This window comes from Helianthus annuus, chromosome 9, assembly GCF_002127325.2.
Source record: "Helianthus annuus cultivar XRQ/B chromosome 9, HanXRQr2.0-SUNRISE, whole genome shotgun sequence".
Taxonomy (NCBI): Eukaryota; Viridiplantae; Streptophyta; class Magnoliopsida; order Asterales; family Asteraceae; genus Helianthus; species Helianthus annuus.
The window spans coordinates 32,127,278-32,199,366 of NC_035441.2; positions in this window are offsets into that span (position 1 = coordinate 32,127,278).

Below are 72,089 nucleotides of genomic sequence, written 5' to 3' on the forward strand. Positions count from 1 at the left end.
TTCTGTCATCTAGTCTTCGCGTTCCCAGGTGTACTCTGGGCCACGTCGGGAGTTCCAACGAACTAGAACAAGAGGGATTCTCTTGTGTTTGAGGACCTTAACATCCCGGTCCGTGATTTCAACTGGCTCCTCGACGAACTGCAACCGCTCGTCGATAGTGAGTTCCTTAAAAGGAACTGTGAGGGTCTCATCTGACAGGTACTTCTTTAGATTCGACACGTGAAATACATTGTGAACTGCACCGAGTTCAGCTGGTAAGTTCAGTCTGTAGGCTACTGGGCCTATTCTTTCAGTGATTTCGAACGGTCCAACATACCGTGGATTGAGTTTGCCTCGTTTACCTAAACGAACCACACCCTTCCAGGGTGAGACTTTTAATAAAACCCGGTCCCCGACCTGAAATTCTAAGGCTTGCTACGCTTGCCCGCGTAGGCTTTCTGACGGTCGCGTGCTGCCGCCATGCGTTGTCGTATCTGTGCAATCTTTTCTGTGGCGTCCACTACAATCTCTGGACCCGTAATCTGACTATCCCCCACCTCTACCCAACAGAGAGGTGACCGGCATTTACGTCCGTACAATGCCTCGAATGGAGCGGTTTGAATGCTGGTATGGTAACTGTTATAGCTCTGTCGTGAATCGTGCATCCCGATCGGAGGATATGGAGATGGGCACCCCGTGCCTAGAAACAACTTCTTTAAGATGGATGTCTGCGGGAGTGGAGAACTTATCCGTTTCCTTAATAGCCAGGAAGTGTGCAGACTTGGTGAGTCGATCCACGATTACCCATATTGTATCGTTCCCACGCTGAGATCTAGGTAGGCCTGTAACGAAATCTATGGAAATTTCTTCCCATTTCCATTGCGGTATCCTGGGTTGCTGAAGTAAGTCTGAGGGTTTCTGGTACTCTGTCTTGACTCTCGCACAAGTCAAACATTTGCAATGTGGGCCTTCATGCTAGGCCACCAATAAGTAGTTCTGATGTCGTGGCACATTTTATCCGACCCTGGATGTACCGAGTAGCGAGACTTGTGTGCTTCATCCATCACAAGTTCGCGTAGATCGCTATAGGGTAGGACCCAATACATCCTGTTACATAGTAGGCGTCGTCTTCCTTTTGTTCTAACCGTTGCTTCGAGCCGCGTAAGGCTTCAGCCGTGACGTTTTCTGGTTTCAATGCTTCTACCTGAGCATTTCGTATCCGTGCAGGAAGATCAGACTGAATGTTAGGCTGTAGCGCTCGCACGCGCTTAGGTAGGGCGTCCTTTCGACTGAGGGCGTCGGTCACAACATTGGCCGTGCTTGGATGATAATTGATGGCGCATTCGTAGCCGTTCAGTAGTTCAACCCATCTTTGTCGACGCATGTTTAAATCCTTCTGCTTAAGGATATGCTCGAGACTCCTGTGATCGGTGTAAATCGTGCACCTGGTACCGTACAGGTAGTGTCGCCATATCTTAAGCCCGAAAACAATAGCTCCCAGCTCTAAATCGTGCGTCGCGTAGTTCCATTCATGAATCTTTAGTTGTCGCGAGCGTAAGCAATAATCTTATCCCGTTGTGTCAATAAACAATCGAGACCCTGTATCGATGCATCACCATAAGCCACGAAGTCATCTATGCCCTCCGGCAGTGAGAGAGTAGGTGTGCTGCAAAGCCTATCCTTAAGGTACTGAAAAGCGGTCTCTTGGGAATCTCCCTAACGGTAGGTGACACCTTCCTGTGTCAGCATAGCAAGTGGCTGCGCGATCTTGGAGAAGTCTTTGATAAACTGCCTGTGGTATCCCGCCAAACCCAAGAATTGGCGTATTTCTGTTGGTGTACACGGTGCTGGTCTGTTCCTGATCGAATCTATCTTGGATGGGTCGACATGGATCGCATCCCTGTTCACTACATGGCCTAAGGAGTGGACTTCACGTATCCAGAAGTCGCATTTAGAAAACTTGGCGTACATTTGCTCCTTCCGAAAAGTTCCAAGATAAGACGTAAGTGCTGCTCGTGTTCCTCCTGACTCTTGGAGTAGATCAGAATGTCGTCGATGGAGACAAGAACAATTTGTCCAGGTAGGGTTTGCACACCCTGTTCGTAAGGTCCATAAATACGGCAGGTGCGCTCAATAATATCAAAACATCCATCATACCAAACATAAAATATAATAGGTAAAATAATTCATAAAACCCAACACGATTAATGTTCAAACCAAACTTTGTTTGAGTAGCGGAAACATAATAATGAAAACCCAAAATAAGTTATAAGTTCAAATATCGTTCATTGCGTCTCCTCGTCCTAACACGAAAGCTTGACCTCTTGCCTCGATGCCATTGCTGTTGTTGTTTCCCCCGTTGTTGTTGTTGTTCCCGTTGCCCTGGTTATTGTTGTGGTTCTGATTCTGGTTCAACTGTGGACAATCGCGTTTGTAATGACCTTCTGCCCCACACTGGAAACATCCCCGGTTTCCACGCTGTGGTTGCTGCTGCTGCGGGTTTTGAGGAACTGGTGGCGGAAGTTGCTGGTTCTGATTTGCTGGCCGAGAGCTTCTACAATCCTTAGCCTCATGACCCATCTTGAGGCATCTTTGACAGCGTTCCCTGCGACATCTTCCGCTGTGGTGTCTGTTGCACTTATTACACAGTGGGTGAATTCCCCGATATCCACCCTGCCCCTGACTGCCAGATGATTGCTGACCCGAATTCTGGTAGTCATTTGTCTTGCGCTGCTGAGACTGGACAGTAACCGATCCCTTGCTGGAATCCCCCTCCCATTTCCTCTTGTTGTCACTGGGAGTAGCAGAAGTGGTGACAGCAGTAGTGGTAGCCTTGACACGTTTTGGCAGTTTGTTCTGATCCACTGCCTGATCTGTAATACGGTGAGCGAGGCGCTGAATAGCCTGAATGTTGTCAAGATTGGCCGATGTCACATGGCTCTGGATCTCTGGCGCCAATCCCTTGAGATACATCTCAATGCGCTTGTACGGAGGGTCTACCATAGTTGGACACAGCACGGCCAGCTCGTTTGACCGTTTAGTATACGCTTCGATCTCAGATCCAACCATTTTCAAATTGTACAGCTCGTCTTCCAACTTGTGAATATCTTCACGCGTGCAATATTCCCTTTTGATAAGTTCCTTGAAATCGTTCCAGGGTGTGGCGTTAGCAGCTGCCAACCCTAAGATCTGTACTTGCGCGTTCCACCAAGTCAACGCGATTCCTTCCAAAGTGCCAGTGGCGTACTTGACCTTGCGAGCCTCAGGGCACTCGCACATTTCGAATACTGACTCTAGCTTTTCAAACCAATGGAGGAGTCCCACTGCCCCCTCGGTACCACTGAAAGAATTTGGACGACAGTCCATGAAGTTCTTGAAAGTGCAGACAGGCTGTTGCGCGTGTTGACCTGCTTGAGCTGCTGCAACTGCCGCAGCAACTTGAGCTTGAACGAAAGCCTCTAGCTGGGCTTGTGTCATGCTAATTCTTCCAGACATGATCTTCATAGTAAAAGTAATGTGAGTGAAAGTGGTTCGCGAGTAGAGCGATGACAGAAAAGTGTAAGCACGTAGGTGTTCTCAAGCAATAACAAGTAGTGAGCAAAGTAATGTAAGCATACTACGAGCAAAGTTCTATGCAGTTCTAGCAAGCAGGTAATAAACATAAACCTTATTACCTAGGATGTCGAGTCTTGCACGTGGAGCGAAGCGTCGTTGTGGATCGTTGAGAGCACTGTTCTGGTTATAGTCTGGTTTTAATAAAAACGTTCTCCCATATTAAAACCAAGTTCTCTATAACCAATGGCTCTGATACCAATCTGTCACACCCCCAAAATCCACCTGCGGAGTATCACCGCTTGGAAGCGTGACTGACCAGGATCAAGCCACCAATCATATCGAACATGTAGTTAATGTCAAGTATAATAAATGTAAACCAATTATTCAATACGATTGATGTCCCAACAAAACATAATTTAAGTAGCGGAAGCGTAATAATGAAATCCAATGTATGTAAATAGTTCAAGTGTTGTAAGTATAACATAACATCCACGATCCAATCTCCACAACGACCTGCTCCTCCCTGTGCAAGCTCCATGTATCTAACAACCTGCAAGGCATGTAACAGAGGATCAACAAACTAGTTGAGCGAGTTCACAGTTTAACAGTTCAGTATTAGTATAGTGTGAGTAGTAGTATGTTCGTTCGTTATGTCGTGTATCGTAATAGTTTCCATCGCGGCCTCCCAGGCAGGTATGCGAAGGTATTAGGGGGATGATCATCCCGTATATTCTAGACTAGGTTTACTTGTATCGCGGCCTACCAGGCAGGTGTGCGAAGAATAGTAAATTACAGTTCGCGGCCTTCCAAAGGCAGGTGTGCGAAGTCAGTCATAATATCGCGGCCAACCCTTGGCAGGTGTGCGAAGATCAGTTCAATAAGTGTTACTAGTCTAGTCGTAGTTCAATCAGCGGAGTATGTACCATAGTTCATCAAATCACATCGCTACGTTCCAGTATCGATAAGTACCAGTAAATAATCAAATCCCATTCCCACCCTGGGAACCCCATGCCTTGGCTGTGTGAACTCACCTTGGTTTGCTCGGTATGTTATTGCTTCTAGGGTTTATAAATCTCTAAGTCCGTAACACACGACCTAGGATGTGTTGCACATGACACGATGTAAGTGTTTGCATCAAATTAGGGTTTACACATCTTTGATATCCAAGCGATTGTGTTGTGTGTGTTTATTGTGTACATGATGATATCACACAGAATGTTCACGCACGTAGAATCATATAGTTGCATTCAATATCATACGATCGTTCACGTAGAATCATACGTCATGTAAGCATTTAACCCTATTCCCGCAATTCACGCGTAGCGTCCCTGATTTCACGGCTTAATCTTACATGTATAATAATCTAATGGTCACCGTTAACATACCTATCAAATTAACATCGTTATCAAACCTTACAAGTTTAACGTAATCAGGGATTTACAAATTGTCATGCACAGCTAAACAGGTTAACATTATGTAACATGCAATACATTGATTCAAGGTGAACATCAAACAACATCAGGCAGGGCCTTGCCATTCTAAACTCAGACAAGTGTGGGGGGGGGGGGGCTTCCCCTGTTAAAAGTCGGGCAGAACAAGTCATGGTTTAAAAACTCAGGCAACATAACCTTAACATGTTCGGACCATATGAGCTTTAAAAGTCGGACCAAAAGGAGAGGAGTTAAACTCGGACTAGGGGGATCCTCACAAACTCGGACCCTTGAGTATTCACATAAACTCGGACCTGACTTGATTGCTTAAACTCGGGCCACACTTGATGACAACAAACTCGGACTATGATAACCATTTTATTCGGACATATGTGATGATTAATAAACTCGGACATCTTAACTTATTATTCTCGGACATAATGTGATTATTAAACTCGGACATGGGAAGTGATAAAACTCGGACAACATGATTAACACACAACATCGAACCTCCATTCCCTTTCATGTGAAATTCGGACCATGTGACACTTTGATTAAACTCGGACATGTTTCATGTATATACTCGGACACAACACTAAGGGATTAAACTCGGACCTTGTGATGAATGATTAGAAACTCAGACCTGCTGCCCCTTATTAAACTCGGACCTGATCACATAATTAAAATCGGACCTCCTTGATCTCACACTAAACTCGGACAAGGAACATCTTATTAAATTCGGGCAAGCTTCAACATATTAATCTCGGACATGATGTATCAGATTAAACTCAGGCCATTAATTTGACAAATAAACTCGGACAACATTTCACTAATAAACTCGGACATGCTATTATCAATAAACTCAGACAAAACATTAATCATACGCTCAATGTGATCATAACAGTTACGCTTCGTATATTCAGCAGTTACGTTCTTGGTTTCAAAACCCTAATTTCATACATTCTCATAGTGCAGAAACAGAATCAATCATCAATCAGTTTAAACATATCATACCTCTAAATCATCATGCAATTGAATTCATATTAACCTTATTCATTTCTCAACAAATCAGGCTAAATCTATAAGCAGAGAATATCAAATGAGAACTAGGGTTTAGCATGAATGAATCAATCAACAATTAACAAAAACCAATGATTAACGATTACCTTGAATGATTTTAGAGAAATGTGAAATCAAAAGTGATGAATCTCTTGGTGATGATGATTGCTAGAGAAAGTGAAATACGTGCCTTGGTTTCTTGTGTGAGAATGATTAGTGAATGATTAGGGAAGTAGATTAGGGTTTTAAGTTGTTTAAAGTTTCACTATTCGCACAAAACACCCTAAGGAATTATCTATCACATATTTCATGCACAAGATATACAATTTACAATTTCACCACCACATTTAAGTATTTGTCAAGTCATTCACAAGTAATACATAACCATGCATAATCACATAATACACTTCATTATATTTAAAACGCATACAATTCCGCAGAATTAATTGTGCAATCACTCAACTAAGCAATACAAGAACGTGCAATGAATGCGAAATAGAAATCTTGGAAATTCGAGTTGTTACAGTTGATTTGGAATTTCGTCCCGAATTCAGTAGTAGTAGCTTCAGCCTCAGTAGTGGTTGCATTGGTTTCGAATAACTGGGGTACTTTTCTGTCATCTGGTCTTCGCGTCCCCAGGAGTACTCTGGGCCACGTTGGGAGTTCCAACGAACTCGAACAAGAGGGATTCTCTTGTGTTTGAGGACCTTCACATCCCGGTCCGTGATTTCAACTGGTTCCTCGACGAACTGCAACCGCTCGTCGATAGTGAGTTCCCTAAAAAGGAACTATGAGGGTCTCATCTGACAGACACTTCTTCAGATTCGACACGTGGAATACGTTGTGAACTGCACCGAGTTCAGCTGGTAGGTTCAGTCTGTAGGCTACTGGACATATTCTTTCAGTGATTTCGAACGGTCCAACATACCGTGAATTGAGTTTGCCTCGTTTACCAAATCGAACCACACCCTTCCAGGGTGAAACTTTGAGTAAAACCCGGTCCCCGACCTGAAATTCCAATGGCTCCCTACGCTCATCCGCGTAGCTTTTCCAGCGATCACGAGCTGTCGCCACGCGTCGTCGTATCTGTGCAATTCGTTCAGTAGCGTCAACTACCGTTTCTGGGTCTGTAATCTAACTATCCCTCACCTCTGCCCAACCGAGAGGTGACCGGCATTTACGTCCGCACAATGCCTTGAATGGAGTGGCTTGAATGCTAGTGTGGTAACTGCTTTTGTACGAAACTCCACTAAAGGGAGATGCTTTTCCCAGCCGTTGCCGAAATCAATAACACATGCTCGAAGCATGTCTTCAAGAGTTTGTTCGCTCAGACTGACCATCCGTCTGAGGGTGACATGCTGTACTCATGTCTAAACGAGAGCAAACGCTTTGTGCATCGCTTGCCATAGCTCTGACGTGAATCGTGCATCCCGATCCGAAATGATAGAGGTTGGCACTCCGTGCCTCGAAACAACTTCTTTCAAGTAAATGTCTGCTAAGGTAGGGAACTTATCCGTTTCTTTGATAGCCAAGAAGTGAGCAGACTTTGTGAGTCGATCAACGATCACCCAGATAGTATCATTCCCACGCTAGGATCTAGGAAGGCCAGTAACAAAATCCATGGAAATTTGCTCCCATTTCCATTGTGGTATTTCCGGTTGCTGAAGCAGGCCTGATGGTTTCTGATATTTAACCTTGACTCTGGCACAAGTCAAGCATTTGCCGACGTAAGTAGCGATGTGGGCCTTCATACTAGGCCACCAATATGTCGTCTTTGAGGTCGTGGTATATTTTATCCGACCCTGGATGTACCGGGTAGCGAGACTTGTGAGCTTCGTCCATCACAAGCTCTCGTAAACCGCCATAAAGTGGGACCCGAATACGCCCCGTTACGTAGTAGGCGCCGTCTTCCTTTTGTTCCATTCGTTGCCTTGAACCACGTAAGGCTTCAGCCTTGACGTTTTCGGGGTTTTAGTGCTTCTATCTGAGCAGCTCGTATCTGTGCAGGAAGACTGGACTGAATGGTAAGCTGTAGCGCTCGCACGCGCTTGGGTAGAGTGTCTTTCCGGCTGAGGGCGTCAGCCACAACATTGGCCTTGCCTGGATGATACTTGATGGCGCATTCGCAGTCGTTTAGTAGTTCAACCCATCGACGTTGGCGCATGTTCAATTCCTTCTGTCTGAAGATATGCTCGAGACTCCTGTGATCGGTGTAAATCGTGCACCTGGTACCGTACAGGTAGTGTCGCCATATCTTAAGCGCGAAAACAACAGCTCCCAGCTCTAAATCGTGCGTCGTGTAGTTCCGTTCATGAATCTTGAGTTGCCGCGAAGCGTAGGCAATAACCTTATCACGCTGCATCAATACGCAACCAAGCCCCTGTATCGATGCGTCACAATAAACCACGAAGTCATCTGTGCCCTCTGGCAATGAGAGAATAGGTGCGCTGCATAGTCTCTCCTTCAAATACTGAAAAGCGGTTTCCTGGGAATCTCCCCAACGGTAGGTGACACCTTTCTGTGTCAGCATAGTAAGCGGCTGCGCGATCTTGGAGAAGTCTTTGATTAACCGCCTGTAGTAACCCGCCAAACCCAAGAATTGGCGTATTTCCGTTGGTGTACGCGGTGCAGGCCAGTTCCTGATCGAACTTGTCTAGATAGGGTTTGCACACCCTGTTCATAAAATCCATGAAAACTGCAGGTGCGTTCGTAAACCCGAATGGTATGACAAGAAACTCGTAATGGCCGTAGTGATTTCTGAATGCTGTCTTGGAGACGTCCTCATCCTGGACTCTCAGCTGATAATAACCAGACCTTAGATCAACCTTGGAGTAGTGACTCGACCTTTGCAACTAGTCGAATGAGTCGTCAATGCGTGAAAGAGGATAACGGTTCTTCACTTTGACCTTGTTTAGTTCACGGTAATCAATTTCACATCCTGAAGGTGCCATCCTTCTTTTTCACCGATAATTGGTATCTAATAGTCCTCGAGCTATGGGTGCTGCTCCTGGAGCGAGCTCGATTTGAAATTCGTCATGACGATGAGGCGGTAGACCAGGTAAATCTTTAGGAAACACCTGAGGAAGGTCGCGTACAACTGAATGGTCTTCCAACTTCTTTTCTTTCGATGATGTGTCAGTAACGAGAGCCAAAATTGCGGTGTGGCCCTTCCGCAAACATTTCTGAGCCTTCAATAAAGAGGTGATGCCAACCACGGCACCACTCTTGTCGCCTTGAACTTCGAGGGGTTCTTGACCAGAACGAGGCATGCGAACAATCTTTTCTTGCATAGGATTTCTGCTTGCTGTTGCTACTGGCGATTCCGATTTGTAGGCCGTGGACTACTGAATCCTTAGCTTCTGCTGTGCTCTTGTGATCACTATTCTTGCGCTGCTGCTGTGCTTGAGACCGAACGGTAGCTGAACCCTTGCTGGAATACCCATCCTATTTCCGCTTGTTGTCACTAGGAGTAGCGGGAGTGGCAGAAGTGGTAGCGATAGTAATAGTGCTGATACAACTAGGTAGCCTGCTCTGTTCCACTGCCTGATCCGCGAGGCGATGAGCGAGACGCTGATTGTCTTGGATATTGTCGAGGGTTAGCCGATGTAGCATGGCTCTGAATTTCTGAGGCTAGACCCTTGAGGTACAATTCGATATGCTTGCTTGGAGGGTCCACCATGGTTGGACACAAGATGGCCAGTTCGTTCGCCCGCTCCGTATAAGCATCAATTTCCTGACCCCGTCATTTTCAAATGGTAAAGCTCCACTTCCAACTTGTGGATGTCATCACGCGTGCAATATTCCCTTTTAATGCGTTCTTTGCATTATTTCCAGGGGTGGCGTTAGTAGCTGCCAACCCTAGTATCTGTACTTGCGCGTTCCACCAGGTTAGCGCGATTCCTTCCAACGTAATAGTGGTGGTCTTGACCCTGCGAGCCTCAGGGCATTCGCACATCTCGATTACCGACTCGAGCTTCCCAAACCAATGGAGTAGTCCCACTGCTCCTTCTGTGCCACTGAACGTGCTTGGACGACAGTCCATGGAGTTCTTGAATGTGCAGACAGGTTGCTGTGCGTTCCGACCCGTTGCGCGAGAAAGATAGGTCAAGGTTAAGCGCGAGAGTTGGGTCACGAGAGTAGGATCTAACATCCTAGGATAGGTCTGGAATAGCAGGTTATACCCCCTGCTTGTGCGGCTGCAAGCGCCGCAGCAACTTGTTTGTTAATAAGAGCCGCCAACTGGGCTTGAGTCATGTCAACACGTCCAGACATGATCGAACAGTAAAGGTAGCACAAGTATGAATGGTTCGCGAATAGTGCGATGACAGAAGAGTGTAAGCACATAGATGTTCTTAAGCAATAACAAGTTGTGAGCAGAGTAATGTAAGCATACTACGAGCAAAGTTCTATGTAGTTCTAGCAAGCAGGTAATAAACATAAACCTTATTACCTAATATGGTCGAGTCTTGCAACGTGGAGCGAAGCTCCGTTGTGGATCGTTGAGAGCTCTGTTCTGGTTATAGTCTGGTTTTAATAAAAACGTTTTCCCATATTAAAACCAAGTTCTCTATAACCTTGGCTCTGATACCAATCTGTCACACCCCCCAAAATCCACCTGCGGGAGTATCACCGCTTGGGAGCGTGACTGACCAGGATCAAGCCACCAATCATATAGAACATTGTATAAAGTAAAAGTAATTTCAATATAATCCCAACCCAAATCCATATGAAAGGTGTTTCCAAAAACATAAGTAAGTTATCATTGTTTAGCGGAAGCGTATAATCAAAACCCAACATTAAATAAGTACGGAATGTCATAAGTGTTTAATAAGATAATCACGATCCAAGCCCACAACGACCAGCTCCTCCCTGTGCAAGCTCCATATACCTAACGACCTGCAAGGCATGTAACAGAGGATCAACAACTAGTTGAGCGAGTTCCACAGAAAGTAAATGCGTGATAGTAAGTTCATTGGTAACAGGTGGCTCTACTGGGCCGTTAGTACGTTCTATTGGTGGGGGCTTCCCATGTTGGAATAACCACTAGACTACTCGTAACCATAAGTAATCCTTCACATCCGAGGATAGTAATAGGCATAAGTATCCTTCACATCCGAGGATAGTAATAAGTATAAGTATCCTTCACATCCGAGGATAGTAATAAGTAATAGGTATCCTTCACAACGAGGATAGTAGTAAGTATAAGTGCGGCGTAGGTTTTACGTGCGTATCCTTCACAACCGAGGATAGTAGTGAAGTATAAGTCTACGTAGATTGTAAGCATGTGTCCTGCACAACCGAGGACCAGTGAATAGTATAAGCATGTGTCCTGCACAACCGAGGACAGTGGTATGGTAGTCTAGTATGAGTGTCAGTACGAATTTATTCAATCATATTCCTTCAATCCCATTCCCAAGCCCTTGGGAATCCCATGCCTTAGTAAGGGTGTGAACTCACCTTGGTTTGCTCGTATGCTAGGTTATGCACTCACAAAGTAATCAGTCAAGTCCTATTGTGTGCACATGTAATAATCAGTCCATGTTCGTAATGATACACTTTCCGTTTATGCCCGGAAGTGTGTTTAAACAATTATCATATATTACGTATGCAGTTTAATCAAAATCGCACCATTATGCTTGATTAATGATTCTATGCAGGGCAGTTTAAATATTTCATACAGTCACGCACCAACAGAACTCATACACTAGAGAAATGCTACGCGCGTATTATACTAACTCCATAACCATTGCAATAGAGTTGAGAACAGCCGACAATCACAAACTCTCGATACATTAATTAGACTAACTGCAAACATGATTAGATCTTAATGGTTGGATCATGCATGTTCAAATGAATTCAGGCTACTCATTATACAATCCAGTGATAACACTTATACTTAATCAACAAGTCGAACCAGGTAGAATCATTTCAAGTCAGACCATGTTAATAAATCAAAAGCTGGATATGGGGAGGGCTTGCCCTTTAAACTCGGACAAGAGGCTTTAGAGCCTAAAGCCTCGGACCAAGTGAGGGGGGGGGGGGGGGGGTTAATAAAGTCGACAAGGGAAAAGGGTGAGAAACTCGGACCACATGAATTGTTAAGTCGGACTCATGTTATTTGATAAACTCGGCCACTATGCATTAAACATCACCTCGGATCACATAAAAGTTTTAAAGTCGGACAGTGAACCAAACTCGGACCCCTCATGCTATGAAACTCGGTCCTTTATTTGTACAAAAGTCGGCCAGTTAACTCATCACTCAAAGTCGCACCAACATTTAAATCATTAAAACTCGGACAATGGATGATTCCTTAAACTCGACCAATATCATTCAACAAACTCGGTCCTTATTCAATCAACAAACTCGGTCCTTATTCAATCAACAAACTCGGACATGTTTTCTCTTAATAAACTCGGATACAACCAATTTATTAACTCAGACAATAAGCATTCATATAACAACTTCGGACATGATCGTTCTCTTTTAACAAATTCGGACTAGATGCTGTGAATAAACTCAGACATGTGTGTTATCAAACTCGGACATTAACAATATCACTAAACTCAGACAGTTTCATTACGTAACTTCAATTTGCACAGAATCAAACGTCAGTTACATCTTTCATTCATACGATCAAAACCCTAGGTTCATACGTTTGCATTAAGCGGATCAAAAACAGCAATCTTTATGTCTACACATTTACGCATCAAATCATCAGGCAATTGATTATATGATTAATCATCTTCACATTATAATAATCAACCTCAATCAAAAACACAGGGAGTATTATATAGAGACTAGGGTTTACAAGAATTCACAAGAATCAAGAATTGAAAACAATCAAACAATCAACAATTAATCCACAACAATGATTAAACAATACCTTGTGATGATCCTAGAGAAAGAGTAATCAAGAGTGATGATTTTCTTGTGCCAAATGATTTGGTGATGATGCTTGCTTAGAGGATTAGAGAGTTACAAGTACGTGCTTTGGATTTGTGTGCAAATGATTAGTGAAATGAGGTTAGGGTTAAGTATCTAGGGATTTCACTAATTTCACTCTACCTCCCTAAGTATTATTTTTACACATGCACACCATCTCATAACTATTTCATAGTTCCACCACCAAGTTTACACATTTGACAAGTTTCACAAATAACAAACAACTATGCACAATCAAACAATCAAAACGTATATAATTTCATGGCAACCAAATGTGCAAATAAACGACTAGTCAATACATGATCGTGCAATAAATACGAAATCGAATCTTGGAAATTCGAGTTGTCACAATATCCGTACCCACGCCTTTTTTTCCTTCTCATCTTTACCCTGATAAAACAAAGTTTGGGACACATGTCACTCAAAGAGGGCATTTGATTAAATGGGTCGTTGGTACGGGTATAATTCCTGACCCATGACAACTTTCGGATCCTATTATATCCGTACCCACGCCTTTTTTTCCTTCTCATCTTTACCCTAATAAAACCTTTGGCAAGCAAATAACGCCCCCAAATCTTCCCTATCTATTGTTGATTGCTTTCGTTTGCCTTTCTAGACTGGAAAATTGATGCAAATCTGATGTGAATTTGATGAAAATATGAAAAGATCTCGGGTTGAATTTCTTCTCTCCGATGGATGATTAAACGCGAGAACATTTCCAAACGCGAACCGTAGAGTTGACGATGCAGGCAGTGGTTTTGCGAGACTATCTACGGGAACCGCCATTAACGACCTCTGTGTGAGAGATTTGGAGTCAAATCGAGACTTATGAAGAGGAGACTTTGGCTTCAGAGAGAGAGCCTCCTGGGAGAGAGATGAAGGTATGATGGGTGAGTTTGTTACTTATTTACCCTTCGTGTGTGTCATTCTGTTGTTGATCGGAGTGCTTGCGTTCTCGATCCATCTTTTTTTGGTAAAATTACTGGATATCGTTTTATGTGTATATTATGATATAGTTTCGATTTGTGTATACTGATATGTTTTTGTATGTTTTTGATGTGTTTTGAAACGTTTTTGTTACAGGTTATTAAGTATGAGAGTGTGATTCATGAATTCGATCCGTATTTCAATTACAGAGTCACTCAGGTTTTGATTTTACGTTTTGATTTTTACGATTTGTTTATTTGGTAGAGTTTACTGGATTTGAGTAATCTAGGATGTGTAATTTTACATGCAGGATGATTTTTTGTTCGTTTGATGTTTTTAGTTATTGTTGTATTATTAGTTTGATGAGGATTTGTATCATACTCAAATGCAGAGATAATATTAATTATAATATATATTCTTTGTATGTATTAATTTCTCGATATCTCTTGATCATTAATAAAAGAAATCAATATCTCTTGATCATTAATAAAAGTTATCAGTTTTAAAAAATTCTAGATAAATTAGTTTTTAATTTAAAAATTCTAAATAAAATCAGTTTTAATGTAATTTTTTATTATTTGGTAGATTTATTCAACCCAATTATATACTTTTTTTAAGATACCAAGTTTTTAGTATTTAATATACAAATTACATTTATTTAATCTGCGTAATACACAAAGTTTTTAAAGATATAAGTTTTATTATTTAATATATAAATTACATTTATTTAACCCGTGTATTACACGGGGTTTCTAACCAAGTATATACATATGTTTTAATCTCGTAGTAATCATAATTATTTATTTTTGACTAGTAATATAACTTGATTTTCTTCAAATTATGATTTATAAATTCTCAAAACAAAAGTTCCCAAATCAAGAAATCGAATCACTAGACCCATTGTTGTTGTTCCATTATTTAAAATCTTGGTTATATTTATTCTAGGGTGATTTAGTCATTTGTCCCACCTTGTAAGCTCGTGCGGTAATTCTCGTGGATTCTTTCTTCACAACCTGTGAGTAGATTCGACTCTTTTCCCCTTTTTGCCATTAACTCTTTTTGGGGTGTATCTCGTGCTTGATTTCAACTTGATTATTTAAATTGATAACATGCTATTCGATGTGTTTCTATGTGTCACTTGTTGCTAATTTCTATTGTTTCTCTATACGTGCATCTATGTGTTACTCGCTTTTTGTCACAGGTTTCGCGTGGATCCACCTGGCTGACCGGTTCCCCACGACCATGGGTTGAACTCGGTATCACCATCATTGTTTCGCAGTTTCGCAGATTCGCCTTTCGGGGCTTGAATCTCTATGTGTCTATGGTTACTAATGTTGTTATGTTTGTGTTGCTTATGAGATATTTGTTGAATTCTTGCTATATTGAGGGACCTAGTTTCACATTTGATAATGCATGTTATAAAGTAAAGTTTTCTAAAAATAATAATGAAAAAAAACGTTTTTAAATAAATAAACCGAATCTATCCACCAACATGTTTGTTGACCCAAAACTCATTTACGCGTGATACAGGTACACAAGGGTGGGTGGATTTTGAGTTGAATACATGTAGGATTGCTTTAGTAATAAACCGGCTATGATATGTTGCTTTTATTTATTTGATTTTGTAACTTGACATTAATATTTGAATTCTATGTTATGTGTGACAAATTTAATTTGGTGACTTTAAATATTAAACTTATAAAAGTGTCATAAGCTATGGACAATCATCATGCCCCCGTACCTTTGCGCTGCGGGTCGGGGTGTGACAGATTGGTATCAGAACCAATGACTATAGGGAATTAAGATAGGTTATTAGACCCTTAGACTTAGTCTATAGTCGATTAGGTATCTTATGTGCTTAATTGTTTGATTGTCTTAGCTAAAAAAAATTATTTAAAGTGCCCATGATTTTAAATTTTCTAGTGTCACACACATATGCATGTGAGCACATCAAATTGTTATATGCTAAATAGTAGATTATTACCCCGTGTATTACACGGGTTGAAAAAATGTTATTTTCCATATTAAATAATAAAACAATATATCTTTAAAAACCTCATTTATTACACCGGTTGAATAAATTTAATTTTATATATTAAATAATAATAAATATTATATTTTTAACAACCTCGTGTATTGTAATTTATATACCAAATAATAAAAAAGTTGAATCTTTAAAAACTCTATGTATTACACGAGTTGAATAAATGTAATTTTAGAATAATAGTATATTAAATAAATATAATTTGGATAAAGTCTTATATATAAATTTTAAGTAATCAATATATTTGATAAATAATAAAAATACTAATAATAGTAAAAAAATCTAATTTATATACTAAATAATAAATATAAAAGAAAGATGGAAAACAAAAAAATAGGTGCCTCTAATGAATGACACGTGTCACATATTGATTTCTTTAATTATATATAGTATAGATATAGATAGATGTTCACAACATCTCAGTTGATAACATAATTTGTTTTCATTTCATGGATCCATAACCAACGCTACAAATGTGACAAACAACACTACAAAAAGGGATGTGGATATGAAATACCAAGTATAAAGTTAACCGAATAGACTATAAAGAAATTGAACTAAAGTAGAGTATATGGTCTTAATATGGAGTAAAGTGAAATAACAAAGTAAAGTGTGAATGGTCTAAATATGGAAGAGTGAAATAAGTCGTTTTATATTTAAGATTTATGAATATATAAAAATCACTGAAACTAAACTAATAATATTTATCAATAAGATATTAAACTAATAATATTTAGTAGGAGTGTTATCTATAATATAATATATTAAAATAAATAATATTTACTAGGATGATTATCTATAATTAATTTGAAAAGATTAAACTATAATAATAATAATTATCTGTAAGAAATGACTTAATATATTCACAAGTGTCCCTAAAATGTTTTCTTTTATTATATAGTATAGATTATTTGCTATAAATGACAATATGTACCTTATTATTAAACTATAGTTTATTATTATTTCTTTTTCCATGTCATGTCGTACACACCTTATACTATATGCAAATAATCAATATTCTAATTCTTATTCCTATATATCTAATGTCTTGAATCAATTCATTTTCTTTAATACATTTCAATTATTAATGAGTTTGATTTCATTTCATTTTTGATTTTCACATTTCAATTGAGTTTCACTCTCGTCAAAGTGAGTTCTTGTGACAGACATGTATTAACTGGAAGTGTTACGTACCGGTAATCGGGACGTGCTGTCTAGGCTGACATTCGTATAAATCCAATTAATGGACCAGTTTGCCTACCTGGGGACTAACGATGAGAGTACCGATACCTATTAGGCCAAAGCATGTCACACCAAACGTCATGTGAACTAACAACACTTTGATATGTCAAACGCGTCCGTGTTAATTCATGGATGCTATCCTAAACATTGTTTTACAACACCCCAAAACTTATTTATTCATGATTTTCTTTGGGTTAAGTTGTACATCAATGGTTCAATGGTGGACATATGAGGACCATGCGAAAGCTCGGTAATTGCGGGTGCACACGTAATTATGAAAGTGATGCACGGAAGTCATACTAAACCATATGGTGTGCCAAACCTATGATTTTCAATATATTATAATAAGTTTTATTATTTATCATATTCCATGTGGTTATAATATCGTTTCGTATATAAACCATCGGAATAAATCTATAATATTCCACAAGATTCTATCGATATTAAAAAAAAATCACCCTATCTGTTGTACCTTGTCGAAGGGTTCGGCTTTTGCTACCTTTTGATACTCCATAATATTTCATGTGATACTCCATGATTTCACAAATCCGTGATGTGACAACTCGAACTTTTGACTGACTTTTGACTTGTTTTGATGTAACGTTCGTGCTCGATATGTGATTTTATAAAACCTGATTGATTAGTTGATTTCATGATATATGTTATGAGTTGATTTCATGATATATGTTATATTATGCATTATGTGTGTATGAATGTCGTATGTATATAACCGGCCCACACCTTTATTAAGTTAATCGGCCCACACTTCTATTAATCAAGCAAAACGGCCCAAACCCCCCATATGTATTGCAATAGGATTCAATGTTAGTTTAATAAAAACCATAACAAACCCCATAACCCTATTTCATTCTCTCAAGTCTTCACACGGCAGTAGGCAACCCCTCTTGATACCTCGTTCTGTTCGATCAAGAATTCCGGTTAGTCAACTCGTATTATGATAATTATTCCTGAGTCTTGCATGATTTGATTGAATAAACGTGGGTTGCATCGATGTGCATATGTACGGTAGGATATATTGCCTGTAATCGATGTGGTATGTCAGTTTATGGCTTAATAATAATATGCCTGAAATCAATGTTGTTATGCGACGGCTATATATATATATATGTTTTATCAAAACAACCGAATATATGCATGGTTTGTGGTGTTTGTATACTGATATCTTGGACTAACCAAAGTGGCGGCTTGTTTGGGGTGTTGATCACCTACTGGGCCGAACCAAGGCCAAATAATATGAAAGCATGTGGTCGGTCATGTGATCACCGAATATACATCCAATTAATGTTAGTGGCGGCTTGTTTGGTCAAATGATAGGAGGGGCATGTTTGGTCCAATCAAAATTGCCGCCCAACTTGTTAATTGTGCACATGAATTAATTGTTGAAGATAGTGTTTCTGTTGTGCATGTGCATGTGATTTTCCTAGCATAGTGGCGGCTACATTAAAAATTATAAATTAGTGTATTGATTGTGATGGAACCGACATCATCATATGCTGTTGACTACATGGGGAATGATGTTAATTATAATTGATGATTTTGATCTAATGAGGGTTTGGTAATTTTGTATTGTTAAGGAAAAATCGGCTGGTATATATATATATATATATTGTTCGAATGATTGCTTGATGATCTTTAGGGTTTTGGTTTTGTAACTGTTACTATTGATAATCATGATATATAACGAAAACACCCACCTTAATGGTTAACAAACTGGACGAAATCACTAAGGTGATTTCGGCCCAAATGTGTTTTTCCGCCCATGTGTTAATGTTCCTGTTAACTTTATTAACTAAGTTATATGTATTAACTCTGTTAGTCCAGTAATTCAGTTAACTTATGAGTTCTGTTAGATGCTATCTATGTTAAGTGTGTTATTGGATAATTATATTGGTATAAACTGCTATAGACATTGATGCGGTACATGAGCTATATGGACTTGAATAACTGTATGCGTGGTACCTGATATTAACTGTCAAGCACCATGTGACACTAGATTTTATGCGAGTTCTTGCGAACATGAACTGATTTACTATACGTGCAATCAATAGGACTTAACTGATTACGTGTGCCATGATGAATACGTGTTTACCATGATTCAATACGTGTACTATTTAAACCGAACCTGACTCGTATAATAACCATGATAGGACGTGAGTGACCATTTATTTGCTACTTATATTTCTTGTGTATCTGCCGAGCAAACCAAGGTGAGTTCACACAGCCAAGGCATGGGATTCCCGGGTTGGGAATTGGGTTGGATATGTTGGATATGGAATGATTACTCGTACTTACGCATATTCTAGACTATAGACCATCGTCCTCAGGTTAGTCAGGACACGTTGCGTAAAGCCTACGCAACCCAGATTATTTGCCATATGTCTCCCGGGTCGGGAGGACACGTTACGTAAAGCCTACGTAACCCAATACCATTCACTGGCTTCCAGATCGGAAGGCCACGCTGCGTAAAGCCTACGTAGCCCTCACGCGTACCACTGTCCTCGGGGAAGGGCACGTCACGTAAAGCCTACGTGACCCTGTACGTTTTCCTGTTCTCGGTAAAGAAGAACACATGGTCGGAAGTTAGTCTAGTAAGTACCGTTAGTGAGAAACCCTCATTAGCCAGGATAAACATGGGAAGCTCCCACTAATTAACTCACGCCCTATGATTATGAACTTACTTTCTGTGAACTCGCTCAACTAGTTTGTTGATTATTTGCTGCATGCCTTGCAGGACCTTAGGTACTTTATGGAGCTTGCACAAGGAAGGAGCAGGTCGTTGTGGACAGATGGGTCATGAGACATTATTAAACTTATAACTTATTTGGGTTTACTTTATATTGCTTCCGCTACTTAAACAGTATTTGGTTTTGAACATCAATTATGTCTTTGATTGTTATTAAATGCTATGTTTGATATAATTGGTGGTTTGATCCTGGTCAGTCACGCTCCCAAGCGGTGATACTCCGCAGGTGGATTTTGGGGGTGTGACAGATTGGTATCAGAGCCATTGGTTATAGAGAACTTGGTTTTAATATGGGAAAACGTTTTTATTAAAACCGGACTATAACCAGATAAGTGCTCTAAACGATCCACAACGACGCTTCGCTCCACGTGCAAGACTCGACATCCTAGGTAATAAGGGTTATGTTATGTTTATTGCCTGTTTGCTAGAACTGCTTAGAACTTTGCTCGCATTACGCTTAGATACACATGCCTTTGTTATATGAGAACACCTATGTGCCTATACTTTTCTGTCATCGCCCTATTCACGAACCATTCTTACTTACGCTACCTTTTTACAATGAAGATCATGTCTGGACGAGTTACCATGACACAAGCCCAGCTAGAGGCTCTCATTGCTACGGCAGTTGCAGCCGCTCAAGCAGGTAGTATATCCTGCAGTATAGACTCATACTAGGGTCTTTAGATCCTACATTAATTCTCGTAATTAACCTTGTCCTATTCGTACACAATAGGTCAACCCGCTCAGCAACAACCTGTGTGTACCTTCAAGAATTTCATGGACTGTCGTCCAAATTCCTTCAGTGGCACGGAGGGAGCGGTTGGACTCCTCCATTGGTTTGAAAAGCTAGAATCGGTATTCGAAATGTGCGAGTGCCCTGAGGCTCGCAAGGTCAAGTTTGCTACTGGTACTTTGGAAGGAATAGCACTGACTTGGTGGAACGCCCAAGTCCAGATCTTAGGGTTGGCAGCTGCTAACGCCACCCCATGGAACGACTTCAAGGAACTCATCAAGCGTGAGTATTGCACTCGCGAGGATATTCATAAGTTGGAGGATGAGCTCTATAATCTGAAGATGGTGGGATCGGAAATCGAAGCGTATACTAAGCGGTCGAATGAGCTGGCCGTGTTATGTCCAACTATGGTGGACCCTCCATACAAGCGCATTGAGTTGTATCTCAAGGGATTGGCGCCAGAAATTCAGAGCCACGTGACTTCGGCTAATCTTGAAAACATTCAGGAAATCCAGCGTCTCGCTCATCGCATCACCGACCAGGCAGTGGACCAGAACAGACTGCCTAAGCGTGTCAACGCTACTGCTACAGTCACTACTTCAGCTACTCCTGCTACTTCTAGTGATGGCAAAAGAAAATGGGATGGAGATTCTAGCAGGGGTTCAGCGACCGTTCAGCCACAAGCTCAGCAGCAGAAGATCGACCACTATCAGAGTCCCAGTCAGCAGTCCTCTGGTGGTCACAGGCAGAAGAGATATCAGGGAAGTCAGCCTAAGTGTTACAATTGCCACAGACATCACAATGGCCCATGCAACAAGGGTCGTTGTCAAAGGTGTCTCAAGATGGGGCACGAGGCTAAGGATTGTAGGAGCCCTCGTCCTGCGAACCAGAACCAGCAACCTCAGTTACCAGCTCCTCAGAACCAGAACCAGAACCAGCAGCAGCAGCCACAGCGTGGAAACCGGGGATGTTTCCAGTGTGGGGCTGAAGGTCACTTCAAGCGGGATTGCCCTCAATTGAACCAGAACCAGAATCGCAACAACAACAACAATCAGGGCAACGGCAACAACAACGGCGGGAACAACAACAATAATGGCAACGAGGCAAGAGGTCGAGCTTTCGTCTTGGGAAGAGGAGACGCGGTGAACGATCCCAACGTTGTTATGGGTAAGTTTCTCCTCGACAATATTTATGTTACTGCTTTATTTGATTCGGGTGCGGATACAAGCTATATGTCTGTGAAAATGTGTCAGCTGCTAAAACGTGCACCAACACTTTTACCCACCAAGCATGTAGTAGAGTTAGCTAACGGTAAAAGTCTAGAAGCCACGCACGTAGTTCAGGGTTGTAATCTTATCCTAGCTGGTCAAGCCTTCTCTATCGACCTCATTCCCATAGTCTTGGGTAGCTTCGACGTCGTGATTGGGATGGACTGGTTATCCCAACACCAGGCAGAAATCTTATGCAGTGAGAAGGTAATTCGCATTCCTCGTTCGGGTCAAGAACCTCTCGAAGTTCAAGGCGACAAGAGTGGTGCAGTAGTGGGCATCATCTCTTTCTTGAAAGCTCAGAAATGCTTACGTAAGGGTCACACAGCCATCTTGGCTCTCGTTTCAGATACATCGGCGAAAGAAAAGAAACTGGAGGATATACCAGTTGTACGTGATTACCCTCAGGTGTTTCCTGAAGACTTACCTGGCTTGCCGCCTCATCGTCAAGTCGAATTTCAGATCGAGCTCACTCCAGGAGCAGCACCCATAGCTCGCGCACCATATCGTCTAGCTCCATCGGAATTGGAGGAACTGTCAAAGCAACTGCAAGAGCTCTTGGAGAAGGGCTTCATACGTCCAAGCTCTTCGCCTTGGGGAGCTCCAGTACTTTTCGTGAGAAAGAAAGACGGTACGTTCAGAATGTGCATCGACTACCGTGAACTCAACAAGGTGACGGTGAAGAACCGTTATCCTCTTCCGCGCATCGACGACTTATTCGACCAGTTGCAAGGGTCGTGTTACTATTCGAAGATAGATTTGAGGTCGGGGTACCATCAGCTGAGAGTCCGGGATGAGGACGTCTCCAAGACTGCATTCAGAACTCGTTATGGCCACTACGAGTTTCTCGTCATGCCATTTGGGTTAACGAACGCGCCTGCTGTATTTATGGATCTTATGAACAGAGTATGCAAACCCTATCTCGACAAGTTCGTCATAGTATTCATCGACGACATTCTGATCTACTCCAAGAGTCAGGAGGAACACGAGCAGCATCTCCGCCTTATTTTGGAACTCCTTCGGAAGGAACAGCTGTACGCCAAGCTTTCTAAATGCGACTTCTGGCTTCATGAAGTCCACTTCCTAGGCCATGTGGTGAACAGGGATGGGATCCATGTCGATCCATCCAAGGTAGATTCGATCAGGAATTGGCCTGCACCGCGTACACCGACAGAAATACGCCAGTTCTTGGGTTTGGCGGGTTATTATCGGCGATTCATTAAAGACTTCTCCAAGATTGCTCAGCCGCTTACGCTACTGACACAGAAGGGTGTCGTTTATCGCTGGGGAGAGCCCCAGGAGACTGCTTTTCAGTATCTAAAGGATAGGCTTTGCAGCGCGCCTATTCTCTCACTGCCAGAGGGCACGGATGACTTCGTGGTATATTGCGACGCGTCAATACAGGGTCTGGGTTGTGTATTGATGCAGCGGGATAAAGTGATTGCCTACGCCTCTCGTCAGCTAAAGGTTCATGAGCGGAACTACACGACGCATGATTTAGAGCTGGGAGCTGTTGTTTTTGCGCTTAAGATATGGCGACACTACCTGTACGGTACCAAGTGCACGATATACACCGATCACAGGAGTCTCGAGCATATTTTTAAGCAGAAGGAATTGAATATGCGTCAACGACGATGGGTCGAGCTACTTAATGATTATGAATGCGCTATCAAGTACCATCCAGGCAAAGCCAATGTTGTGGCTGACGCCCTCAGTCGGAAAGACACTTTACCGAAGCGCGTGCGAGCGCTCCAGCTTACGATTCAGTCTAGTCTTCCTTCACAGATACGAGCTGCTCAGTTAGAAGCACTGAAGCCCGAAAACGTCAAGGCTGAAGCCTTACGCGGCTCAAGGCAGCAAATGGAACTAAAGGAAGACGGCGCCTACTATGTAACGGGGCGGATTTGGGTCCCACTCTATGGCGGTCTACGCGAACTTGTGATGGACGAAGCACACAAGTCTCGCTACTCAGTACATCCCGGGGCGGATAAAATGTATCACGACATCAAGACAACATACTGGTGGCCAAGTATGAAAGCTCACATCGCCACCTATGTCGGCAAATGTTTGACCTGTGCGAGGGTCAAGGTCGAATATCAGAAACCAGCTGGTCTACTACAGCAGCCCAGGATACCACAGTGGAAATGGGAAGAAATTTCCATGGATTTCGTTACGGGCTTACCAAGGTCTCAGCGTGGGAACGATACGATATGGGTGATCGTGGATCGACTCACCAAGTCTGCACACTTCCTGCCGATTAAGGAAACGGACAAGTTCTCCACACTTGCAGACGTCTATCTTAAAGAAGTTGTTTCGAGGCACGGAGTGCCCATCTCTATCATTTCGGATCGCGATGCACGATTCACATCGGAATTATGGAGAGCGATGCACAAATCATTCGGCTCACAGTTAGACATGAGCACAGCTTATCACCCTCAGACGGACGGGCAGTCTGAGCGAACAATCCAAACTCTCGAAGACATGCTTAGGGCATGCGTCATTGATTTCGGCAACGGCTGGGAAAAGCACCTCCCCTTGGTGGAGTTTTCTTATAATAATAGTTATCACACCAGCATTCAAGCCGCTCCATTCGAGGCATTGTACGGACGTAAATGTCGGTCACCTCTCTGTTGGGCAGAGGTGGGGGATAGTCAGATCACGGGTCCAGAGATTGTAGTGGACGCCACAGAAAAGATTGCACAGATACGACAACGCATGGCGGCAGCACGCGACCGTCAGAAAGCCTACGCGGACAAGCGTAGAAAGCCATTGGAATTTGAGGTCGGGGACCGGGTGCTATTGAAAGTCTCACCCTGGAAGGGTGTGGTACGTTTTGGCAAACGGGGCAAACTGAATCCGCGATACGTCGGACCATTCGAAATTATAGAAAAGATTGGCAAGGTAGCCTACAAGTTGAATTTACCAGCTGAACTCGGGGCAGTTCACAATGTCTTTCATGTATCGAACTTAAAGAAGTGCCTATCTGATGAAAACCTCATCATTCCTTTCAAGGAACTCACTATCGACGAACAGTTGCAGTTCGTTGAGGAACCAGTTGAAATCACGGACCGGGATGTGAAGGTCCTCAAACACAAGAGAATCCCTCTTGTCCGAGTTCGTTGGAACTCCAAACGTGGTCCAGAGTACACTTGGGAACGCGAAGACAGGATGACAGAAAAGTACCCCCAGTTATTCGGGAACCAGGCAACCACTACTGAGGCTGAAGCTACTACTTCGGAATTTCGGGACGAAATTCCAGATCAACGGGGGGAGAATGTGACACCCCAGGAAAACCAGTGAACGGTGCAGTTCGCCTAGCTTCCTCAGTGAGTGCATACCAAATTTCGGGACGAAATTTCCAATTAGTTGGGGATAATGTGACAACTCGAACTTTTGACTGACTTTTGACTTGTTTTGATGTAACGTTCGTGCTCGATATGTGATTTTATAAAACCTGATTGATTAGTTGATTTCATGATATATGTTATGAGTTGATTTCATGATATATGTTATATTATGCATTATGTGTGTATGAATGTCGTATGTATATAACCGGCCCACACCTTTATTAAGTTAATCGGCCCACACTTCTATTAATCAAGCAAAACGGCCCAAACCCCCCATATGTATTGCAATAGGATTCAATGTTAGTTTAATAAAAACCATAACAAACCCCATAACCCTATTTCATTCTCTCAAGTCTTCACACGGCAGTAGGCAACCCCTCTTGATACCTCGTTCTGTTCGATCAAGAATTCCGGTTAGTCAACTCGTATTATGATAATTATTCCTGAGTCTTGCATGATTTGATTGAATAAACGTGGGTTGCATCGATGTGCATATGTACGGTAGGATATATTGCCTGTAATCGATGTGGTATGTCAGTTTATGGCTTAATAATAATATGCCTGAAATCAATGTTGTTATGCGACGGCTATATATATATATGTTTTATCAAAACAACCGAATATATGCATGGTTTGTGGTGTTTGTATACTGATATCTTGGACTAACCAAAGTGGCGGCTTGTTTGGGGTGTTGATCACCTACTGGGCCGAACCAAGGCCAAATAATATGAAAGCATGTGGTCGGTCATGTGATCACCGAATATACATCCAATTAATGTTAGTGGCGGCTTGTTTGGTCAAATGATAGGAGGGGCATGTTTGGTCCAATCAAAATTGCCGCCCAACTTGTTAATTGTGCACATGAATTAATTGTTGAAGATAGTGTTTCTGTTGTGCATGTGCATGTGATTTTCCTAGCATAGTGGCGGCTACATTAAAAATTATAAATTAGTGTATTGATTGTGATGGAACCGACATCATCATATGCTGTTGACTACATGGGGAATGATGTTAATTATAATTGATGATTTTGATCTAATGAGGGTTTGGTAATTTTGTATTGTTAAGGAAAAATCGGCTGGTATATATATATATATATTGTTCGAATGATTGCTTGATGATCTTTAGGGTTTTGGTTTTGTAACTGTTACTATTGATAATCATGATATATAACGAAAACACCCACCTTAATGGTTAACAAACTGGACGAAATCACTAAGGTGATTTCGGCCCAAATGTGTTTTTCCGCCCATGTGTTAATGTTCCTGTTAACTTTATTAACTAAGTTATATGTATTAACTCTGTTAGTCCAGTAATTCAGTTAACTTATGAGTTCTGTTAGATGCTATCTATGTTAAGTGTGTTATTGGATAATTATATTGGTATAAACTGCTATAGACATTGATGCGGTACATGAGCTATATGGACTTGAATAACTGTATGCGTGGTACCTGATATTAACTGTCAAGCACCATGTGACACTAGATTTTATGCGAGTTCTTGCGAACATGAACTGATTTACTATACGTGCAATCAATAGGACTTAACTGATTACGTGTGCCATGATGAATACGTGTTTACCATGATTCAATACGTGTACTATTTAAACCGAACCTGACTCGTATAATAACCATGATAGGACGTGAGTGACCATTTATTTGCTACTTATATTTCTTGTGTATCTGCCGAGCAAACCAAGGTGAGTTCACACAGCCAAGGCATGGGATTCCCGGGTTGGGAATTGGGTTGGATATGTTGGATATGGAATGATTACTCGTACTTACGCATATTCTAGACTATAGACCATCGTCCTCAGGTTAGTCAGGACACGTTGCGTAAAGCCTACGCAACCCAGATTATTTGCCATATGTCTCCCGGGTCGGGAGGACACGTTACGTAAAGCCTACGTAACCCAATACCATTCACTGGCTTCCAGATCGGAAGGCCACGCTGCGTAAAGCCTACGTAGCCCTCACGCGTACCACTGTCCTCGGGGAAGGGCACGTCACGTAAAGCCTACGTGACCCTGTACGTTTTCCTGTTCTCGGTAAAGAAGAACACATGGTCGGAAGTTAGTCTAGTAAGTACCGTTAGTGAGAAACCCTCATTAGCCAGGATAAACATGGGAAGCTCCCACTAATTAACTCACGCCCTATGATTATGAACTTACTTTCTGTGAACTCGCTCAACTAGTTTGTTGATTATTTGCTGCATGCCTTGCAGGACCTTAGGTACTTTATGGAGCTTGCACAAGGAAGGAGCAGGTCGTTGTGGACAGATGGGTCATGAGACATTATTAAACTTATAACTTATTTGGGTTTACTTTATATTGCTTCCGCTACTTAAACAGTATTTGGTTTTGAACATCAATTATGTCTTTGATTGTTATTAAATGCTATGTTTGATATAATTGGTGGTTTGATCCTGGTCAGTCACGCTCCCAAGCGGTGATACTCCGCAGGTGGATTTTGGGGGTGTGACACGTGACTCCCCCTCCCATTTGTGAAACCAACACCCACCTTATGATCCAATTGTATGTCCAACCTGACACTCCATCAATGGACCAATCGACCATACCGTATGACACCCTCATTCCTTACAATCGAGCCGTTCCAGCCAATCCAGAGAACCACGATAACTAGAAGGCACGCGAATGAGCACTCATCCAGTTCCAAGACAATCAGGATGCGGTTAGTAGCACGACAACGTTCTTATGCGATGAGTCTACTTTGAATGAAACGTTTTGAGTTTCTTTAAACTAATTAAATCAAATAAAGAATGTTTTGGAATTTCGAACCCAAATGTAATAATGTGATTTTTGGTAATATGTTTAAAATTTTAACGTGTTGTGCATTACGACTTGAACGTCACAACCCTAATGACTTTCGTAACCTATGCCTATAGTTCGACAAATTCATGTCTAGGGCACATGGTGACGATAATTTTTTTTTCTTTTTCTGACCTTAAAATTTGATTTTATAAAAATAATAAAACAATATATAATGAATATTTTCAGTAAAATTCATCACTTTAGATCGAAAATATTTTCTTGAAACATAACGAAAATATTTTTCTAAATAAACCCAGTTGCTTTTGTAGATGAACAATTTAAAATACCAATGTGCTTCACTTGGTAACGTGTAAAATTAGTTAACAAAATGAAATGAACGTGAGTTAAGTTAACACAACTAAGGTTTCCTTAATTTTCCATAGGACCCTTCTACTTTTGTCCGAATAGTAATTATCCTCTGCCATTCGACTCCACGTTTAGTTTTCCCTCATTAACAACTTTACATGCTGCTCTCACTTTGTATCCTTGGCGTTCGCACTAACGCCAATTGGTACAATTATCAACTCTTAATCAGTACCGTTGATAGCTTGTGTAGTTGTCACATTTTCAACGTTACGATTTATCGTCATTTTCATCCTTTACTTGAACGTTTTTATGTATCGCTATGATATGCATTTATGTTATGTTTTATTGCTATTTCATGTTGTTACAGTTTCACATCATCACTCATCATGGCGTACTTTCCCCATAGTTTATGTAACGTGGGTATCGTCTAACTTTTTCATAAACCGACCCTTCCCCCATAGCTATGGATGTAGGTACTGCCACCATTTAGTTCCACCCTTTTTGGGTTCGAGACTCATACTATGGTTGTTTTGGTTTGGTTGTGGTTGTTTAATTAGTAAGTTGGTTTGAGTCGTCAATTATGATTCGAATAACGAGGTGGATGAAAATTTGATAGACACATGGTGGATACGCCGCTGGTACCTCCTATATATAAGTGTGTCTGTCAAATTTTCAAAAGCAGCGTTAGACTAATCATGAGTGTTTAAGTTAGTTTGCTTTGGTTTTGTGATTGGAGATTGAAATTCTTTGATTTCACTCATTCAACTCAAATTGTGGCATTTTATGAGATTTTTTTTTTCAAGATCCCAAGTTGGGACCTGGATTGTAGTTGGGCATCACATATATACCTCACGACTCAATTGCAAACTCTCTTGTGTTATAAGTCATCTTTGGGACATGATTTTCTCTTTAGCTACAATAAATCCTCGATAGGCCAATTTTACGGTTCCCATTCTTGTATCCATGGCATTTGAAAGCGATTCCTCAAATGGGTATACAACCCTTGTCAGGAATGCTACCGCCTCAATAAGTCTACGCCCCTTGATATATCCTAGTTTGAGCGCATTCTTAGCAACGTCAGGACTTGTGTTTAACACTTGTCACATGACATTCCTAATGAACAAGGGGAGGTGTGGCGGCATAGCCTGCTTCCCAATCTACAATCAAACTTTTAATCAGGTCGAAAAATGATTGCCGGTGGTGATCTTAAGATTCGAGTTCCTAACGCTATTACTAAATCTACCGTTATCGTTCATGTCTATGGAAGATCCTACACCTTATCCTATACGAGCAGCTTCCTCCTAATTTCGGGACGAAATTCCCAAAAGTTGGGGAGACTGTAACATCCATCACAATCGGGTCTCCGAATCCGACCCGGATTGTAAAAACGGACCCTTATCAATAAAATAAAAATAAGAATTTTTAATATTTTTAGGTAATTACTCGTCACGTTTTGCGTTGGATTAAAACCAGAGTAAAAATGGAGGTTTATAAGCGAGACAGTTAATTCGGTTAAAAAGTTATAAAGGAAATAATTAACTACGTTAAAAATGGTAGTTGAAACGACTTCTGAACTTTAAAGGGGTAAAATTGTCAAAATGACAAAGTTACAAGTTAAGGAGGGTTGTTTTTGTAATTAGTGGAAACTATATATTAAGAAACAAGTTAACTAGGTTAGTAAACCTAGTTAAGTTTGTATTTATTATATAGTGTTAATGTTAATGTTAATTAATGTTAATTAACTAAGTTAGTTTTTTTTTTTGTAAGAAACAAGTTAACTAAGTTACTTTATATGGTTAAGCTCAGTTAGCAGCAGTTAGGAAGTATAAGGGGTGTTTGTGAATGTACTGAAACTGTTATTTAAAATAAAAGAAAAAAAATAAGAGCCCAACAGGTTTCGAACCCGCGACCTGACGCTCAATAAACAACCCACAAACAAACTGAGCTTCTTGTTTGCTCTTGAATAATGTGGATCCTGAATTTTTATAACAAAAAAAATATATAAAACAATGGTGTATGGGACGGGAATCGAACCCGGAACCCCTAAATATAACCAGCGTGCAAACCAGCTAGAGTACATGCCAATGATGACAAAACCTCATTCATTATTTATTTATCTTGACCATATCGGAGACCTGCATCTCCTTCTTCTTCAATGTGACGCAAAATTAGAACGTGGCACCAAACCGTCTGAGTTTCGTATGACGTTTTGACTTCTTTCAGGTCCGCATCATGTCACAATAATAGGGGAGATCCGTTTCATGTCATAAATTCGTTCGTTAATGCCCTTTAATTAACTTAATGAATCTAAAATCCTTACACCATTAGAGTTTTTGTTAAACCATGTTGGGTTCTTTCTCAAAACATAAAATTGTTTCATGAAACTTATACCACTTGAATGTCCTGCAAAAACAAAGCAAAACCTAGCTGAAATTTCCTTGTTTCATCATCTCTACATCTCGAATTTAATCGAAGAACATTCTAGGGCTCCAAACTTCAGGTGCCGATATCTTCTTCAATTCTCAACCTTTTCAGGTGATTCCAAAGCCTAAACTTATTTATTTTCCGTGCTCTACAATTTTCTATTGTCAATTTCTGTATTTTAAGTCTCTAGGAATCCGAATTGAATTTTTGACGAAACTAGGGTTCTTGAGTTCTTGAAATTGGGGCTTTTGATCTTATACACCTATTTTAGTGAAATTGAATTTACCCTACTGTTCTATATCATGTTAGATTAGTTCATGTAATTTTTGGGAATTTTTGAACTTCTACAGGAATCATTATGAAAGTTTAACATTATTTATATAATAAGAATTATATAAAAAAATTTGAAATTCATTGAACAAGATTCTTGAATAATATTTCTGATAAAAATTTGGAGGATTATGATATCATAGAATTTTTATAAATTATATAAATTTTGGTGATTAGCCAATAATATGTAATTAAATTATAAGGTACAAGTTTGGGTATTTTTAATAAATCGATGATTTTAAAAATTAGATTTTTAATCTATATATAATTATAAATTTTCGAATCAATAAGATCTTGAGAATTATAGTTATTAATATATACATATGTTTTAATCTCGTAGTAATCATAATTATTTATTTTTGACTAGTAATATAACTTGATTTTCTTCAAATTATGATTTATAAATTCTCAAAACAAAAGTTCCCAAATCAAGAAATCGAATCACTAGACCCATTGTTGTTGTTCCATTATTTAAAATCTTGGTTATATTTATTCTAGGGTGATTTAGTCATTTGTCCCACCTTGTATCTCTATGTGTTTCGCAGTTTCGCAGATTTGCCTTTCGGGGCTTGAATCTCTATGTGTCTATGGTTACTAATGTTGTTATGTTTGTGTTACTTATGAGATATTTGTTGAATTCTTGTTATATTGAGGGACCTAGTTTCACATTTGATAATGCATGTTATAAAGTAAAGTTTTCTAAAATTAATATTGAAAAAAATCGTTTTTAAATAAAAAAACCGAATCTATTCACCAACATATTTGTTGACCCAAAACTCTTTTACGCGTGATACAGGTACACAAGGGTGGGTGGATTTGAGTTGAAGACATGTCGGATTGCCTTAGTAATAAGCCGGCTATGATATGTTTCTATTATTTATTTGATTTTGTAACTTGACATTAATATTTTAGTTCTATGTTATGTGTGACAAATTTAATTTGGTGACTTTAAATATTAAACTTATAATAGTGTCATGGACAATCATCATGCCCCGTACCTTTGCGCTGCGGGTCGGGGTGTGACAGCTCGCTTATTGGTCCGAATTGTGCTTGTTTCTTGTGTTTTCTTAATTTAATGCTCACCAAACCAACCCTAAATCATTCCCTATAAAACCCAACACTTCTCCACACATTTTTCACTTTGCAAACACTCTACTTTCACTCACAAAGACTCAAAAACTCAGTTGTAAATCAGAAGCAAGTCAGATTCGTTTCAAGCTACAAAAGTGAGCATAACCTCAGTTTTACTTCACCTTTTTCATTGATTCTTCTCTCTTAGTACTTGGAACAACCTTAGGTATATTTCCACATGTTTTCCATGGAAAACCAAGGCTGGAACATCACCATAATAAGGCTAAAAGTGCAATAAACTTTCTGGTTTTGTATAAATTTCTACTTTAAATTGAGATTTCTCAACACATACCTATGTCCTTATGCCATTAATCAAGACCATGATTATGTGAGCTTAAAAACATGGTTGTTACATGTAAATCCAGAGGTTTAATCCAAAATAAACTTTCTGTTTTAATAAGGTTCTAACCTACAAGTGATGAACAAGTCCTACACTTGAAGTTGTGTGATTATTTGGATAGCTTGGGCTATCCTACCTACAAATTCACACATCACTTGATGTTTTCTTAGTTAGATAGTATGTATTTCATTTCTTTAATGTATGTTCCTGACCATCCTTATTGTCTTATGACAACTTGTGTATTGGTGAAAACAAATGGGGTTCCTAAATGGAAGATTCATCTTCCTACCTCATGCATGACTTCTATGACATTCTTGTTATGATAATGGACTAGAACTTATAAACATATACTATATATGATATATAATACTTATAGTAACCAAAATTCTGATGATAACCTAATGGTTACTTGTCAAAATAATAGGTTACACCATCTAAGAACTTATTACTCGTTACGATTCTAATGGGTGCTTTAACCCCTGAAAACATTCAAACCTCTATGGGTTTCATAGCAGTGCTATATGGTTACTTTCTCATATGATGCTTTCCATGTACTTTTTATTCCGAATTCCAACTCTAGACCTACCTTGAACTCCAATCCGTATACGTTCAACATCCTAAACTCATTCACTTGTCAACATTTGGATAATCAGAATAACTAGCAAATTTTTTGAGTATACTTGAACCCCCTTTTCGTTTACCACCTTTTGGGATGTAACATGTTAAACTATAAACTTACACTTACACTTTAATCTTAAATGCATAAACATTCCTTTTACATGCATGCATACTTGTTACTTGATTAAATGCATTTTGTGTTAGACTTGTCATTAACTTCGTACGCGCCTATCCTTGACATATATAGTGCTATAGGATTAACGCACCACCTGTAAACTTTGGGTTATGTCATGAGCTTATTGCGTTTCATCATTGGTTTGATTAGTTAAACATATGCCGATTTTATTGTTTATCTTGTTTCAATTGCATGCCATGTGGAATTGTTTAAAACTTATCTTTTTATGCTATGTATGAAAACTTGTATACTCGCCAATACATATTTGTGTTGAACTATACTTTTCAACATGTTACCAGTTGATGACGATGATGATATGAAACTGAAGTAGTGATGATGCCTAGATACACATATAGACGTTTTAGGCGTTAATATGTTGTATAAATTTTGTACTTGTTTGTTGTATTGTTTTCCTTATATTGAACATGTTGTATTTCAAGTTCCATGTATTGTAACATTTTGTTATGAATGAAATCAATTTATTTTTAATTCTATTGTCAAAATTAGCGTTATGTGTGATGAGCAATATATCTTCGTCTCACTCCATGTTTCCGCCATCGGTTGGGGTGTGACATTACCAAGCTCCAAACCTTCAGCTTGTCAAACTAAGCCAACTTCCTGCATCGCCTCGTACCACGAGCTGTCTTTCAGCGCCATGTGATAGTTTTTCGGCTCTATCTGTGAAATAAAGCACTCATGCAGGCTTAAGCTGTAGATCTCTTTCTCTTTGAATTTTGCTTCGAGTCATTATTCCTTCACGCGGATTGATGTGTGTAAAATGCAACATATAAATTACATCAAATAAGGCATAAAACTAACCCTTTTTAAGTACTAATGTTGGAAAAGGTGTATTTTTTGTCTTCCTTTTGTATTTTCAGGATTATATGAGCTCAAATTAACAAAAGAAGCAAAAAGACAGCTAAATCTAACATATATACAAGAAAGGGAACAAAAGTGGATTGCCTGACCCCTCGACAGCATCCTCCCAAGCAAAACAGAGAAGGCAAAAGACTGAACACGCCCCGTGCTCAGTGAGCACGGGGCCGTGCCCAAGAAGCAGCAGAAAAGACAAACTTGTAGAAGCTTCTATTGCTCACCATGGGGCCGTGCCCAGTGAACACGGGGGCGTGCCCAAAGTACTGCAGGCGCATTTATTGTAATTGCGAATTACAATTAATGAAGGGAGATAGTGTCAGACGGGCACGGGGCCATGCCCAGTGGACACGGGCCGTGCCCAGGCTTCTGTTCAGCCTATAAATAGGAGTGCTTGGAGCCATTGCAACTCATCCTTTGGCACACCACCTCTCTCACACTTCATCCACCACCCACCATTTGAGAATAACATGGAAAATAATCATTTAGTACATATGATTCTTGTTCTTGACACTAGGAAACTGGAAGGAGTTTAGATGTTTTCATGGAACAAGGATCCATTAGAATCGTGACAAGTTATCATAGTCTAGGATGATGTAATCTAGTACCACGATATATGAACACTAGTTCATCATCAAAGATTCGATTATTCGAAAAATATGTATAGGGTATATAATATATGTCCAATAGTTCAAGCATGAGGTAGAAGATTAAAATCTTCATTTTGGTACCTCTAAATGTCATAGAAATCATGTAGGAGGTAGGAAGATCAAGTCTTCCATTTAGGCACCTCTATGTGTTCACCACTACACTTGATATAAAAACAACCAAGGAGGGTCATGAACATACAAAAAAGAATAAGAAATATACACACTAACTAAGAGAAATCATCAAATCATGTGAGGATTGTATGTTTGGACAACCTAAGTTGTTCCATAATCACTCATGTATCAAAGACAAAGTTTGACATGACTTGTGGGTTAAAAACCTGAAACAAAACACCAAGTTTATAAGGTTTAATCCTCTGATTTTTAAGTGTCTCAACCTTGTTTTTAAGCCTAACCAACCACTAAAAGCATTAGGACATAGGTTTGAGATGAGATAGACTCAAGTTTGGTAAGAAATAACAAGGATTTCATGAAAACAAAAACAATCAGTGGACTTTGGAGCCTTTTTGCCAGAGTTCCAGGGACTTATTTACTGTGAAAAACCCATGGAAACGTAGATAAGGTCAATACAAAGTAGTAGGAAAAAGAATCGAGTGAATCAGATAAGAATTAAGTGAGTTATGCTCATTTTCGTGAAGGGGTGTCAATCTGCTCGAACCTTTGCTTTCAGCTACGGTTTGGAGGATGTTTTGAGAGTTTTTAGTGTTGCAAAAGTGGCAGGGAGGCTGGTTATAAGTGGTATTTATAGGGGAAAGGATTAGGATTTCAATGGATTGGGCTTTGGAAGTGTTTAGAAGGGGTTACACCTTGAAACTAGCTCACAAAACCCAACTATATGGGGCTGAATTTTGCTGAATTGGGGCTGCCATATTTCTTTATTTTTTTTTTATTTTTAAAACATTATAATGAGTAATTTTGTTAATTAAGTTGTGTAATAATATGCAACAATGTTTCCCCTAACTTGTAACAAGGTGAAATATGAAATAAAACATGATTTAACTAGGTAAAAAGTGTAATGTACAAGTATGTAACATGTTTGTAAGTGACAAGTATATGTCACATTTTAGATGATTAACCGTTGTATAAATAAGTATATTATTAGGGGTTTTTAGGTATCAACAATTTAAGGACAAGCATGGACATGCACCGTGAATAAGTATCGTATAAGTATGAATTACAAATAAGGATTCGATGTACAATGAATTCCAACGTATGAACATGTATGAATATGTAGATGGTGAATTTAAAGAAATACGAATTTTATTTATGATCCAAGTCTCGGATTTTACAACGAAAGGACAACTACAATAATACAAAATTTCCAAAAATACCCTTACAAGGCGAGCTTTCTAATTATAGAAAGTATGAAAAGCAGGGCGTTACAGTCTCCCCTCCTTTAAGAAATTTCGTCCCGAAATTTATTCAAGAGGAAGACCTTGGAGAAAAAGCATTTTGGCTAAAAGAATCGAGACTTGTGTGACAACCCAAACTTCCGAGGTCCGTGTTGTTTATTTCTGTGATTCTAATTTCTTATTATTCATCTCTCTCCGTTGTGAATGAATGCGTCGCGCTAGTATTATAACTCGTTCTTTTTGGGTCGCGTCTTAACACACGATTAGTTTATAATTGGGCCATGCATACGGGTTATTCTAGGTTGAGTTTCATAAGCCCAATCTCAACCAAAAGACCAATCTCAATTAATGGCCAAACATACCCAACACTTTATTCTCTGGGCTTACGATTGGGTTTGGTAGAGCCCAAGTGGGTAACTAATTAAGGGCCAGCCAAGAGTCCTAGTTGTCTACAAATTCTAGTTATATAGATATGGGGTCACGTATCATGATATTACACATACAAAAACCCTGTTGTTTTCCCTGATTTGGGACTCAAGAACCCCCCCTCCTCGTGTAGATATCATTCTGTCAATCAAAGGTCCCGGTTAGTAAATCTTGATTTTCTTTATGTTACTGTTAATTACGAGTAGATGACGATGCGTATGTATAGTCTTGATTTTTGCATGTTATGTGACTTCATGATGATTGTTATAGGATGAGTAATGCTCCAATAATAAACTGACATAGAAATTGATATAGAAATTGATGTCGGCTATGTTAATCATAACCATGTGAATGCAAATTATGAATGATACCATTAAAGCAATAAATGCAAATTCAGTTGCATGTGAATATAGGTTATTGGCCCAATAGGAATTTAATGCTTAAATAGGTTGTCGACCACTGTTGTTGTTTAAAAAAAAGGATCATAGGTAATATGTTAATAAGATGTGTATAGCTGTACTACACAAACAATTAGATAAAATAATAAGGTGAGTTAGTGTTGTATAACATGAAATAATGCATGCAATTCTACCCCGGTTTACCCAACGAATTGAAAACATATGATGAAATATAGAATTGGGTCTCGCATGACTTCTGGGCCGCACATTAGCTGTTATATACTCGGGTTGGGTCTCGAACGGAATAGAGCACACATTTGAATGAGTAATGTTGAGTATTGTAATATGATTAAAGGATGTGGCCATGTATCCAAATGGTATGGGATTCGAACACCTATTTTATGACACGTTGATGTGTGTTATGATTTGCTGAGTTGCATGAATAAATGTTACAACTTGCATGATATTGTGTTGTGCTACTTGTGTAACGTGAATGTGGAATGCGTAATTCCTGAGTATACGAAACTGATTTGTCACTGGTAACGACATTAGGGTTTGGTTGACCAACTTGGAACAGGTAAAGTAACTTGTTAAATACCGAGCAAATCTAAGGTGAGTTCACTGCTCTTTTCCAAGCATGCATCCCGGGAAGGGATATTGGGTAACGTTCCAGGGGGAACGCAGGTTATTGGGAGTTTGCTTATTACTGAGTTTCTATCATATAAGACCCCTTACATCTACCGACAGTTTCCGGGAAGGCAACGAGGTTATTAGTTGATAGCGCTATTAGGTTTGGCACCCTCACACCGTCTCAGGGAGGTCGGGCGTGAACTAATTTCCTTAAAGCATGACCAATGTTTTGATAAAGACATTGGGGTTGGCAAACACATCTTGTAGCCATTTCGGTAATCGAGTTAATAACAACATCAAATCAAATTGATAAACTGTTTTCTATATACATCTGATAAACTAAACTCGGTAACAAAACCTTGAACTCACCAGCGTAGTCTGACACACTTGTTTGCATGCTTGTTGGTCGTTAGCTGTTTACATTGGAACTTGCTGTCTGGAGTAGCTGGAGTCTCATGGGTCGATTGGAGGGATTTGTGTTCTGATTTGTTGATACTTTATATTGGTCTTAAACTATTTAACTTCGTTTGGTTTTGCTTCCGCTGAATACTTTGGTTTTCTTTTGAACCTGGATGGTGTTCTATTATTAATCAAGAACCTTATTTTAGAAACATGTATGGGTTCAAAGTAATTAGTGGCTCATTGCTGGTACGTCACACGCCTATCAGGGACACTCCCTAAGTGGTATTTTGGGGGTGTGACAACTTGGGAGTTTTGAAACATTTAGAAAAGTACGAAATTTTGAAGAATGATAGGAGAGGAATTTGTTTGAATAAAATGAGTTGAGGCGTTTAAGCATAGGTAAAACATGTATGCGTGCGCATAGGCAAAGGAGTTTAAATAAGTTTGAATGTGAATGGGGTTCATATGAAAGAAAGGATAATGGAGAATATTAGGAGTATGAAAAATAAATATTGCGTATATGGTGTACGTTGAGGCATTGCGGATAGCATGGGGCGAACAATTGACACTAAATGAACGCAAGTATACGAATGATATGGGCATTAGATAGATGAAAGTAGCATGTTAAGGATGAAGTCTCGTCATGGATAATCGGACATAATGTGTTAGTGAGTTGCTTAAAGCTTGTATTAGGTCCAAGAGGTCTGTAAAACACTGAATTTCCCATGGCACGTTTTACGAAATTTTGGTAACATGGTGAAAGCACTTATATATAGGAAGTACCAGCGGCGTATCCACCATGTTTTGACCATGTTACGTCCGTTTCGTCTTCGGTGTCATGTTACGTTCCGTGTATTACCATACGCGGTAGCACACTCTATGGTTCTCATACGCCTATCACTATAATCTCGTGTGCACCCGTGATTATTTTGATCGTCGCATGATCCGCATAGCTTGTACTAGTTGTGTATGAATCGGGGTATACATAAAAAGAATGAGAATGTGTACGTATAAGAATATAGTATGTAAGCAATTCCATGCTTAAGTATGTATGGGACCCACGCAAGTGAATCCCTCGGATTACGCTCGCGTATAGGTACGAATGTATGAATCATGAGTATAAGCAAACTTATGAGCATAATTATAAGTTTAAGTATGAATATACACGTAAGTATGGGTATCAAACGTATGAGTAGTATGAGTATACGTGTAAGCATGAAACGTATAAATATAATTATAAGCATCAAACGCATGAGTACAAGTATGGATACGATTATAAGTATAAGCACAAAATGTGTTGTTATGAATATGAGTGAGAGTGTGAGTACAAATACTAATGATTACGTATATAGTATTAATTTAAACATAACAAAGTTACGTATGTAAGAGTGCTTAAATGGTTGAGCATGTAAATACGAACGATATAAGTGAAATTGTCGCGATGAAGCGACAAAAACGTGTATGATGATATGCATGTATAGTTGTTTAAACGAAACGTTGAGTTTATTGAATCAAATTTAGATGAGCTTGGTTTAAAAGGTAGACTATAGTTTGCATATGTAAGAGGATATAAAGTACTTATTGGTCATGCATATCGTATTTTGTAATGAATGGAAATGCCAATTTTGTTTATAAGGGTTTACGTAATCCGAAATATGGTCGGTCCCTATGAAGTCTTCTTGCCCACGTGTTTTGTAAATTGGTGTAGGAAAAAGGTTTTCGTTAAAAAGTAAGTTCGTTTCATCAAAGAAGAAATTATGAATTTAGGAGGTTCTTGTGAAAACTAGGATCCTTAGAAGAGAAATTTAGCAAAAGGACTTAGTGATTAAAAAAATTAACAAATGATTTGTTGATGTTGAAAAGGGTATTTGGTAAAACAATCATATAACTTCTATAAGATCTTAAAAGTATTTGAGAAAGGTTGGTTGGATTTTGATTAAAAGTAGAAGGTGAGCATGTTTTAGTGATTAAGTCGAATATGAAGTTCATGGGCAAGAGTTTCATTGAGCCGATTAAATTGATAGGTCGCATTTCGTAGGGTTTTGAAGTTCGAGCAATAAAACGTTTTAAGACATGATTATGAATTTCGCGTATATGAGTTGAGTGAAAATGGATTGTAGAATAAGAAGTACCTTTGATAAAACAATGCATTTTGAAATCGGTATGAGTCGGTATGTTGAATAATGATAAACAATTTGGGTATAAAATATGATCGAGTTTGCATAATAAGATATTTTGAAGAGACGTTTTGGTAACGATCACCTAGGTAAGGGAATCACCCCTAACTCGTTGGTGATGTCGTTTTTTTAAGAAAAAGGGGAATGGAGTTAATCGTCAAGGTAAGGAAATCACTCCAATCTTAATGATATGTCTCCACTCATCGTTACAAGGAATATGAAATTATATTATATGAAATCATGCATATATATAAATGTATGGTAAAGGTTCAATATGTTGTGTGCATGAAAAGAGAATATCGAAAGTATACTCGAGTTTGAAAGATTGCATCGTATAAAATAAATATTAGAAACACATGTTGATCAAAATTTGGATGGTTCCAAATCGGAACTTTGACTAACCAAAGTGGTCGAAAAGTCTTTTGAATTTGAGGAGCATGCTTTGGCCTAATAGGTAAAATACTCTCTCCGACAAGTCGGTTAACGGTATTTACCCTTCCGGTTACTACATGTCCCAAATCAATCGAAATTTCGAGACTTGGCGGGATTTTTAAAAAAAAAATTCAAGGAGTGGAACTAGTCGCCAAGGTGCGGGTTTCACCCCTAACTTGACGATTTGGTATATTTAGTGTGGTTGGTACTCGTCGGGTCAAAATTTAGTTTCGACATGTTGAAAAGGGTCCACTAGAATTTGAAATTTGAGATTTACCATTAAGATGTGGATTTCACTCCTAGCTTAATGGCGATATCTCGTGTAAAAAGAAGAGTAGATAGATTGAGAGTCGTTCACCAAATTGTGGGTTTCACGCCTATTTTGGTGAATTCGTCTCATTTGTATAATGCGAGGGTTTATGGATTTAGAATAGTCGAGTAAAATGCATGAGGGAAAGAGTATGTTAAAGGAATAAACAAACAAATTTAAACGCACAATGAAGCATATTAAGAATAGCACATAATGAATGGGACAATAAAACATGTATTAGAACATACTAAAGCAAATATAGCATGCCAAGTGCTAACACATAAGCGACATATATGCTTAAAAGATCAAAATAGAATAAATAAGAACAAATAAGGTAGCATGCAAGTAGTTTCAAGTAAAACATAAGAATAAAGCTCTAAAACTATAGACTAGGCTAAACCATTCCTACTTTTCCTAATTCCCTATGGTTATGGCTCTGATACCAATCTGTCACACCCCAACCAATGGCGGAAACATCGAGATGAGACGAAGTGTGAAGATTGCTCGAGACATCATAACGCTAATAGTTGTGACAAGTATTTAAATAATCCGATTTCATTTCATAAGATAAATTGTAAACATTACAAGAAATTCAAATACAACAAGTTTAACGAAATACATAACAACATAACAAAATTGATACAACATATTAAACCTAAACGTCTATATGTGTATCTAGGCATCAACGCTACTTCCTTTCATAGCATCGTCATCATCAACCTGTAACATGTTTAAAAAAATACAATTCAATGCAAAAGCAAAGGCGAGTATACAAGTTTGGTACGTACATAACAAAAGATATGTTTTAAACAATTCCTCATAGCAAGCATGTGATTCAAGATAAACATTTAAACATGGCATGTGTCTAACATATCAAACCAAGGAAACGCAATATGCTCATGACATTATCGATGATAAATCGCGGGTCGTTAATCCTATAGCGCTACATATGTCACGGTTTGGCTCGTACGAAGTTAATGATAAGTTCAACACATAAGTTTCACCCAAGTTTAAAGTATCAAGCCATCATGTATACAAGCATGTTCTAGGAATGTTCATGTGTTTAACCAAAATGTTCATGTGTAAGTTTGTTGATAGGTAAACATGTTACACCCCAAAAGTGGTAAAAGTAAAAAGGGGAAATACGAGTATACTCACAAGGCTTGCATATACTTTCCGATTTATCCAAAAGTTGACGAGTAGAGATTTAGAGTCCGAATGTATAAGGGTTAAAGTTCAAGTATGTTTAGAGTTGAGATTCGGTGTTTAAAACAACATAAAAATAAGATATGAGAATAACATGGAAAATAATCATTTAGTACATATGATGCTTGTTATTGACACTGGGAAACTCGAAGGAGTTTAGATGTTTTCATGGAACAAGGATCCATTAGAATCGTGACAAGTTATCATAGTCTAGGATGATGTAATCTAGTACCCCGACATATGAACACTAGTTCATCATCAAAGATTCGATTATTCGAATAATAGGTTTAGGGTATATAATATATGTCCAATAGTTCAAGCATGAGGTAGAAGATTAAAATCTTCATTTTGGTACCTCTAAATGTCATAGAAATCATGTAGGAGGTAGGAAGATCAAGTCATCCATTTAGGCACCTCTATGTGTTCACCACTACACTTGATATAAAAACAACCAAGGAGGGTCATGAACATACAATAAAGAATAAGAAATATACACACTAACTAAGAGAAATCATCAAATCATGTGAGGATTGTATGTTTGGACAACCAAAGTTGTTCCATAATCACTCATGTATCAAAGAAAAAGTTTGACATGACTTGTGGGTTAAAAACCCTAAACAAAACACCAAGTTTATGAGGTTTAATCCTCTGATTTTTAAGTGTCTCAACCTTGTTTTTAAGCCTAACCAACCACTAAAGTGTTGTAAGCATTAGGACATAGGTTTGAGATGAGATAGACTCAAGTTTGGTAAGAAATAACAAGGATTTCATGAAAAGAAAAACATTCAGTGGACTTTGGAGCCTTTTTTCCGGAGTTCCAGGGACTTATTTACTGTGAAAAACCCATGGAAACGTAGATAAAGTCAATACAAAGTAGTAGGAAAAAGAATCGAGTGAATCGGATAAGAATTGAGTGAGTTATGCTCATTTTCGTGAAGGGGTGTCAATCTGCTCAAACCTTTGCTTTCAGCTACGGTTTAGAGGATGTTTTGAGAGTTTTTAGTGTGGCAAAAGTGGTAGGGAGGCTGGTTATAAGTGGTATTTATAGGGGGAAGGATTAGGGTTTCAATGGGTTGGGCTTTGGAAGTGTTTAGAAGGGGTTACACCTTGAAACTAGCCCACAAAACCCAACTATATGGGACTGAATTTCGCTGAATTGGGGCTGCCATATTTCTTTATTTTTTTTATTTTTAAAACATTATAATGAGTAATTTTGTTAATTAAGTTGTGTAATAATATGCAACAATGTTTCCCCTAACTTGTAACAAGGTGAAATATGAAATAAAACATGATTTAACTAGGTAAAAAGTGTAATGTACAAGTATGTAACATGTTTGTAAGTGACAGGTATATGTCACATTTTAGATGATTAACCGTTGTATAAATAAGTATATTATTAGGGGTTTTTAGGTATCAACAATTTAAGGACAAGCATGGACATGCACCGTGAATAAGTATCGTATAAGTATGAATTACAAATAAGGATTCGATGTACAATGAATTCCAACGTATGAACATGTATGAAAATGTAGATGGTGAATTTAAAGAAATACGAATTTTATTTATGATCCAAGTCTCGGATTTTACAACGAAAGGACAACTACAATAATACAAGATTTCCAAAAATAGCATTACAAGGCGAGCTTTCTAATTATGGAAAGTATGAAAAAGCAGGGCGTTACATGTCTTGGCATTATTTTACTGTGTTGTTGCACTACATCTGTTGATTTCGTCTTGGATCATGTTATACATTGTATTGTATAGATTAGGGCGTGTTTTGTAACATTTGTGTTTGTAATCATTGTGAACAGTTCAATTATCAATAAAATAATGTTATTTGATCCCAATGTTTGTTTGGTTGTGTTTTACATTTTTCATGTTTTGACTTTTGTCCAAATTCAAACTCTACATCGCTTTCTGGAGAATTATACGCAAACTGGTGCGTAAACGTACTCAGTTTAATGCGACAAATACTCCAGAACATCAACATATACTCAACATACCTTAAATAACCTTTACATAACTTAGAAATAAGTTTTGAAGGCTTTGGTATGGCAAAAACAAGTTAATTCGCTTACAGGGACTAAACTTGACAAACTGCGAAAGTATGCCAATTTGAACTGTAACGAACATTTCGGAACCTGTCCATAAGTTAAACATACCATAAATATCCTTTACATAGCTTAGAAATAGGCTTTGAGGGGTTTGGTGTGCTAAAATAAACTTTTGGGTCATTCAGGGACTAAAAGTGTCAAAAAGTGCACAAGTTTGCACTTTCGCGCATAACTTACGTTCTGAATACATCCGGACATCCAAAAATTTATGTAAGCATCCTTATATCATGCCTTAGTGTTTGGGATGAGAAAAATCCATTCGTCGCGTCATTTGGATCGTCTTTCGCGCTTATGCGCATTCCGTCGTAATTAAGCGAACATCGCGATCGTACGGCCAAACGAACCGACATCCGACATATTTTTGGGCATGTTTCATGTCCACAATGTTTAGGCATCATTTTAGGGCCTTAAAGATGGCTTTACAGGTCTTAGAAGAGCTGGAAATAGCTTAAACACGCAGCAGGGACCAAATGTGTAAATTCTGCAAGTGGTGCAGATCAGAGAGGGCCAGGCGGCCCGCGTGAGTTTTGCCTAAATGTTTAGGCGGGCCGCGTGGGGATGTCTGACAGAAAGATTTTGCATTTAATGCAGAATCTGGCCTTTCGTTCGATCAAGGGGCGATGCCTTTTCACCCAATGAAGAGCCAAGAGTCAAGTTCACTGAATTTAACCACTGGACACATATACGCACGAGATCAAGGCACGATATTCGATAAAACGATCCTAACGGTTCCACTTTTCCTATAAATACCCCCCCCATTTGTGTAAAAACCCACAAAATCAGATCTTAAGGCTCTAAGTTGGAACCATTGTTTCATACCTGAGCTATTTGATCTTGATTAGCACTCGGGGACCCTCCGTAAGTCTTCTTTCGCTCTTTTATTCGCTTTTCGAGTCCGAAAGTCAACGTTTTGTTGACTTTCTGCGTTGACCAGCTTATGGTCAATGCGAAGTTCATGGAACTTCATAACGTGAGTGTGATCACGATGGTTATGGTCCGTAGTGACCATACCTACTGATTACCCCGTTATCTAGGCTCAGTGACGAGTCGTAGTTTCGGCCAAAATGTGCATTCTTGCGTATTTTGTAACCAAACTACTCGTGAGCATCAAAGCCGTTTGTTTTGATGCCAAACCTGTTTTCTAAGCTTAGTTAAGCATGTTCTAACATGCTTAGCTCGTCACTTTTGGTGTAGTGCTTATATAGGGTCGTAAGGTAAGCGATCTAAACCATCGCTTATACTTTCGAACCCGACCCATTTGGTCGATCATTAGGATCCGACCAAACACATTAGGTGACCATAGCTATAACCTTCCGAGGTTATACCTGGTGGTCACGATGTTAGGCGTTCCGAACGCGTTCTACGCGAACGACGTGTTAGGGTAGCATAAGCTACCTAAACGGGTCGTGATGGACCGTAAGCACTTAGGTTAAGTTTCATTTTAGTATGTAGGCTTTGTTAAACCATGTTACGCGAGTCTCCATACTCGTTTGGTTTACGAACCCGCGTACTGTCCGATCCTTCCGATTTGGTCCGGTATATTAACATAGCGACCTATTAGGTGTCGTTGATATTCCGTGACCTCTCGCATTACCTGGTTATTTCACAAGAACAACAAAGCAACCTCAGGTGAGTACATAGAACCCCATCTTTTACTGTTTTCTAAACTGTTTTGGGGTGAAACACATGTGCCTATCTGTTACATTCATGCTTTCCATGTTTACACATTATGCCTGCTATGTTGTTAGTACATTATAGTACACGATTTCATTACATTTTATGCTATGTATGCCCATTGTGTGCGTACTTAGTACATTGATTTACATAACATTTTTGCTGCATATGTTTACTCAGCATATGGGCACATTGATTTACATAAACATTTCTGTAGCATATGTTTACTCAGCATATGGACACATTGATTTACATGAACATTTCTGCTTCGTATGTTTACTTAGCATACTTAGTACAATTGTTTACATCACATGCCTTCATTTTGTTATGACATTTGGTTTGTTTAACATGGGACAATACATTCATTAACACTAGCTACGCCGTAGTTAGTAGGTAGTGGTACCATAGGAATTGACAACTCCCATTCCTGAAGTCCTGGGTTGATAGGACTGGAAGGAATGACCGAATTCGATATACATAACTTAGATAAACCTTTAATTTGTTTAAGGGTTTATCGCCGCAGTCTCAAGGCTTGGATGTATGCATAGTTTACAATACCGCATAAATGTTAATATCGATTGAGCATGCATTTTCCACAGAACATAACGTTGATTTAAACCACGTTTTTACTTCAGCGTCTTGTTTTGTGCATATGGTTTAAGTTGATACATTTCGCTTACCATACATGATACATTTTGGGATTACATATTTCATGATTTACATTGAACATAAACACGTTGACATTGACATACACATTTGTTGGTTTACATTGCTCATAAACATTTGACATGGTTTACACAATAACACTTGACATTTGGTTTATACATGAACAATTTACATGGTGGATTGGTTTGGGTAAATGGTTCGGGTAACGTGGAGTATATAATATAATGCAAACATGGTGGATACGCCGCTGGTACTTCCTATATATAAATGTTTGTAGAATATTACATATCTTAGCGTTATCTAAATCATTTCGGTTTAGACATATAACATTTTATATAAATAACATACTTTTCATGAAACATTGTCTTACAAAACAACTTATTATATTCAACTCATTTTACTTGGTTACTCGTTTAACCTTGCACTTATCTACATATATCATCTGATGTTATCGTTTTTCAAATGATTTACAAAGCAAGACAAAGTACAAGGTTCATGACTGACTGTTATTAAACATTCTTTAAACTCAAGTCATGAACCCCATTTTCACAAAACCTATGTATCTCACAGGCATTTTTATGCTGACGTACCTACTTTCACATGTGTTTTCAGGAGTTGTTCCATAAGGCGTTGATCACATTACTAGGGCGGACCTGTGCCTTAGTGCCTAACAATGAAGATAGGCTAGTATAATTATGTTCTGAACTCAGTGCTTTCTGTTTTAAGACAATGTAACACCCATGTTTTATAAATAAAATACATCTTGTATGCCATGGTTATGAAACAATTAATTCTGTTCACAACACTCCCCGACGCTTTCCGCCGCGAGTTGCATGTTATACGCGGTCGGGGTGTGACAGAAAAATTGGTATCAGAGCCATTGGTTATAGGGAATTAGGTTATTAGTAATGCTTTGACCTAGACTATAACTTTAGGACCCTAACACAAGTTATCTTGTGTTTAGAGTTTAAAACATGCACATCACCTATCCTTAGGTGATAACCACAACGGGAACTTCGGTTCCGAATCCGCTTTGAAAATTAATCATCTGTTCTAGGATGATTGATTACTAGGTTTTGAACCCTTTATTGTAAGGTTTTGAACCACTCTGTTATAAGGTTTTGAACCCCTTTGGATTTTCAAAAATCCCGTCAAAGTGATGGGTTAATAGTGTGAACACGTGCGAACTGGAAGGGTGAATGCCTGTACCCTGAGTTTTCTGTCTAAGGCTAGAGTGTTCGTACAAATCCACATAATCGGACCAGTCACTCTTACCTGGGAACTCTTGGGGTGAGTGTTCACTTATAGGCGAGCATGTCTTCGCGATACACTGATTCTGACCCATTTACTTTGACTAGACATTTCATGTTGCTTATTTGCTTTGCGATACATAACCACCATCTTTGCTTTTGTTGATTTTTTCTTCATCTCATTCTCTTCATCCAATCATCTCACTCGTTTCATTTCATGTTTTTCTCTTCTAGAATGCCTCCTCGACGCGACAACCAGATAGCCACTGCTGAGCTGGCGGAGATTATTGCGCAGCAGATGGCTGCTCAATTCCCAAATCTCTTCGCTCAATGGAACCAAGCCAACAACAACAACAATGGTATATGCAAATACAAGGATTTTAACCAGGCTAAGCCACTCAAGTTTAGTGGTTCTGAAGGAGCAGCTGGGCTTCTTCAGTGGTTCGAGAGCATCGAGAACACTTTTCGCCACGTGCAGTGTCCGGATAATCGCAAGGTCGAGTTTTCATCGAGCGTGCTTCAGAAGAGAGCTCTTACATGGTCGAATGGGGTTATGAGAGATCAAGGTGCAGAAGTTGCTCTAGCTCAGACATGGGCTCAACTGAGAGCTCTTATGATGAGGGAGTTTTGTCCTCGTCATGAACAACGAGCGTTGGAGAAGGAATTTGATGTTTTGAGGCAAGATAGTGGTGAGCACAGGGCTTACACTGATAGGTTTGAAGAGTTGAGTCTGCTTTGCCCAACCATGGTTACCCCACTCGATAAGGCCATCGAAAGGTACATCGACGGCCTACCTGACTCAGTACAAGACATTCTTACTGGTAGCAACCCTACCACACTTCGTCAGGCAATCGAGTTATCAGCGACACTGACTGAGTCGCAAATTCGAAAGAATAAATTGCACAGGAAGGGTGACAAGGGCAAGAAGTAGTCAGCTGACAAAGAAGATAACAAGAAAGGTCAAAACAAGAATGGAAAGGATTCTGGTTCGTCAAAGAGGTCGAAGAAGCGTAAGGCTTCCCAAAACTATGCTGTCACTGCCCAAGCTAACCAGGCAGCTCCCAACCAGCCTCCAGCCAAGAAACCCTATTCAGGAAGTGCACCTTTGTGCAATCGATGCAACAGTCACCACCAGCCACAATATCAGTGCCGTTTCTGTACTAACTGTGGGAAGTCGGGTCATCTTGCCGATGTTTGTCGGTTTGCTCAGAATCACGCAGTCCAGAACCCTGCTCAACAGGTTGCTCAGCAACAAGGTCAGGCTGCACGACCAAACTACCCACCAGGTGCATGTTATAATTGTGGGGATCTGACCCAATACAGAAATCGGTGTCCAAGACTAGTCAACCAGAGCCAGAATGCAAATCAGAATCCGGCACCGGCTCGAGGTCGAGTCTTTAACATGAATGCACAAGAAGCACAAGCCGACAACGAAGTGGTGAACGGTACGTTCTTTATTAATAATCAGCCAGCATCTGTTCTTTTTGATTCGGGTGCCGACAAGAGTTTCGTGTCATTGTCTTTCGAGACAATGCTTCGCGTGTCTAGAACGAAACTAGGTAAACCTTTGACAGTAGAGGTTGCCAGTGGTGAACCCATTGTTCTTAATTCTGTTCTACGCAACTGCCAGTTGAACCTTAACGACCATATTTTTCCTATTGACCACACACCAATTCAACTTGGAAGCTTCGACGTTATAGTGGGAATGGATTGGTTATCTAAGCATCGTGCAGAGATAGTTTGTTCTGAGAAGATTGTTCGTATACCGCTATCGAAAGGCGAGATCCTACAAGTTCGAGGCGAGAAGCCTGCCGGTGGCCTCAAACTCATGTCTTGTTTTAAAGCACGGAAGTATCTGCGAAAACACTATGTGGCTTTCTTAGCACATGTTACAGCAGATAAAGGCAAGGGTAAGTCTATTTCAGATATTCCTGTCGTTCGGGATTATTCCGAAGTATTCCCTGAAGACATACCTGGTCTACCCCCAACACGCCAAGTCGAGTTCCGTATTGATCTCGTACCTGGTGCAAATCCCATAGCCAGAGCTCCATACCGTCTTGCACCGTCAGAGATGCAAGAATTATCTAAACAGCTTCAGGAGCTCTCCGACAAAGGTTTTATCCGTCCTAGCTTTTCACCTTGGGGTGCTCCCGTTCTCTTTGTAAAGAAGAAGGATGGATCTTTTAGGATGTGTATCGATTATCGTGAGCTTAACAAGCTCACCATCAAAAATCGATATCCCCTACCTCGCATTGATGATCTCTTTGATCAATTACAAGGCGCATCTTACTTTTCAAAAATTGATCTGCGATCTGGATATCATCAGCTCCGTGTGCATGAAGAAGATATTCCAAAGACAGCGTTTCGTACTCGTTATGGACATTATGAATTCACAGTCATGCCATTCGGTTTGACTAATGCTCCTGCTGTTTTCATGGACTTAATGAATAGGGTCTGCAAATCTTACTTGGATAAGTTCATCATTGTTTTTATTGATGACATCTTAATATATTCTAAGACGCAAGCTGATCATGAGCAACATCTTCGTCTTACGTTGGAACTACTAAAGAAAGAGCAGCTTTTCGCCAAATTCTCCAAGTGTGAATTCTGGCTTAAAGAGGTTCAATTTTTAAGACACATTGTCAACGAACAAGGTATTCATGTAGATCCCTCCAAGATCAGTGCGATTAAGGATTGGGATACACCTACTACCCCTACTGAGGTTCGTTCTTTTCTTGGTCTAGCGGGTTATTACCGCCGCTTCATAGAAAACTTCTCAAAGATTGCAGTTCCTCTAACTGCTCTAACTCAGAAGAACAAGCCATTTGATTGGGGAGTCAAACAAGAGGAAGCATTTCAGACTTTGAAACAAAAACTTTGTGACGCGCCTGTCCTAACTTTGCCTGAGGGCAATGATGATTTTGTCGTTTATTGCGACGCATCTAAATTAGGTCTTGGCTGCGTCCTGATGCAAAGAAACAAAGTCGTAGCATACGCGTCAAGGCAGTTGAAGATACATGAGAAGAACTACACCACTCATGATCTTGAGTTGGGTGCGGTTGTCTTTGCTCTTAAAATCTGGAGACACTATTTGTACGGCACAAAATGTGTGGTTTTCACAGACCACAAGAGTCTCCAGCATATCTTCAACCAGAAAGAACTCAACATGAGACAACGACGTTGGGTTGAACTTCTAAACGACTACGACTGCGAGATTCGCTACCATCCTGGTAAGGCGAATGTCGTAGCCGATGCTTTAAGTCGCAAGGAACGTACTAAGCTTCATTGTGTACGTGTCCAATCTGTTATTCAAACCGATATCCAAGCCCGTATTTCTCAGGCTCAACAAGCTTGTGTTTCACAAGGTTTAATGGATAAGGAATTTCCTTATCACATAACTCCTGCTCTAGAGCTGAAGGACAATGGATCGTACTATCTCATGGAACGTTTGTGGGTCCCAAGCCAAGATGATCTTCGTACCTTGCTTATGGATGAAGCCCATAAGTCTCGTTATTTTATTCATCCTGGCTCAGATAAGATGTATAAGGATCTTCGTACTCAGTATTGGTGGCCTGGTATGAAGAAAGACATTGCCTTATACGTATCCAAATGCCTTACTTGTCTTAAGGTTAAGGCAGAACATCAGCCTCCTGCTGGCTTATTAGAACAACCAGAGATCCCAGTTTGGAAATGGGAAAACATTACTATGGATCTCATTACTAAACTCCCGCGCACAAAGAAAGGTCACGATGCCATCTGGGTAGTCGTTGATCGTCTTACCAAGTCAGCACATTTCTTGCCAATCCGTGAGGATTATTCAGCTGACAGACTTGCTCAAATCTACGTGGATGAAATCGTAGCTCGACATGGTGTTCCTTTGAACATCATTTCTGACCGAGATGCTTGTTTCACTTCTCATTTTTGGAGAACCATGCAATCTGCTATGGGGTCCCAACTTAATTTGAGCACAGCTTATCATCCGCAAACTGATGGTCAATCTGAAAGAACAATCCAGACACTGGAGGATATGCTTAGAGCTTGTGTGATCGACTTTGGTGGTAGTTGGGATTCACATCTTCCGTTGATTGAATTCTCCTACAACAAAAGTTATCACTCCAGCATCAACATGGCTCCTTTCGAGGCTCTCTATGGTCGAAAATGTCGTTCACCAGTCTGCTGGAATGAGATTGGCGAGGCTCAGCTTACTGGACCTGCCATCATTCTAGAGACAACAGAAAAGGTAAAGAAAGTTCGTGATAACCTTCAGACAGCTAGAAACCGTCAGAAGAGTTACGCGGACCTAAAACGCAAACCCTTGGATTTTCAAGTCGGTGATCGTGTATTACTTAAGGTCTCACCTTGGAAAGGTGTGATCAGATTTGGAAAGAAAGGAAAACTTGCACCTAGATACGTTGGACCATTCAGGATCGTCGAAAGAATCGGTAAGGTAGCCTACAGACTTGAGTTACCTCCTGAACTTGGAAATGTTCTTCCAACCTTTCACGTGTCCAATCTCAAGAGGTGTTTAGCTGATGAAAACCTCCACATACCGCTTGACGAAATTCGTGTTGATAAAACACTGAAGTTTGTTGAGAAACCGGTAGAAATCATGGAACGTGAAGTCAAGTGGCTTAAACGCAAGCGCATTCCTTTGGTCAACGTTCGTTGGGAATCTAAGCGTGGACCCGAGTTTACTTGGGAACGTGAAGATCAAATGAAGGCAAAATATCCGCATCTTTTTCCACCAGTTTCCTCTAAATAAATTTCGGGACGAAATTTCTACAAGTAGGGGAGACTGTAAAATTTGTGCTTGTACTCATTGTGAACAGTTCAATTATCAATAAAATAATGTTATTTGATCCCAATGTTTGTTTGGTTGTGTTTTACATTTTTCATGTTTTGACTTTTGTCCAAATTCAAACTCTACATCGCTTTCTGGAGAATTATACGCAAACTGGTGCGGAAACGTACTCAGTTTAATGCGACAAATACTCCAGAACATCAACATATACTCAACATACCTTAAATAACCTTTACATAACTTAGAAATAAGTTTTGAAGGCTTTGGTATGGCAAAAACAAGTTAATTCGCTTACAGGGGCTAAACTTGACAAACTGCGAAAGTATGCCAATTTGAACTGTAACGAACATTCCGGAACATGTCCATAAGTTAAACATACCATAAATATCCTTTACATAGCTTAGAAATAGGCTTTGAGGGGTTTGGTATGCTAAAATAAACTTTTGGGTCATTCAGGGACTAAAAGTGTCAAAAAGTGCACAAGTTTGCACTTTCGCGCATAACTTACGTTCTGAATACATTCGGACATCCAAAAATTTATGTAAGCATCCTTATATCATGCCTTAGTGTTTGGCATGGGAAAAATCCATTCGTCGCGTCATTTGGATCGTCTTTCGCGCTTATGCGCATTCCGTCGTAATTAAGCGAACATCGCGATCGTACGGCCAAACGAACCGACATCCGACATATTTTTGGGCATGTTTCATGTCCACAATGTTTAGGCATCATTTTAGGGCCTTAAAGATGGCTTTACAGGTCTTAGAAGGGCTGGAAATAGCTTAAACACGCAGCAGGGACCAAATGTGTAAATTCTGCAAGTGGTGCAGATCAGAGAGGGCCAGGCGGCCCGCGTGAGTTTTGCCTAAATGTTTAGGCGGGCCGCGTGGGGATTTCTGACAGAAAGATTTTGCATTTAATGCAGAATCTGGCCTTTCGTTCGATCAAGGGGCGATGCCTTTTCACCCAATGAAGAGCCAAGAGTCAAGTTCACTGAATTTAACCACTGGACACATGTACGCACGAGATCAAGGCACGATATTCGATAAAACGATCCTAACGGTTCCACTTTTCCTATAAATACCCCCCCATTTGTGTAAAAACCCACAAAATCAGATCTTAAGGCTCTAAGTTGGAACCATTGTTTCATACCTGAGCTATTTGATCTTGATTAGCACTCGGGGACCCTCCGTAAGTCTTCTTTCGCTCTTTTATTCGTTTTCGAGTCCGAAAGTCAACGTTTTGTTGACTTTCTGCGTTGACCAGCTTATGGTCAATGCGAAGTTCATGGAACTTCATAACGTGAGTGTGATCACGATGGTTATGGTCCGTAGTGACCATACCTACTGATTACCCCGTTATCTAGGCTCAGTGACGAGTCGTAGTTTCGGCCAAAATGCGCATTCTTGCGTATTTTGTAACCAAACTACTCGTGAGCATCAAAGCCGTTTGTTTTGATGCCAAACCTGTTTTCTAAGCTTAGTTAAGCATGTTCTAACATGCTTAGCTCGTCACTTTTAGTGTAGTGCTTATATAGGGTCGTAAGGTAAGCGATCTAAACCATCGCTTATACTTTCGAACCCGACCCATTTGGTCGATCATTAGGATCCGACCAAACACATTAGGTGACCATAGCTATAACCTTCCGAGGTTATACCTGGTGGTCACGATGTTAGGCGTTCCGAACGCGTTCTACGCGAACGACGTGTTAGGGTAGCATAAGCTACCTAAACGGGTCGTGATGGACCGTAAGCACTTAGGTTAAGTTTCATTTTAGTATGTAGGCTTTGTTAAACCATGTTACGCGAGTCTCCATACTCGTTTGGTTTACGAACCCGCGTACTGTCCGATCCTTCCGATTTGGTCCGGTATATTAACATAGCGACCTATTAGGTGCCGTTGATATTCCGTGACCTCTCGCATTACCTGGTTATTTCACAAGAACAACAAAGCAACCTCAGGTGAGTACATAGAACCCCATCTTTTACTGTTTTCTAAACTGTTTTGGGGTGAAACACATGTGCCTATCTGTTACATTCATGCTTTCCATGTTTACACATTATGCCTGCTATGTTGTTAGTACATTATGGTACACGATTTCATTACATTTTATGCTATGTATGCCCATTGTGTGCGTACTTAGTACATTGATTTACATAACATTTTTGCTGCATATGTTTACTCAGCATATGGGCACATTGATTTACATAAACATTTCTGTTGCATATGTTTACTCAGCATATGGACACATTGATTTACATGAACATTTCTGCTTCGTATGTTTACTTAGCATACTTAGTACAATTGTTTACATCACATGCCTTCATTTTGTTATGACATTTGGTTTGTTTAACATGGGACAATACATTCATTAACACTAGCTACGTCGTTCGTCAGTAGGTAGTGGTACCATAGGAATTGACAACTCCCATTCCTGAAGTCCTGGGTTGATAGGACTGGAAGGAATGACCGAATTCTATATACATAACTTAGATAAACCTTTAATTTGTTTAAGGGTTTATCGCCGCAGTCTCGAGGCTTGGATGTATGCATAGTTTACAATACCGCATAAATGTTAATATCAATTGAGCATGCATTTTCCACAGAACATAACGTTGATTTAAACCACGTTTTTACTTCAGCGTCTTGTTTTGTGCATATGGTTTAAGTTGATACATTTCGCTTACCATACATGATACATTTTGGGATTACATATTTCATGATTTACATTGAACATAAACACGTTGACATTGACATACACATTTGTTGGTTTACATTGCTCATAAACATTTGACATGGTTTACACAATAACACTTGACATTTGGTTTATACATGAACAATTTACATGGTGGATTGGTTTGGGTAAATGGTTCGGGTAACGTGGAGTATATAATATAATGCAAACATGGTGGATACGCCGCTGGTACTTCCTATATATAAATGTTTGTAGAATATTACATATCTTAGCGTTATCTAAATCATTTCGGTTTAGACATATAACATTTTATATAAATAACATACTTTTCATGAAACATTGTCTTACAAAACAACTTATTATATTCAACTCATTTTACTTGGTTACTCGTTTAACCTTGCACTTATCTATATATATCATCTGATGTTATCGTTTTTCAAATGATTTACAAAGCAAGACAAAGTACAAGGTTCATGACTGACTGTTATTAAACATTCTTTAAACTCAAGTCATGAACCTCATTTTCACAAAACCTATGTATCTCACAGGCATTTTTATGCTGACGTACCTACTTTCACATGTGTTTTCAGGAGTTGTTCCATAAGGCGTTGATCACATTACTAGGGCGGACCTGTGCCTTAGTGCCTAACAATGAAGATAGGCTAGTATAATTATGTTCTGAACTCAGTGCTTTCTGTTTTAAGACAATGTAACACCCATGTTTTATAAATAAAATACATCTTGTATGCCATGGTTCTGAAACTATTAATTCTGTTCACAACACTCCCCGACGCTTTCCGCCGCGAGTTGCATGTTATACGCGGTCGGGGTGTGACATGTTTTATGAGAAAACTGGAGAGTATATGTGTTTTAGCTAGTAGGTTCGCTTATGTGTCATGTCCGTATATGGGAACCTGATATAACCTGTCATGTCCGTATATGGGAACCTGATATGTCCGTATATGGGAACCTGACATGTCCATATATGGGAACCTATTAGGTTCGCTTATTTGGACATGTACGAATATGGGAACCTACCAATAGTATAAATACTCATAAGCGAATCTCATTTGTAACGTTCTGATTTTCCATACCGAGGTGCTGCCGGTGTGAGAATTGATTGTAAAGGCTGTTATATCAATCAACAAAGTGATTTAAGAGAATATCTAGTTGTTTCTACGTCAGGTACTTGTTTTTCGCACCTGTATCTGATCAAAACTCCTCTGATAGACTCATTCGGGTCAAAACACGATCCTACAAGTGGTATCAGAGCTTCAGGAGGAGGAGTTCTATAGAGATTTGCTGGATTTCATCTAAAATTCTTACTTCTACACCTTCTTTCTTCATCAGAACGAGATTTTACGGTAGAAATTCACTCAAAATTTCACAGATTGTGTGCTACTGATCATTGTCAAATCCCTGAAAGTTTGAGGCTGAAATTCAAAGTAAAAATGGGTCAAATTAGTCTCCAATCTAGGTCCGCTTTTATGAACAAAGTGTAGATCCGCTCCAAATTAACGTTCAAGTCCGCTTTTAGTGACACTTAATTTGATAGATTCGCTTATTTGACACTTTAGGTTCACTTTTAGGGACAATTTTTTTTAGATCCGCTCCAAACAACCACAGGTTCCCTCCAAATAAAGATTAGGTTTGCTCCAAAGATATCTAGTCAGTAGGTCCGCTCATAAGACTTTTCATGTCCGCTCCATTGTCACATCTTTATTAGGTTCGCTCAAAAGACATCATAGGTCCGCTTTTAAGACACATGGTTTGTTCATAAGGTCCGCTTTTAGGTGTATCAGCAGCTCTTATTGAATCGGTGCATTGAACAAATGAAAATTGGTCATTGAATGTTTCACTGAAGATATGTCAATGATGTGCATTTATAGTCACTTTAAATTGTCGGCTAAAGTTGTTTGTTAGTCAAAAGATATCAAAAATGTCGGCTGAGGATTCATGTGTCAAAGAGTTCGGCCCTATCACATTTTTGCAACCAAAACATCGGCCCAATCACTATACACGATCATAAAGATTTTAAAAATTGTCAGTCCAACACTCGGTCAAAACAGTTGCACTTGAATCAAGTTGTCAGGTCAATACACTCGGTCAAAGTGACGGCTATTTTTTTGGCCCAATGAGAAATTATCACTTAAAATTTTCGGTTAGTGGACTTTAAGGTTCAATAGTTGTCAGGTTATTTCAAATATGCGGCCCAAGTGATCAATTTGTATAAGATATCATGTTGTTTGAAAGTCAAGCTAAGCAGTCACTATACACTCTTGCAGCCCAATCAGCTATAAGGATAGTGATTTGAGGTCCAATCATCTTAGTGGAGTTCACAATCAAAGGTGCATGTGATGTTTTGAATTGTTGGCCCATGTGTCTTCATATTGCTAGTCAAAGTTATCATAAACCGCCCACTAAAAAGAAAATTGGTCAAATCAAAGTCAACAGTCATTAATTTTTTTTTGGGCGGTGCAATAATAAAGCCCATGTGATTAAATATTTTGAGCAGCCCAAGATTTAAAGGACCAAACAGGTTATTTTCTTCACGCGTATTGTTCACGAGGTCGTATCAAATTTGCTACACGTTGCACGAAATGATTGTTTAGTGTGGTCAGGTCGTTTGAAAGTCATCATTTCGCTTGGAAGTTAGTTCAAGTTTGTACCGTTTGAAGTTCACCATTGTCAAAAGTCCATCAGGTCGTTCAAAAGTCCATCTGTTCACACGAAGTGAGTCTGTTCGTTTGAAATTGATCTGGGTCATAGCAGTCCGCACAGTTTGTCAAACTTCAGTCCGCACGGAATATTCTATATTCATTAGTTCGAGTGATTCAGTTCGCACAGAGTATCAGTTTGATTCAGTTACTTTGATAGGTGTTTTAAACTGATTGTGTTTTGTTTGTGTTACGTCAGGTAATTCAAGATCGTCAGGTATTTCCCGAAGCATCATCTGAGTTTTGAAACATGGCTGAAGAGTTCTACAATGCGTTCGCGACACCCGTTGCCCCTATAACTGTTGCTGAAGCGTTGTATAATGAGAATGAGATGGGAACTCATCAAAAACCACCGAAACTCATGTACATTGAATATTTTCAGGGTTGGAAGAACCGATTCGAGAACTGGGTTCAAGCTTACAGATTCGACGCATGGGGTTCTTTACTGAAAGATGACGAGAAACCAAAGAATGAACGTGGTTTGGAAAAGGGTTTCAATGATTTTACTGAAGCTGATAAGTTGAAGTACACTAGTGAGAAAATGATGATCAGCATCCTTCAGCAAGCAGTTAAAGAAGACATCTTTATCTTACTTCAACATAACGGTACAGCTAGATCCATCTGGGAGGCTTTGATTCAGAAATTCAGAGGGAGTGCTGATATGATAAAAAACAAAAAGGTGTTATTGAAAAAATCATTCGATATGTTTACAGCTTTCGACCATGAAACTACAAAACAAACCATTGATAGGTATTGTCATTTGGTATTGGAAATGGGTAGATCAGACATCAAGAAAGAGGGCGATGAGTGGGTCGATAAACTAGCTAAGGCGTTACCACAGCATAAGTGGGGAACATATTTGATGATTGTGAAACTTATGAGAAAATCCGAGAGCATGAATTTGGCTCAGTTTATTCAGAAAATCGAAGAGCAGGAGCTGGATATTCAAAAGACAGCTATCATGACAAATCCAAATGCAAAGCAAGACGTTAGTCTTTACTATCGAGGGAACAAGTTTGAGACCACTCTCAGTCAAAGGTCCAAAGATTAGTACTGCATTCAGTGCTGATGGTTCTGCAAGCCCAAATGCAAGTACTACAACTCAAAGTGGTGGATCTACTTCATCATTCTCAAGCTTTGATCCAAACAGCAACACACCTAGCCCTCAAAAGCAAAATTCTACAAATCTGTAGTGCAATGTGACACTGAACATCCAGAATGGTCAAAATCTTTCTCCTGAAGTGGCAAAGCAACACATGGCATCTCTTGTCGCCATGTTAGAGTCGTATGAAAGTTTGATTGCTGGCAGAATTGGTAATCCGATGCTCACAAAAGAAGATTACGACCAAATCGATGCAGAAGAGCTTGAGCTGATGGATGCGAAGTGGTGCTTAGCTAGTGCCTGTAGGAGAGCTGAAAAATTTCAACAGATTACTAGCAGAGACGAGTTCCGAGGAATGGCTGCATCTCCACTTGGTTTTGACAAGTCAAAGGTTACCTGTTTCCGATGTAAAGGAAAAGGTCACTTTAAACGGGAATGTAAGAACCAAGAGTCAACTGGTAGTCAAGAAAAGAGCAATTACTATCAGAAATCAATCTTTCATCAAATTGATCAACAGCCTAAACAAAAGGAAACGCAAACAGCTCATGGAAAATTGATTGAAGAAGCAAATAGGAAAGCTTATTTTGGGATAATAGATCAAAGTGATGAGGTTGTTGCACAGGGATTTAGCTGGGACAAGTATATACCTAGTGGAACTAGATCTGATGTAGCACTTGTTACCAGGATTCTGGATCAAAATGAGGATTGTCAGAAAAGGATTCCAATATTTCCAGATCTTGGAAGTGATGTTGATACGGATCATGAGGAAGAGTATCTTAACAAATGTAGAAAAAGCATTGATCCTGACAGTTTTAATTTTTTCTATGCAGATAAGTTGAGATGCTGAATCAGAAGAAGATTGCTAGATTGCAGAAAGAACTAGAAGCAGCAAAGCTACTCACTGATGAAAAGGCGAAGACTAAAGCTGTAGAAAAAAAATATGAAGCAACTGCTGAGATTTAAATAGAGAAGATTGTTGAAGTAGAGAAAGTAGTGGAGAAAATTGTTGAAGTTGAGAAACTTGTGGAAGTTGAGAAAATAGTCGAAGTAGAAAAGATAGTCGAAAAGATTGTTGAGGTTGAGAAACTTGTAGAAGTTGAAAAGACTGACGAAGTCGAAAAGGTAGTTGAAAAGGTGGTTGAAGTTACTAAGCCTTGTGAGAAATGTTCAGAATCTTGCAAAGTTTGTGAAGAAAAAGATAAAAAGACTGTCGATTTAGAGAAGATTAAGGAAGATTTACTGTCAAATGTGAAGTATGTGAAAGATTCATACGATGTACTGAACAGGACAGTTGACATTTTGAAAAGAACGAATGCAGAAATTGAAAAGGCAAATGACAAGATGAGTTCAACTTTGATGACAAAGCAAAGTGTTATTAATGATTATATCGAAGATTGTGCTAACTTGAAGAAGGAGTTGGAACCTGAGAGAGTCGAGAGTGAAAGGATCAACCGATTACTTTTGAGTTATACTACTTGTTATTATCTGATTGATCGTGTTTATCCTACTGTCGCAGGTCTTGAAGCTTTCAAGAAGAAAGGAAAAGAAGAGGATACTGGTAAGAAACCAAGTGTCAAGTATAACAGATGTCCGCCTCCTATCTTTGAGAGTTATTCCCCCAGGAAACCAAATGAGGAACAAGTAGACAAGGCTCTTAACATTAAATTAAAGTCTGAAATCACTGATGAATTACCAGACAATATTGATGTGACATTCACAGCGTCTGACACTGATCATGAGTCCGAGTTAGTTAAGAAAGTTGTTGATCAGGTGTTGGATACGGATGAAGAGTCAAAACCGGAGTCTAAGTCTGAAAGTTCGAGTTCGTCAGAAAAGAGTCCGAGTTCACCGGTTAACAGGGTTTACAATAGAGAATTCCTGTTATCAAAATCTAATTTGAAGGACGGGTTAATCAAAGTAGCATATACTTTGATTGATTCAGACAAATTATATTCTGATGAGGAATTTCCAATAAGAAGTGTCAAAACTAAAATGATCAAACAGGTTTTCAAATTAACAGAAATTAATATTTCTGAGATAAAAGATGTAAATCTTACTGAAAAACCTAAAAAGTACACTTCAAGAGTTCAACAGAGATTGAACAAGAAAAATGGTTACGGTTATGGTTCAGATTATCGAAAGAAATCAAACCATAATGGTAATCTAAAAAAGAAAGGTCTTGGTTTTAATTCTTCAGAAAATTATAAAAATCAGAAAACTTATAAACCAAAAACAAAATTTTTTTCAGGTGGGAGTTCTGAAGATGAGCAGAAGAAACCGTTCAGGAAACAATCGAATCAAGAGTTTCTTGCTGAAGTGAAGAAGAATGTGAAAATATCTGCTCAAAGAGTTGATAGAAGAACCTGTTTCAAATGCCAAGAAGTTGGACACATAGCGTGGATTTGCACCAAGACCAACTACCAAAAACAGGGAGTTTCTTCTAACTCTGTTTGGAGAAAGACTTGTGTTGATAAGAAAGAACAATCTGTAAAAATTGTTAAAAAGTTTGAAAATTCTACTTCTGAGGAAGGAGAAAGTTGAAAAAGATTTTACAAAAGAAGAGGTGATTTAAGTAAACAAAAATGGGTTGTTAAATCTGAAGGTAATTCTGACAATGAATCTGATTCCATAAAATCAGAGGAGTCATTGGTTGATAAAAAGATTGTGAATTCCGTTCCAGTGATGAATGATGAGAATTTTCCGTCATTGTCAAAAGAAAATTTGATGAAGAAAGTTGGAAAGGTAGAGATCTCAAATCAATTCTTCCCTGATAAATGAGAATTTGATCACGGCTTTCAACGGGAAAGTCAAACACATTTTTGGGAAGATGGTTGACAAGAAGGTAAAGGGTGCTAAAGAATTTTATAAATCAAAATGTTTGTGGGACAGATGTGTTCCAAAGTCACCTAAGGCTGGTAAGGCTTGGGTGGACATTATGTTTGAGTAAAACACCGGACTTGCCGAAGATCCCAAGTTGGTAATCGTGGATCCGGAATCGGCATGTTTCATGTTTAATTCGGATAATTTGAAAGTGTTTGAAATTGTTAAAATTTTTCAGGTTGAAGGACTATGCTGGAGCTTCCAGGTTCGTAAGCGAGGAGCAGGTATCGGCATTTTTCTTGAGGAATTTACTACGGTAATGTCAATTATGCAAACGGTAAAACAAAAGGTTTGTTTGTGTTTGTTTAGAAGTGGTTAGAAGATTTTATTGTGAATAACCTGTACATATGGTAAATCAAGGACAATAATTTGTACTTGCATTTTCCTACAAGTGATTGAGAGACAAGATGATGAACCACATCCCCTAACTTAGCATTGATATTCCTACAACTGATAAAATCAATCAAACTTATTTTCCGGAAAAATCATTTTGATTAAAACAAACTTAAGTGTTTTGAAATCTAAATGAGAAAATAGTTTTTTAATAGGGGGAGTTCTGATTGTTTATGCAAATTGAATGGCAAATTGATGTGATTTGATATCGGTTGTCATGTTTCTGTACAGTTTGTTTTCAATTTTCGTTAATGTGTTTGCATTTTAGGGGGAGTAGGGAAATTTCAGAAAATCCAAAAACATTAGAAAATTTCAAAAAGCCAAAAACATGATAAAATCAGAAATGAGTTTCGTTGTGAAAAGAGGAAATGATAGTACATCAGTGGACTGTCAAAACATGATAAAGAATTGGAAAGTTAAAATGTGATAAATAATCTCACTATAGATGTGGCAGTAAGTTTTCGCACATTCAGTAAATTGTGACGAGATATAAACTAAATTTCAAACTTGCTTGTTCTGTGGGTTAACACAAACTTGGATATATAGGTAACCCCTGAAATTTTGTTTGAAAGACCCCTTATTCTGAGATACTAGGTCTTTATGCTCAGTGATATCTGGGGTATTATCCCGGGACTTCTGCTGTATGGAAGTACTGACCTAGTCCCCGGATAATACTTTCTGCAAATGCTTGAAAAAGCGCCGCCCTCAGCAAATCGATGAAACAATAAAATTGATAGTCTTTGTTGTTGTAAAAAAGATCCTCTAAAGGGGACCCACCAAAAGTCGAGCCGTCATCTCTCTGCTGAACGGAAGCTCTGACCTGAGATCTCACGGTTTCGCACCTAACCCCTTACAGATATCATCTGTGGTATATTCACCTATAAGACTGAATATTGGGATCTGGATACGGGAGTATATTCAAGTAGTGGGACACACGAATAAGTTTAAGTTCTTAAGACAATAATATCGTATCTTGGATCAATTGAACTTTGTGTGAAAATTTAAGTGGATAAATATACTGACAATCTAGGTGAATTGTTTAAAACTTAAAATGAAATGAAGGTTAACGGTGTTGGTGATTAGTCTCAAAAACTGATATGATCCTCTTACACGAACTCACAAAAATATTGTCTGCAAATATTTCTTTATTGCATTACATGTTTCTTTTCAAAATTCAAAAATTATTTTAGTGTGTTTTAGCATAAAGTTTCAAAAACTCAAAAAGATTTTTAACAACTGATATTGGAAAGCTAATTTTCAAAATTACGAGTGCTAAACATGATGATCAATATTTGAAGGGGAGTGTATGTTTGGAATTAAATGTTTTCATAATCTAACCTTTCAAGTGGTTCATCAAAATTTGTGTTTGTTTTTTAGAAGTGAGTCTGAGGTAGTACATGTGTTTATGTTTGAAATATCTATGTGAGTGAAACTTATGTTTTGGGTAGAGAATTTGCAGGTGATCCAGGTTGTATTGCTTGAATCTATTATAAGCCAGACAACAATCATAAAGCTGATGATGCTGATGAACTGAAGAAATGCTAGCATATCGCAAGGGGGAGTCTGAAGATCTGCAAGAAAAGATTGAGAGAGAAAAGCCTAGAGACTTATCAAGACTGAAGATGTGAAGACACAACATTGTTGTGACTCAATAGTCGACTCCATCAACATCTGAGAGGGATTCTTTTGGTGCACTACATCTGTTGATTTCGTCTTGGATCATGTTATACATTGTATTGTATAGATTAGGGTGTGTTTTACGAGAAAACTGGAGAGTATATGTGTTTTAGCTAGTAGGTTCGCTTATGTGTCATTTCCGTATATGGGAACCTGATATGTCCGTATATGGGAACCTGTCATGTCCGTATATGGGAACCTGATATGTCCGTATATGGGAACCTGACATGTCCATATATGGGAACCTATTAGGTTCGCTTATTTGGACATGTACGAATATGAGAACCTACCAATAGTATAAATACTCATAAGCGAATCTCATTTGTAACGTTCTGATTTTCCATACTGAGGTACTGCCGGTGTGAGAATTGATTGAAAAGGCTGTTATATCAATCAACAAAGTGATTTAAGAGAATATCTGTAACATTTGTGCTCAATGTCATTGTGAACAGTTCAATTATCAATAAAATAATTTTATTTGATCCCAATATTTGTTTGTTTGTGTTTTACATTTCTCGTGTTTTGACTTTTGTTCAATTTCAAACTCTACATCGCTTTCTAGAGAATTATACGCAAACTGATGCGTAAACGTGCTCAGTATAATGCGACAAATACTCCGGAACATCAACATATACTCAACATACCTTCAATAACCCTTACATAACTTAGAAATAAGTTTTGAAGGCTTTGGTATGGCAAAAACAAGTTAATTCGCTTACAAGGACTAAACTTGACAAACTGCAAAAGTATGCCAATTTGAACTGTAACGAACATAACGAAACATGTCCATAAGTTAAACATACCATAAATATCCTTTACATAGCTTAGAAATAGGCTTTGAGGGGTTTGGTATGCTAAAACAAACTTTTGGATCATTCAGAGGCTAAAAGTGTCAAAAAGTGCACAAGTTTGCACTTTTGCGCATAACTTACGTTCTGAATACATCCGGACATCCAAACATTTATGTAAGCATCCTTATATTATGCCCAAGTGTATGGCATGAGAAAAATCCGTTCGTCGCGCAATTTGGATCGTCTTTTGCGCTTATGCGCATTCCGTCGTAATTAACCGAACATCGCGACCGTACGGCCAAACGAACCGACATCCGACATATTTTTGAGCACATTTTCAGTTCCCTATACTTTAACATCATTTTAGAGCTTTGAAATGAGGTTAACGGGGCTTAAACGTGCCAAAAAACGCATCAAATACCAAGTTTTGGTGCTGCAGGGACTAAAATGGTAAATCTGCCAAACTAGGGGCTTACGGACCGTAAGCCAAAGCCCATACGGTCCGTAAGGGGTCCCCAGTATAGCAGAACCCACATTTAATGTTGATTGGCTCTTCAAATCGCGAAAGGTCCGAATGCCTTTTCACCCAATGAAAGGCCAAGGGCCATATTCAGTGAATCTAAGAATGTAACACATGTACGCACAAGATCAAAGCACGATATTCGATAAAACGATCCTAACGGTTCCACTTTTCCTATAAATACCCCTCCCTTTTGTGTAAAAATCACAAGAATCAGATCTAAAAAGCTCTAAGCTGAAGTATTGCTTCATACCTGAGTTTCTCTGATCTCGATTAGCATTCGGGGACACTCCGTAAGTATTCTTTCGTTGTTTTATCGCTTTTCGAGTCCGAAAGTCGACGTTTTGTTGACTTTCTGCGTTGACCAGCTTATGGTCGATGCGAAATTCGTTGGAACTTCATAACGTGAGCGTGATCACGATGGTTATGGTCCATAGTGACCATACCTACTGATTACCCCGTTATCTAGGCTCAGTGACGAGTCGTAGTTTCGGCCAAAATGCGTATTCTTGCATATTTTGTAACCAAACTACTCGTGAGCATCAAAGCCGTTTGTTTTGATGCCAAACCCGTTTTCTAAACTTAGTTAAGCATGTTCTAACATGCTTAGCTCGTCACTTTTAATATAGTGCTTATATAGGGTCGTAAGGTAAGTGATCTAAACCATCGCTTATACTTTCGAACCCGACCTATTTGGTCGATCATTAGGATCCGACCAAACATACTAGGAAACCATAGCTATAACCTTCTGAAGGTTATACCTTGTGGTCGCAATGTTAGGCGTTCCATACGCGTTCTACGCGAACGACGCGTTAGGGTGGCATAAGCTACCTAAACGGGTCGTGATGGGCCGTAAGCACTTAGGTCAAGTTTCATTTTAGTATGTAGGCCTTGTTAAACCATATTATATGAATCTCCATACTCGTTTGGTTTACGAACCCGCATACTATCCCATTGTGTGCGTACTTAGTGCATTGATTTACATAACATTTTTGCTGCATATGTTTACTCAGCATATGGGCACATCGATTTACATGAACATTTCTGTTGCATATGTTTACTCAGCATATGGACACAATTGATTTACATGAACATTTCTGTTGTATATGTTTACTCAGCATATGGACACATTGATTTACATGAACATTTCTGTTGCATATGTTTACTCAGCATATGGACACATTGATTTACATGAACATTTCTGCTTCGTATGTTTACTTAGCATACTTAGCACAATTGTTTACATCACATGCCTTCATTTTGTTATGACATTTGGTTTGTTTAACATCGGACAATACATTCATTAATATTGATCACGCCGTTCGTTAGTAGGTAGTGGTACCATAGGAATTGACAACTCCCATTTCTGAAATCCTGGGTTTGATAGGATTGGAAGGAATGACCGAATTCGATATACATAACTTAGATAAACCTTTAATTTGTTTAAAGGTTTATCGCCGCAGTCTCAAGGCTTGGATGTATGCATAGTTTACAATACCACGTAAATGTTAATATCAATAGAGCATGCACTTTTCCACAGAACATAACGTTGATTTAAACCACGTGTTACTTTAACGACTTGTTTTGTGCATTTTACATATGGTTTAAGTTGATACATTTCGCTTACCATACATGATACATTTTGAGATACACATTACATGATTTACATTGAACATAAACACGTTGACATTGACATACACATTTGGTGGCTTACATTGAACATAAACATTTGACATGGTTTACACAATAACACTTGACATTTGGTGTATGCATGAACAATTTACATGGTGGATTGGTTTGGGTAAATGGTTTGAGTAACGTGGAGTATGTAATATGATGCAAACATGGTGGATACGCCGCTGGTACTTCCTATATATAAATGTTTGTGTAATATTACATATCTTAACGTTATCTAAATCATTTCAGTGTAGACTTATAATGTTTTATACAAATAACATGCTTCTCATAAAAATTTATCTTACAAAACAACTTATTATATTCAACTCATTTTACTTGGTTATTCGTTTAACCTTGCACTTATCTATACATATCATCTGATGTTATCGTTTTTCAAATGGTTTACAAAGCAAGACAAAGTACAAGGTTCATGACTGACTGTTGTTAAACATTCTTTAAACTCAAGTCATGAATCCCATTTTCACAAAACCTATGTATCTCACAGGCATTTTTATGCTGACGTACCTACTTTCACATGTGTTTTCAGGAGCTGTTCGATAGGATGTTGATCACGATACTAGGGCGGACTTGTGCCTTAGAGACTAAAACTGAAGATAGACTTAGTTAACTATGTTATAAACTCTTTGTTTCCTGTTTAAGACAATGTACTACCCTTGTTTAATAAATAAAATGTAACTTTAATTACCATGGTTGTATAACAATTAATTCTGTCCACAACACTCCCCGACGTTTTCCGCCGTGGTTGCATGTTATACGCGGCCGGGGTGTGACAGAAGAGTTGGTATCAGAGCCATTGGTTGTAGGGAATTAGGTTATTAGTAATGCTTTGACCTAGACTATAACTTTAGGACCCTAACACAAGTTATCTTGTGTTTAGATTTTAAAACATGCACATCACCTATCCTAGGGTGATAACCACAATGAGAACTTCGGTTCCGAATCCGCTTTGAAAATTAATCATCTGTTCTAAGATGATTGATTACTAGGTTTTGAACCCTCTGTTATAAGGTTTTGAACCCCTTTGAATTTTCAAAAAAAATCCCGTCAAAGTTTTGGGTTAATAGTGTGACCACGTGCGAACTGGAAGGGTGAATGCCTGTACCCTGAGTTTTCTGTCTAAGGCTAGAGTGTTCGTACAAATCCACATAATCGGACCAGTCACTCTTACCTGGGAACTCTTGGGGTGAGTGCTCACTTATAGGCGAGCATGTCTTCGCGATACACTAATTCTGACCCTTTTACTTTGACTAGACATTTCATATCCCTTGTTTGCTTTGCGATGCATAACCACCACCTTTGCTTTTGTTGATTCTGTTTCATCTCATTCTCTACATCCAATCATATCACTCGTTTCCTTTCATGTTTTCCTCTTCCAGAATGCCTCCTCGACGTGAACACCAAATAGCGACTGCTGAACTGGCAGAAATCATTGCGCAGCAGATGGCTGCTCAATTCCCAAATCTCTTTACTCAATGGAACCAGGCCAACAACAACAACAATGGTACATGCAAATACAAAGATTTTAACTCGGCTAAGCCACTCAAGTTTAGTGGTTCTGAGGGAGCAACTGGGCTTCTTCAGTGGTTCGAGAGCATCGAGAACACTTTTCGCCACGTGCAGTGTCCGGATAATCGCAAAGTCGAGTTTTCTTCGAGCGTGTTTCAAAAGAGGGCTCTTACATGGTGGAATGGGGTAATGAGAGACCGAGGTGCAGAAGTTGCGCTAGCTCAGACATGGGCTGAACTGAGAGCTCTTATGATGAGGGAGTTTTGTCCTCGTCATGAGCAACGGGCGTTGGAGAAAGAGTTTGATGATTTGAAACAGGATAGTGGTGAGCATAGGGCATATACTGACAGGTTTGAGGAGTTGAGTCTGCTTTGCCCGACTATGGTTACCCCACTCGACAAGGCTATCGAAAGGTACATCGGCGGCCTTCCTGACTCAGTGCAAGACATCCTTACTGGTAGCAACCCTACCACACTCCTTCAGGCGATCGAGTTATCAGCGACGTTGACTGAGTCGCAGATTCGAAAGAATAAACTACACAGGAAGGGCGACAAGGGCAAGAAATAGTCGGCTGACAAGGAAGATAACAAGAAGGGTCAAAATAAGAAGGGCAAGGATTCTGGTTCCTCAAGGGGGTCAAGGAAGCATAAGGCTTCCCAAAACTATGCTGTCACTGCCCAAGGTAACCAGGCAGCTCCCAACCAGCCTCCAGCAAAGAAACCCTATTCAGGAAATGAACCTTTGTGCAATCAACGCAATAGTCACCATCAGCCGCAATGTCAGTGCCGTTACAGGGGAGACTGTAACATTTGTGCTCAATATCATTGTGAACAGTTCAATTATCAATAAAATAATGTTATTTGATCCCAATATTTGTTTGGTTGTGTTTTACATTTTTCGTGTTTTGACTTTTGTTCAATTTCAAACTCTACATCGCTTTCTAGAGAATTATACGCAAACTGATGCGTAAACGTGCTCAGTATAATGCGACAAATACTCCGGAACATCAACATATACTCAACATACCTTAAATAACCCTTACATAACTTAGAAATAAGTTTTGAAGGCTTTGGTATGGCAAAAACAAGTTAATTCGCTTACAGGGACTAAACTTGACAAACTGCGAAAGTATGCCAATTTGAACTGTAACGAACATTCCGGAACATGTCAATAAGTTAAACATACCATAAATATCCTTTACATAGCTTAGAAATAGGCTTTGAGGGGTTTGGTATGCTAAAACAAACTTTTGGATCATTCAGGGGCTAAAAGTGTCAAAAAGTGCACAAGTTTGCACTTTTGCGCATAACTTACGTTCTGAATACATCCGGACATCCAAAAATTTATGTAAGCATCCTTATATTATGCCCAAGTGTATGGCATGAGAAAAATCCGTTCGTCGCGCAATTTGGATTGTCTTTTGCGCTTATGCGCATTCCGTCGTAATTAACCGAACATCGCGACCGTACGGCCAAACGTACCGACATCCGACATATTTTTGAGCACATTTTCAGTTCCCTATACTTTAACATCATTTTAGAGCTTTGAAATGAGGTTAACGGGGCTTAAACGTGCAAAAAACGCATCAAATACCAAGTTTTGGTGCTGCAGGGACTAAAATGGTAAATCTGCTAAACTAGGGGCTTACGGACCGTAAGCCAAAGCCCATACGGTCCGTAAGGGGTCCCCAGTACAGCAGAACCCACATTTAATGCTGATTGGCTCCTCAAATCGCGAAAGGTCCAAATGCCTTTTCAGCCAATGAAAGGCCAATGGCCATATTCAGTGAATCTAAGAATGTAACACATGTACGCACAAGATCAAGACACGATATTCGATAAAACGATCCTAACGGTTCCACTTTTCCTATAAATACCCCCCCTTTTGTGTAAAAATCACAAGAATCAGATCTAAAAAGCTCTAAGTTGAAGTATTGCTTCATACCTGAGTTTCTCTGGTTCCTCAAGGGGGTCAAGGAAGCGTAAGGCTTCCCAAAATTTTGCTGTCACTGCCCAAGCAAACCAGGCAGCTCCCCACCAACCCGCACAGCCTCCAGCAAAGAAACCTTATTCAGGAAGTGCACCTTTGTGCAATCGATGCAACAGTAACCATCAGCCGCAAAATCAGTGCCGTTTCTGTACTAACTGTGGGAAGTCAGGTCATCTTGCCGATGTTTGTAGGTTTGCTCAAAATCGCGCAGTTCAGAACCCTGCTCCACAAGTTGCTCAGCCTCTTGCCCAGCAACAGGGTCAGGCTGCACGACCAAACTACCCACCAGGTGCTTCTTATAACTGTGGGGATCTGACCCACTACAGAAACCGGTGCCCAAGGCTAGCAAACCAGAATCAGAATCAGGCTCAGGCTCGAGGCGAGTATTGAACATGAATGCTCAAGAGGCACAAGCGGACAATGAAGTGGTGAACGGTACGTTCTTTATTAATAATCAGCCTGCATCTGTTCTTTTTGATTCGGGTGCCGACACTAGTTTTGTGTCATTGTCATTTGAGCCAATTCTTCGCGTGTCTAGAACGAAACTAGGTAAACCTTTGACAGTAGAGGTCGCCAGTGGTGAACCCATTGTTCTTAATTCTGTTCTACGCAACTGACAGTTGAACCTTAACGACCATATTTTTCCTATTGACCTCACGCCAATGCTACTTGGAAGCTTCGACGTTATAGTGGGTATGGATTGGTTATCTAAGCATCGCGCAGAGATAGTTTGTTCTGTGAAGATTGTTCGGGTGCCGCTGTCGACAGGCGAGATCCTACAGGTTCGTGGTGAGAAGCCTGCCGGTGGTCTCAAACTCATGTCTTGTTTTAAAGCACGGAAGTATCTACGGAAGAACTATGTGGCTTTATTAGCACATGTTACAGCAGATAAAGGCAAGGGGTAAGTCTATTTCAGATATTCCTGTCGTTCTGGATTATTCCGAAGTATTCCCTGAAGACTTACCTGGTCTACCTCCAGCACGCCAAGTCGAGTTCCGCATTGATCTCGTACCTGGTGCAAATCCCATTGCCAGAGCTCCATATCGCCTTGCACCGTCCGAGATGCAAGAGTTGTCTAAAAAGCTGCAGGAACTCTCTGACAAAGGTTTTATCCGTCCTAGCTTTTCACCTTGGGGTGCTCCCATTCTCTTTGTCAAGAAGAAGGATGGATCTTTTAGGATGTGTATCGATTATCGTGAGCTTAACAAGCTTACCATCAAGAATCGATATCCCCTACTTCGCATTGATGATCTCTTTGATCAATTGCAAGGCTCATCTTATTTTTCAAAGATTGATCT